General features: G+C 34.2%; 2 protein-coding genes across 4 annotated transcripts; both read left to right on the plus strand.

Moving 5' to 3' along the window:
* Positions 1 to 4,768: 4,768 nt before the first annotated feature.
* On the plus strand, positions 4,769 to 32,410 carry LOC145124581 (dammarenediol II synthase-like). 2 transcript variants are annotated; one of them, XM_079059990.1, is made up of 14 exons: positions 4,770 to 5,010; positions 14,054 to 14,242; positions 19,755 to 19,844; positions 28,713 to 28,907; positions 29,166 to 29,250; positions 29,410 to 29,576; positions 29,664 to 29,852; positions 30,393 to 30,749; positions 30,829 to 30,987; positions 31,061 to 31,107; positions 31,189 to 31,332; positions 31,597 to 31,855; positions 31,930 to 32,013; positions 32,086 to 32,410. In XM_079059990.1, the coding sequence occupies exons 1-14, from the start codon at positions 4,810 to 4,812 to the stop codon at positions 32,194 to 32,196; spliced, it is 2,277 nt and encodes a 758-aa protein (XP_078916116.1). In that variant the 5' UTR covers positions 4,770 to 4,809; the 3' UTR covers positions 32,197 to 32,410. The 2 variants fall into 2 exon arrangements, with proteins under 2 accessions (XP_078916117.1, XP_078916116.1); XM_079059991.1 differs by lacking the exon at positions 14,054 to 14,242 and having other exon boundaries at positions 4,769 to 5,010.
* A 17,251-nt stretch (positions 32,411 to 49,661) lies between these two features.
* On the plus strand, positions 49,662 to 53,920 carry LOC145124214 (Galactosyltransferase family protein). 2 transcript variants are annotated; one of them, XM_079059476.1, is made up of 7 exons: positions 49,662 to 50,929; positions 51,040 to 51,272; positions 51,405 to 51,695; positions 51,880 to 52,008; positions 52,369 to 52,542; positions 52,642 to 52,749; positions 53,503 to 53,920. In XM_079059476.1, exons 1-7 carry the CDS (start codon positions 50,011 to 50,013, stop codon positions 53,707 to 53,709), a joined length of 2,061 nt encoding a protein of 686 aa, XP_078915602.1. In that variant the 5' UTR covers positions 49,662 to 50,010; the 3' UTR covers positions 53,710 to 53,920. The 2 variants fall into 2 exon arrangements, with proteins under 2 accessions (XP_078915602.1, XP_078915601.1); XM_079059475.1 differs by having other exon boundaries at positions 49,663 to 50,947.
* The last annotated feature ends 18,169 nt before the right edge of the window (positions 53,921 to 72,089 follow it).

The following is a 72,089-nucleotide window of genomic DNA, read 5'->3' on the forward strand; positions in this document are numbered from 1 at the left end:
CTATAAGATCTTAGTTATATACAACTATTATGCATACACTAAGCAACTACAGTAATGATGTCAGTTTCATAAAAGAAAGACCCTACGCTATCAAGCATCATATAATCAGGCAATTCTATCATACAATTCCTGAAGATTCCTAACCTATCACTAGCATGTTGTTCTAACATATCACAATATCGAATAATAGTATGGTATTTTGGGGTGTACTTACTGGCTCCGGCTAATCATACACATCGCATCCTCTTTTGTATTTTGAAAACCACTTTGAAAATACTTCCTTAGTTTCAAATTGGATTCACACGAGTGTTCCTCCAATTCACTCAAACCAAGGCTCAGATACGAACTTGTAACATCCATAAAATTCGTAAAAATTTTAAACTTTTCAAATATCCAAAAACCACAATTTATTACAAATTGTTTTCAAAATAGTTTAACATCATAGAAGTCCCAGAAAACATAATATCAAATGTGAGGAGGTGCACGATCAAGCCTTCGCCTTTCCGCGATCATTCGAAGTACCTGAAACAAAATCCACAACTGTAAGCCCGAAGCTGAGTGAGTTTCTCCCAAAATACCAACACCAAAACAGATAACATATACAAATGACAACATGCATACAGGGCCTTCAGCATGACTGGAATGCCCCACCGGCCTACAGTTTATCTGGTACGCCTTACCTTCAGCATGACCGGTACGCCTTACCGGGCCTTCAGCCTATCTGGAACGTTCTTCGGGCCTTTGGCCTGACTGGTACGCCTCGCTAGGCCTTCAGTCTATCCGGGACGCCCTGGGTCTGTTAGCCTTCAGCACAAAGCAGGACCGCCTCAACCCACCCACCATCAAACAACATCACATATCATATCAAACGCTAGCTAGCATATATAAATAATCATACAGGTCTAACAGACCATCAATCATAGCATCATCCTATATACTAGGATATAGATCTAACAGATCACTACACCTAGCATCATACGATAAACCAGAACACAATCAAAAGGGTCGGCCTTGGTGCCTTAGACCCTGTTAGTATAGTGAGGAGAACTCACCTCAGAAGTAGTGTTGAACTGGTAAGATCAAATCCCGACTCACGGCTCCGAACTCAACTGCCTACAACCACTATGTGACTAACTTCATTAAATCTCGAATACCCAAAATGTCCTCAGAAGTCAAACGTGGTCAACCATGGTCAAAGTCAAAGTCAACAGTCAACGTCAACAGTCCATGTTGACCCAACTCGTCGAGTGCACATACCAACTCGTCGAGTTACCACAGTACTCAGAAAAACGAGAAAAACCTGTGCTAACTCGCCGAGTTATCAGAACAACTCGTCGAGTTCCTACATTATCCAGAAAAAGGGAAAACTCGATCCAACTCGTCGAGTTGTTGGGACAACTTGTCGAGTTTTCCCAGTCTTAACATGTTCAGCCCCTTCTAAGCAAATCTGACGTTCGAAACTATAGATCTTGTCCCCTAGGACTAAAATACCACGTAAAGTTGCTAACCTTACGTCCATGCATCACATAAGGAAGCTAAAACACTTCACGAAAGCTAATTAAGGGACTTAGAGTATGAAGGGGGCCAAGACTTGATAAAGTTGGTAACTTTAAGTCCAAGTAGGCCGTGAGATGTCCAGATCTGAAGTCATAGCTTTATGACAGGCTCAAATCCAAGAATGACTCCAATATGAGCCAATAATGACCATAAACTCTCAAGTGAAGAGATCTAACAAAGGAATGATCAAAGTATCGACTTTATACCTCAATGTGGTTGCAACAACAGTGAAAATTCCGGATCTAAAGCCTTTCTCTGAATCATACCTCTTCAAACTTCAAGTTCCTTCCAAAAGAGCACCAAATGTCACTCTCCAAGCTCACACACACTTAAAATGAGAGATGATGCACGAATTAGGGTTTCTCTAGACAGAGGGGTGGATAAGGAGGCCACGCCAAGGAGTATAAGGTCCTTAAATAGGGTGCAACACCCTAAAAATTAGGGTTTCATAAACAGCCGCCAACTCGTCGAGTTTTCCTCAACAACTCGTCGAGTTGAGAGCTTCCAACACGTCGAGTCTGAGGCCATCAACTCGACGAGTTCCAAAGGAGAATTTGTCTTTTAAGCCATAAATCTCATACCTGGGAGTTAGGATGTTACAATATCAAAGGTAGCGTTAATTTATTTTTTCTGCAGTTTCAATATTCGAAACATTAACTATCAATTTTTTACCTATTTAGTGATTCTTTATTTTAGTTTGTAGATACGACAAGTTAACTGTATATTGTTACTGAATTTTATTTTCATTGGGTTTTATTAACTGTTCAAATGTTTTATTATATTTTTCTTTAGGATCAAGGACGTCAAAATATTCCCGATAAGTTCAATGGCTTTCTAAATAGGAGGTTTGTTTTTAAAAAGTTTAGATTTCAAAGTTTAATCTTCAAAACAATTATTTCGCCTACACTTTTCATAAGATGAGTGATGATGAAGGTGTAGTTCGTGCGGTTTTCGAGCGTTCACTTGCATATGAACAAGACAGTATTCATTCTGATGGTACAAAATATTTCTATTAACAATACTTAAATTCAAACTTATATGTATTGACGTTTTACCTTAAGACACTTGTTAATTTTGTACATTTTGTTATATTAATTTTGTACAGGATAAGAGTGTTTCGGTTGATAGTGACAATATTCATGTTATTGAGATTGTTACCACCATCAAATCATTTGAATGTTCTTCTTTTAAAGACGGTGTTGATGCTCCCACCTTGAAGATCCCAAAAATGGAAAAGATGGAATAAGTTTAAGTCATTCATCATTATTGGACATTTTACTTTGAAAACTTTTGTTGAGAGTTTTTATTGTTTGCTTATGGATTTGTTTGACAAGTAATTTGTTTTGATTTTGAAGTTTATGTTTGTTTTCATTTGGTTTTAACACGGCGGTATTCGTGTTGTTTAAGACAATTTCATATTTATGTTGACTTATTTATATGACTATTAAGTGTTACATGTTTTGTTTCTTATAATATCATTGAATGATTATGTTTAACATATAACTTTAGTAAGCAAATGAAATATTTCAATTTAACGAAAAGTCTTATAACATTGACCTTTTTAACCTTGGTTCCGTTTTGGGTTCTATGTGAACATTGTCACTTCTAATGCCTTGGCTGGCTTTTTATTTCCGTTTATTTAAGTACAATGGTTTAATAGAAAAAATAAATAAAAGAACAACGAATGTTTTATTTATTGTATATAGCACCTAATTTGGCTAAATGTAAAATAATAGCAATATCCATCGTATTTTCAAGATAAAGCTATTTTTGTTCCTACAAATGAAGAAGTTGATGCTATCAACGATTGCATGTTATAATTGATGAAAGATGAAAGAAAAAGGTATCTGAGTTCAAATATTTTATGTGAGACCGAGGCACAAGATTCTTTTAAGGAATCAGTACACTCTCCACATGTGTTAAATGGTTTTAAGGTTTCCGGAATTTCCAACCATAAACTTATACTAAAAAAAGGTGTTCCGGTCATGTTACTTCGTAATATCGACCAAACCAAAGGACTATGTAATGGTACTATATTATAGATCGTAAGGCTTGGAAGACACGTCATTAAAGCCCGAATCATATCTTGTAGATTTTTCAATGAGACTACTTATATACCTCGTATGAAGTTAACCAAGTCTGATAAAAAATTTTCATTCCGTTTTCAGTGGAGACAATTCCCCATAGCTGTTTGTTTCGCTATGACCATTAACAAAAGTTAAGGACAGCCATTATCAAATGTTGGATTATACTTGCATATATTCGTCTTCACTCATGGTCAGTTATATGTAGTTGTTTCCCGTGTCATAAATAAAAAAGGTTTGAAGGTACTCATATTTGACGAGGAAAATCGTTCAACTAATAAAACAAAAAAATGTTGTCTACAAAAAGGTTCTTCAAAAATTATAGATATTTATCGATTTCAGTGTATCTTCTACATATTTCAATAATACCAATAGTCATAAAAAAAAATTAATTATTATGCGATATCTATAGATGTTTGTATTTTTTTTATGTGCTCTTCCGCGTTTAACGCGGGTTGTAATCTAGTATTACACCATAATTAGCTAAAAAGATTGTTTGAATATTCTAATATTCTGTTACTAGAGTATTGCACGTATATTAAAAAACAGGGTTTTTTTTTTGAACTGTGAGGTTAGCAGTTGGCAGTTAGTATCACGAAACCGTCAATACCTTGAACAGAATTCAAGACCTCAAATCTAAGAGGCAAAGCTTCTACCAAGTAGATTATTCTCACATTGACATTAAAAAACGGTAATTAATTTATGTATATTTTATTTTTCTTTTTTTTGAACAAAAAATAATATTTAAAGAAAACACAAATTTTTTTTTATTTATTTTGCATTTTTGAATTTCTTTTTTATTTTTTGTTTTCCAAGATAAATGTTCATCACGGGTGGTAGAAGGGGATGAAAGAAAGGTTTTGTTGTTTAACCATGTTGAGAGAAAAGAATAGATTTCATTTTGATCATATCTAAACTTAAAATATGATGAAATGGATTATAATATTGGTGAAAGGAAAGAGATAGAAGAAAAACAAAACCAACTCAAAGTTATATAAAAATAATATTTTCAGTAGTCACCTTTAAAGGAGTAAAGTTCCAACTATGACCGTAGGTTGTTAGTTATTACCCTAAGGAAAAAGTTTAAAAAGAGAACCCAACAAACCCCATATATATAACACCCCAAACACATATCATTGAGATATATAGCACTTAACAAACGAATAAGATGTGGAAGTTAAAGATAGCAGAAGGTAACGATCCTTACTTATTTAGCACCAACAACTTTGTTGGACGCCAAATTTGGGAGTTTGATCCCGATGCTGGAACTCCTGAAGAGCACCAAGAAGTCGAAAACGCTCGTCAACTTTTCCTTAACCGTCAAAAGGAAGGTTTTCAAGCATCAGGCGATTTACTCATGCGGATACAGGTGAATTCATGTCACTAAAAATCTTGCATGTACAAGTTTAATATGCATGTATATTATAAATTTGTTGCTAGAAAACTACTAAAAAGAGTTTTTATAATGATAAACGAAAGAGATGATTTCAATTGAATGTAATGGTGGCTTAACAAACAAGTTCAGTTCTCCTGGTGTGCTACAAACACAGCACAACTCTGAATAGATATAGGAGCTGTTTGGAATTGCTTATTTACTTTGTTTATTATCTTATTAGTTTGATAAGGTAAATAAATATTTTTAATTGTCCTGCTATTAAAAAGAATAACTAAAGACAAAACAAACTGAAAACGCATATTGGCTTAAATAATGTGCTTTTGATAAATTGTTTTTCCTTACTAATTTGAATATTCTTAATAAAGTTGAAAATATATTTCTAATTATACCCCTATTTTAATCTAAGCAAATTATATATCATTTTTTCTTTTATTTTTCTATATTTTTACCCATAAAAGCTATATTTGATTATTTCACTAAATATATACATAAATAGACTTTCAAAATGAGACACCTATTTCCATTTCTTATGATTGTTCCATTTAGACCGGATGATGTACTCAAATTTCATATTTTATTTTATTTTGATATTTTCCGTGCCACTTCAGAATTATCTCGCCTTTCTCTTGCTCTTATTACTTTTTCAAGGAAGGTGTCATATTTCATATTCCCTCACTTTTTTTAGTTAAATTAAAATACTATATATATATATATATATATATATATATATATATATATATATATATATATATATATATATATGGCTATGTTATTTTGTTTCTTACATTTATTGTGTGCTAGAATGCACCAATAGTAATTTAGTAAATTAAATAACTATTTAATTAAATAAATATAGATATATTAAATGATTTCCATAATTATATGAATATTAAATGATATCCATAATTATAATTCTCTTTTTATGGAAACTAATTAAATCTGTCATTAATGTCAGCAATAACATTCTTTCAGAATGAATTCGCATCTAAGTTTTTATATATGAGTTCGTATCTTGTTTCAGGACTCACTCACTTAAAATACAATAAAGTTGCATGGAATATGAAGAACGAGAGTGTATTCTAGTAGAATACACTCTCATTCAGCTGGAATACACTCTCATTCTTCTAGATATGAATTCATTCTGAAAGAATATTATTGTTGACATTAATGACGAATTTAATTAGTTTCCATAAAAATGAATTATAAGTATGGATAGCATTTTAATATATATTTAATTAATACTAAATTCATATTGGTGCATTCTAGCACACAATAGATGTGAGAAACATTTGAACATACATATATATATATATATATATATATATATATATATATATATATATATATATATATATATATATATATATATATATATATATTGGAAAAACGTTTAATAAACACAAAATTAATAAATATACAAATATCTCAATACTTTGGAAAAGTACATAACTGTAATAAAAAGTAATACATATTAAAATAAAAATGAAAACAACTAACATTTTTTTCCTGACACCGGCCTTCAACATTAAAACGCTATAACGTGCGACATTTCTCATCGCCTCACCACATCGACGATATGATATTTAACCGTTGTGAAATATCCACATCACCCCACCATATTGTACGATGGGGATGCTCCTCGTAGCCTTAATCTTATGTGATTATTCACTTACCATCAAACATGTATTTATATTAAAAAATTAGGTATGAGACCCGTGTACTACACGGGTTCATTAAAAATAAAATTTTAATTTCAATATTTATACATTAAATATTTTATAAAATAACACTTTTACATAACATAATGTAATTTATTTAGGACATTTATAAAAGAAATCAAATATTCTTTAGAACATTTATGAGACTTTATTATCAAATTAATAGAATGATTCTCTTTCTTTATAAAACTCGATAGAATTTTGTGAAATTTTAATTTAAAAAATGGAAATTCTTACAAAATAACAAATGAAAAATAATAATTATAAAACTCCCACAAAATTACATGGGGCAAAACTCTTGAGAATTTGACAAGTGGCAAAAAAAACTTTCATTTATTAGAAAAGGATATATGCATTATACTAATAAAAAATATTATTGTAAATGATAAAAGATCAATTGTTATTTGTAAAAATAAATAAGTGAATAATATGTAAATATATGTTTTTTTGTCATTTTTACGTAAATAAGTAGAATTTAGTGAATATTAAAAAAAAACAATTTATTTATTTGTTACGTTGAAAGCTAACGCATTTAAAAGAAAACCATTTTTAACTTTACACAAATTAATAAACATTTTTATAAAAATAATACATAAGTTATTTTAAATAAACAATCTCACAAGACTCCTTAAAACATTGTTTCCAATTGAGTTATTTTAAATAGAGCTGAAAATTGATCGATCTGAATTAAATTCGGATTCAACAAATTTGTTAATTGGGTTGAAGATTTTAATCCACTCCAACCTATTTATTTAATTGGATTGACATTTCCAATCTAACACAATCTTTTAGATATATAGGTTATCATCAGGTTAACCTCCTGTTTATATAATTTTTAACTCAACCTATTAAATAAATATGTTAAATTTAGGTTAATTCATTTAAAATATAAAATGATAAATAAATAAATTAAAAATTACACCACTTAAATTAGTTTAAAACTTAAGTAAGTTTCCATTTTATGATAAAAACACAATCTCAAATCACAAATACAAATACATTGTTCAAATAACATTAAAAATATTTAATTTTCAAGTGATTTTGAAAAGTGGTTAATATTGTTGGCGTATATTATAATTTATAAATTAATATACTTAGATTAATATATGATAATATTTAAATAATTATTAAATTAAATATATATTAAAATTAAATGGGTTGGTTTTTTGAAACATATCGATAATTATTAGTTTTTTAATACTCAAATCTTTGTGTAAAAAAGTGAAATACAAAAATGCTTGTGAACTAAATATGCTAATATCCCAAACCTTTGTGAAATATAAAACTGTTCATTTGCGCTTTCATATATAGTGAAAGTTAGCTATAGTTTAAAACATTTTGGGTATGATGTATAATTATATCCTATCGCTGTAATTTTTTAAGAATTACAATAAAGATTTTTTTTACTAAATCAATAGTGTTGATTTATTTATAATAATAAGAAGTTATTTATAATAATAACAAGTTACATCGAAAGTTTCCAAATGAAAATAAACATAACAAACCACCGTCTCATAATAATAACTAGGTGTGAAACTCGTGTAGTATACGGGTTGATTAAAATAAAAATTAAATATAAAAGTGTAAATATTAAAACATCAACAGTGTATTTTAAATCAAAATTACTGATACATTCATCATTTCGTATTATAAAATATAAATTTTAATATAAAAACTATATTCAAACATAGTAAGTGTTTTATTTAAAATATTTATAATGAAATAATTTAGTTTGCTAATAAATTCTATTATTTTATTATTCTCCAAAAGATATTGAAACAAATTTTATTTGGAAAATAAGAAAACAAAGAATAAAAAATCTAAGGAAAATATCAAAAAAAAAGTATGTTAGTAGCATAATTTTAAATTCGTATAACATATATAGATACATTAAAAAGTTTTTGAAAATATGGAATATATGTAAATTTTAATGCCATATAATAGCATAAATTTAGGCTAATAATATGGAATAAGAAAAATAAATCGAAAATTGATTTAAATGACCTTAAATGTAGGAATTGAAATTTGGAAAGAACGTCTATTCTTAAATCCTTATAAATACATAATTATGTGGCATTTATAAATAAAATTGATAACTATAAGAAAATGACATGTGAATTTTATTAAATTCAAAAACAACATAAAATGTCAAGTGTCATAATTCATGACAAAGTGATATGTTGCAAAAAAAAAAAAAAAAAAAAAAAAAAAAAAAAAAAAACTTTCATTTATTAGAGAATATAACAACAATAACAACAACAACAATAATAATAATAATAATAATAATATTATTATTATTATTATTATTATTATTATTATTATTATTAAACACTTGATTCTCTATTTATCTTATATGTATTGTCATAATCCCTTAATTGCTAATGTCCAACTATAATTAAGTTTATTGATAAGTAAGAAGTGGTAAAAGACAAAGAATATAAGTTACTTGTATAGTTTTCCAATTCTAGTAATATATACATTAATACAAGATATTGATTTTTGACATAATATCTTTCTTTATTTGGGTCATTTGATTTTTTTTTTGGAACCAGGCAAATGAATATAAAAAAAGGGCCCTTAGCAAGAAGCTATGAAAAGACCCAAAGCATATACAATATGGAAATAAGAGAAAAATAAAGTATGCAGACAATTTTAAGAAAAAAACCACCGTTTTAGAATGGTTGTATACTCCAATCCGTCCACTTAAGACTCTCATTACCACTTCTATGTTTGGACGAGACAAAAGTGGTGGATTTGATGATATCTGCAACTTTTGTAGGTGCCAGATTGTTTTTGTTGAACCGTCAATCATTCATTGCTTTCCACACACTCAACATCATTTCGTAACATATACCAACGAATTTTACTCTCTTTTTTGGACAATTACCCCAGTTTGAGGCATAATCCAAAACATCAAACACCGAAGTCAAGCTGACCAAAGGGATATTACACCAACTAAAATTTCACTCCATGACTGACTTTGCGAAAAGGGATTGTACTAAAATGTGATCCACTGTCTCTTCCGCATTCCCGCACTGTTGACAAATGTTTGAGTCCGCCATCACCCATCTTTTGATGAGTTCCACAACAACTAGAATTCTCCCTATTCTAGCCCTCCATACGAAGCTTGTTACTTTTAAAGGCACATGTTTAATCCATAAGAATTTTCCAATGTCTACCGGTTCCTAAGTTTGCATCTAACTCTCAATGCTTTAACTATATACTCACCATCAGTCGTGAGGCCACACGACCAAGTTACACCAAGGGGTTGCATATTCTTTTTAATCATCTGATCAGTTGAGACTCCTTTTTTCTCCAGATCTTTCTTTGCACCAGTAATGTTTTTCCAAGTTCTTGTCATTGTTTTTTTCGAGTAATATTCATCCGGTTTGTTTTGAATATTATGTATACCTTTTATAACATTTTCCCATAATGCCCTTTGTTCCACTCTTAACCTCCACAACCATTTTACAATAAGGGAAGTATTGAATGCTTTTAAGGAACCCACCCCCACACCGCCTAGCTTCTTATCCGCTATTACCTTCTCACATGAAATCCAATGGATTTTTGTTTGCTCCTCCGACCCCCCCCCCCCCCCTAAGAACTGACATTTGATTTTCTCCAAAGTCTTGATTACACCCTTGGGTGCTACAAATAGTGATAGAAAGTATGTTGGGAGGTACCCCATTACCGATTTGTATGATTTGATAGATGAGTAAGGATGTTCATTTTGCATGACCTATTCAACATATCTAATTAAATCAATTCAAATTAATTTTAGTTTTTAAAATATGAATCCGAATCAAAGTTTATAAAGAACTAAGAAAAATATATTATATTTTCATATGTTACAACTAAAAACCTTTTGAGAAGAAAAATGATGAAACTTTTTGAATATATTTGTAAAACAATTTAGTAGTTAATAAATGATTAAAAATATATATTAAAAAATTATAACTAAAAAATAATAGTAAACTGTTATTCCGATTTTCGAATTATTCAATTCTTATTTTATAAATAAAAATCAATGCATTTATTGAAAATCTATCCAAAAATTAGAATATATCCAAATAGTTAATCAAAATTGAAAAATTAGACAATTTAGTTTATTCAGAACTAGATCTGGTTCGTTAACCCATTTATGACATTATCCATATTTACGGATTTAAGGTTAAATATCCATTAACCTTTTCTTTTATTAAAATTCAAATTCAAAATACACATACGTGGATTTTTTTTATTCTTAACATATCTGTTGAAATAGCCAAAAGTTATCGAAAAGAAAAATAAGACGACTAGAAGATGCATGAAACCATTTTGAAATGAATTATGTGACACCCTGATTTTTATGCAAAAGTACACAACAAAAATTCTTTTTTGTTTTAAAAATTCAAAAGACAGTGGTGTACTTTCATAAAATAGAGGCAACAAGTCTATATTTTAAAAACTACTATATATCTATTTTAATAAATCAAGATTTATTTGTGTCATTTGTCGTTTTCTTAAGTGTTTTGATACTTATCATTGTGTGGTAATTTTAGATTAATTAATGGCGACATGTTATTTATGTTTTTTTTTTATTCTTAACATATCTGTTGAAATAGCCAAAAGTTATCGAAAAGAAAAATAAGACGACTAGAAGATGCATGAAACCATTTTGAAATGAATTATGTGACACCCTGATTTTTATGCAAAAGTACACAACAAAAATTCTTTTTTGTTTTAAAAATTCAAAAGACAGTGGTGTACTTTCATAAAATAGAGGCAACAAGTCTACATTTTAAAAACTACTATATATCTATTTTAATAAATCAAGATTTATTTGTGTCATTTGTCGTTTTCTTAAGTGTTTTGATACTTATCATTGTGTGGTAATTTTAGATTAATTAATGGCGACATGTTATTTATGTTTTTTTTGCGTGCTCTTTATTAAATTCTATATGGTATTTATATCCAATAAATTTAATAATAAATAGATATCATTTTCAATAATACAGATTTTTTTTCTAATTTTAAAATTCTTAAATCGAAGGAGATTCAATTAATGCAAAATTTTGGTTGTATTTATTTGGAAATTTACTTTAAAATTGTTTAATATATATTTAATTTTTTTTTAATCAACTTGTGTAGTACACGTTTATCACTAGTGATCGAATAAATAACAAAAACTATAATTATACATATCTACTAAGGTTGGAGGGAGTCATGACACCGAAACCGCACTCCCTTCACCGCCACATATGCGTCACGTCACTTTTTACCACACAAGTGTGGTTTCATGGCACACCAAGGGAGTTGGATTATGGTAAAGAGAGAGAAAAGAAAAAAAAATAGAAGACGCTGATTGGTTGAAAGAGGAGAGAGAGAGAACAAATAAAAGAGGAGAGAGATAGTGAAAGTGCAGCAAAAATCTACTGCACTGCGGCCTAAACCGCAGTCAGGGGGCGGTGTTCCCCTGCCTATGTGGCAAAAAGTGCGGTAAAGAACCGCACCACTCCCCACAGCCTAATCTAACAACTATCTTCTAAGTTTGATCTTTATCTTCATTACGTTCTTCAACTAAAACATCCTCTCTGCGTATTTGTATATTAATACATTACCTATAAATATACATCATAAAAATTGGTAAGCACTAAAGATTAGTATGTAACATTACGAACTTTCCATTTCCATACAGCCATAGAGTTCGTATAACTTCAAACTTTTCCAAGTTATCTGTATTATAACTCACAGTAAAAGCACATATAATTTCCATCCATAATCATCATTGTTCCATAACAACTCAATAAACGCACCAACTGCTACTTTTAGCAATCTCTCACTATATACTATCAATTGTAAACTCATCAAAGTATTTTAACCATCTTTTGATCTTCATTCTATTAGTTTACATCACATATTTAAACATAAAGTTAACATGTGCATCTTTACCATTCATCGTAAAATTATCTCATATTAACTTCAAATTTTTTTTTTTATCATTTCTCACATAATTTTATAACCTTCATTATTCTAACATGTATCAATTCTCAAAACATTCATTTCATATCTACATACTCTCACTATTAACGTCTTTCATGTTGATTCCCACATAAGCTACAAAATAGCATCATCTAGAAGCAGATTTAGGGGGTTCCGGGTTCCCACGGTAACCGATGCAACCCCTCATATGGGCGTGTTTGGCACGGATCTTTTGGAAGCGTTTGGGAGCTTCTAGCTTTTAACTTTTGATAAAACGCTCTAGTTTAAACAAAAAGATTCGTTTGACAGTACGAGCGTTTAGCTTTTAGTTTTAACAAAACGCTCCAAAGCTTTTGAAATCAATTTCCATAATTACCCTTAAAAATATATTTATATATTTATATATTTGTAATCAATTGTCCTTTTATGTAATTTTATATATTTCAAAAGCTTCCAGCTACTTTTGTCAAACATTCATATAACAAATAAAAGCTACAGCTTCCCGCTACTAGCTACCTGCTACATGCTACCAGCTACCCGCTACCAGCTAACCGCTACCCGCTTCCAGCTAACAGCTATTTTTGCCAAACACACCATTTATCTTCTATAGGCTTAATAAGAGCATCAACTACAATATCTTTTAAGCCCAATAACAGCATCATCTTTTTAAGCTTAATAAGAGAATCATCTTCTTTATCTTTTTTAAGCCCATCAAAAACATCATGTTAATAACGTTATTAAGCACATCAAGAGCATCAACTCCATATCTTCTTTAAGCCTATCAAGTATCATCTTCATAACTTCTTTAAGCCCATCAAAAGCATCATCCTCATTACTTCTTTAAAATCATCAAGAGAGTCAACTTCATAACTTTTTCAAGTTTATTAAAAGCATCAACTTCATAACTTCGATAAGTTCATCAAGAGCATCAAATTCATAATTTCTTTAAGCTCTTTGCTCATTGAGAGCTTTTACAACAATCATAAATTTACTCATCAAGATTATTGATAATAATCCATTCGTATATATTTAGTTACCAATATTTACCATAAACACACATATATACGCATTAATAGTACTTAAAACTTCCCAAATACTCATCAAGAGCATCTTATAACATCTATCGCCATATACTTCTATGTTTCTCCGTAAGTCATCATAATACATTCATAACGGTTCATATATATATATATATATATATATATATATATATATATATATATATATATATATATATATATATATATATATATATATAATGGCTTTTAACGTGATTAATAGTTTTTTAATCTTAACTATTACAATGTTCTATGTATAAAATGGATAATCTTTTGTAGTTAATCAAGGAGAATGAAATTGATGTATTAAGCATACCACCAGCAAGGTTAGGGGAAAATGAGGAAGCGAATCAAGAAGCGGTAACAACCACGATAAGAAAAGCAGTCAGATTTAATCGTGCCATCCAAACAAAAGATGGTCATTGGGCTACTGAACATGGTGGCCCTTTATTTTTCACTCCTCCACTTGTAAGTTTCATCAAATACTCCGTTTATTCATAAGATATCTATTATTTGGTTTTGTATATGTAATGAAAAACATTTAAAAACCAATATATTATCGCATAACGGTTGCGGTAACAGTTATATCTAGGTGAGGAATTAAGATTAAGAGTCTGGTTAATTAAAATAAACATAACTAAAAGGGTTAAATAAAGGCTTGAGATAAATATATGTTAACCTCCCTTCAAACTCACAATATAACACCAATAAACATCAAGAGTTTGTTAGATGAGAAACGAAACCTAAAGCCGTATGAACTTTAGTATAAATATTAGTATATTGCAAAGCTAAAGGACATAAGACAGAGAGATGATTTCAAGTTGGAGATGATAACACATGTAATGACAGTCAATCTCAATATGATTCGCCTACTAGTCGAAAACAAAATTATGATCGGTATGCACTGTACTTGTGTTGTCTCAATGTATGATGCATTGTACTTGTGTTGTTACAATGTATAGGAGTGGGCTACGAAACATCAAAACATATGTCCACAACAAACCAACAAAACTTAACAATCCTATAACTAGTAACGACCATTTCATGATACTCAACCTCTATGGAAGAACGAGAAACAACATTATAGAAAACAATATTATACTTGGGATCATTGGCATCATCATTCCAATCAACATCATTATAAGTATGCATCTCTAAAGAGGATGTCGAAGGGAAAACAAGACTTTGAAAACTGAGTAACTCGTAGATATCTTAATATGCGAAGACCTGCTCCCTAGCGAACGATACTAGGAGTCGTAACAAATTGGCTAACTACGTTAATAACATGTGTTATGTTCGAGAAAGTAATAATGTTAAACCAAACTGCCCACAATAGTAGGGTATAAACACAAATCCGATGAATGACCACTATAAGTAAAGAGCATTGGTTGAAGGGTGTGTCTATAGTCTTGTTTTCAGAGAGCCACACATTCTCAAATACATCTTAAATATAGTTCTACTAAAACAAAAGATAACACTTTTGGATTAAGCAACTTTAATAACCAAAAATAACATACCATTCCCAAGTCTTTCATAGTGAAACAATATGCCAAATCACACTTTTGAAACTCAATTCCATCATAGTCATCACAAGTGGTAATCATGTCATTTACATATATGGGTAATAGAATTTGATTTATCATTGTGCATTTTAAAAAACAATGTCGAATTGTGATTACAATAGACAAAACCAAGAAAAGTATTCATTTTATAGAACTTCTAAAACCAAGCAATAAGAGATTTGTTTGAGTTCGTATAAGGTTTTGTTATCCTGACAAACTTCACTGGGTTGATAGAAATACCCTAACGATGTGTCATGTAGACCTCACGAATATGACCAAATAAGAATGTGTTCTTGATATCTATTTGAGGGAAACCAGATCCTCATCTATAACATCTTGCCCAATGGGTTCAATAATAATCTCTCTATAGGGCTTAGTTTCACATAAAATGATAAAGGAGTAATAAAAAAATGGAGGTTGATAGAATTACTAGGATGTGTGGACTATTGTAGAAGAGGGCCAACTGTAGTTACAGTAGATAATGGAGTTGTCGTGCTAAGCAACAGTCGTAGATGTCTCGTGAACAAAAGTAATTTATGTAATATCCCCCTCTAGCGCATATCACAATATTGTCTGCTTTTGGCTCCCGACACGAAAACTTATTAAGGGATCACCCATGGTAGAATTTCCATTACCCAAGCACGCTTAACTGTAGAGTTCTTGTGGGATTTGCTACCCTCACGACATTAAAACGTGTTGTGATAGGAAAGGTATCCACACACCTCATAAGGAATGTTTAATTCTCCTTCCCAGCCAATATGGGATCATGTGCAGGTATACACCCACCTTCACCCCCTTTACATGTTTGATGTCTCTGTCGAACACATCGACATGTGCCCTGGCTCTGATAACAACTTGTAACGTCGTGATTTTTACTCAAATTTGACGTTATTTTTTTTTCAAAACTTCTAACATAATACATTAGCGGAAGATTTTAAATAATCATATCTTTTATTTAAACGGAAACCTTCATTTAAAACCACAATGTCACCTTCGTGACAAAAATCCAAAAACACATTATTCAGACGTTGTATGAAAGGGTTTATACATTCAATAACAAAGTAAATACCATACGTTCCAATAACGTATCAACTGCTAAAAAGAACATTAAATGTAAACTACCCAAAAGAATCCCAAACTCACAAGCAATCTCCTATGAAACCTGAACCAACGCAATGCAAGAGAAACAAGCAAAGAATAAGTGTCAGCAAGTGTAAAGTGAGCCAATCATAGTTACAATGTTAAATGAGAACATACATATCCCAAAACAGGACAATCAATCATCACAAAACATGTAATCAACTTCACACATTGTGTAGCCTCACATACATCATACGGTCATCACTATAATATGTTAATACTAATCTTCGTTTTAATCTTCATTGTGTAGCGTCCATGTAATTATTCATCATTTTTCATCACTATAATATTTTAAATATTAATCTTCGTTATTATCACTTTACTTTATTATTGAGGTCTTTATGTTCATCACTAACCCATAAGAAATAACCCATTTTCACTACTAACATGATCGGCTCGGTGCAATGCACTAAGTAAGGCGCGACTATAGAAACCCCCAATACCCCTCGTTTGCTACTCTGATGATGCATGTAGAAGTATGGTGTGTTGTCTTTCAAGAGTGATAAAAGTACTATTTCCATCTTTATGCCTCCCACTCAAACCGCATAGCCAACATCACTCCAGTACACCCATTGCAGAGACCATGTACCAAATGGTTGTCTAGAAAAACACTCGACTTCGTTATTGGCTTGAGCTCTTGTCCTATAGGTACTCTTTCAAACTATTCGGCCATCATACAATCCAGATAGGATACGCACCTAAGTCTAGGTTACTACCCTTTACTTTCTAAGTATGTTTTCCCCCATTATTAATTTGTTACTAATTTACATACAAAGGGATATTTATATTTCATAATTTTCTCATCACCACATAACATGCATAATACATCCTCATAATATTAGCGCATAACACATCACTAGCATGCATTGTCCTATCGTCATTGATAACTTATTCTACTAGAACATCACACAACATAATCAAATCATACCCCTCATACTAGCACAAACCTATACACTCAATTCATACCAATGACAATATTGAATGAATTGATCTTGATCGAAGTCAAAACCAAAGAAAAAGTGTGTCCAGAAATCACAATAGAATACCCATCAAACTTCTCCCGAACAGGAACAAAATCCCTTACTATTATCTCAATACTTAACACGGACTCCAAAGGACTCTGAGGTAACATAAAATGAGCATAAAAAGGCAATGACACAAAAGATCTAACATACATACCACTATTCCATTCATGAGTACCGTCCACCAGGTCTCTGGGTTTCTCATGGTTCCTCCAATCCCAAATATATATCATGTGCTTATGATAGTATAGGCCTAATAATAACATTCACACACACACACACACACACACACACACATATATATATATATATATATATATATATATATATATATATATATATATATATATATATATATATATATATATATATATATATATATTGCTTCTAGAATTACCACAAGGTCTCATATGTTGTTGATTTAGGTTAAACACTAGTACACCTAATAGTTTCAATATTTCATACTCTTTTATAACCTTATACTATATAATGGTTATTTTTTTGATCCAACATCGTCCGATAATAAACCAACAGCTTGCAAGTTCTGCCGAATCTTTTCAATCCAATCATCATCCTAATATGATATTCCAATTCCTCAATACGCGTCCCACTAGTCAAACTACGAACGCTCTATGATAACTAAGCTCGTGGGTCACAAGCAACTTAAGGCATTGGGAATGCAACTCGCCTAAATCCTTTTTGGTGATTCAGATTATTTCCTGCCCCTCATGGACTATTGTTCATTTGATATGAAACATTTCCCTTTACGTCAAGAGATATTACCCATCACATGATACGCAAGAAAGAAGAGACGATGTTCAGATATCGAGAATAATAAGATTCCTACATGTATATAACAAATAACCTTTAACTCCCAACACCCCCTAAAAGTATAAAAAAAACTAATTGAGACAATCAAAATTATGATTCTGAACATTGGCATTGGACTATTGTTCAGATGAAACATTATCCTTTACGTCGAGAGATATTACCGATCACATGATCCGTAAGAAAGAAGAGATGATGTTCTTATATCGAAAAGAATTAGAGTCCTATAGGTATATAACAAATAACCTTTAACTCTCACATCGACTAGGAAGGAGAACTAAATATTCATTATAAGGGGTGTGGGTACCTTCCCTATCACAATGATTTTTAAAGCCGTAAGGCAGTAGATCTCATAAGAACTCTGCAGTTAAGTATTCCCGTGTGAGAGCAATTCCAGGATGGGTGACCCCCCTGGGAAGTTTTCGTGTTGGGAGCCCAAAACAAATAATATTATGATACGTGAAAGAGGGGGATGTAACAAATGATGTTGTAGATCTCATGAAACAAGGTATCTGATGGATTTCCATCAATGCCAACACTAAACGGATCAATAATCTAGAGGTCTGACTTTGTCATGTCATGAGACAAAGTAGGATGGAAACAAATGGAATATACTAAAAAATATGACATGATGTGAGAAATAAATTTTTTAACTAAACAGACCAAAGAAACTATACCCTTCCGATGGATATCATATCCTAAAAGGACACATAGCACATACCGAGGAGACAACTTGTTATGCTTAACAAGAGGACAAAGAACAAATTATCTGACTTTGTCATGTCATGAGACAAAGCAGAATTGAAAACAAATGGAATATGCTCCAAAAATATAACATGATATGAGATGTAATTTTTTTTAACTAAACAGACCAAAGAAACTATACCCTTTAGATTGATTTCGTATCCTAAAATAACAAATAGCACATATCGAGGACACAACATATTATGCTTAACATGAGGATGGAGAACAAAAGTGCAACCAAAGACACACAATAAGGAATAATCATGTAAGTGCAAATATGGTTTTTCAAAAGGACACCAACCAAAATTATGTGAGGCAGGAATTTGATTAATAACATGAATAAAGGTTAGGATAAACTTTCCCTACAATACATTAGGAACCTCATGAGATACTAATAAAGAGTGACTAGTATCAATAAGATGAAGATGTTTTCTTTCAACAAAATCATTTTCTTAAGGATTGTCAATACATGAGGGTTGATTGGTGTATGGTACCATCAGATACAAGTAAATTGAGCCACAAATTTTGCATTATAGAGAAAGTGCATGTGAATTTGCTCAAAAGTGTAATATATTATAAATCATAATGATCGATAGTTGATTTATGTTCTAGTAAGTAGATTTAAAATCAATATTATACTGTTATTACATAGAAAAATGAGGATAACACAATTTGACTGTGCAGATTATAATTTTATACATTAGTGGAGCCATCGATACACATTTAACAAAGGAGCACAAGAAAGAGATGAAACGCTTTATCTACAATCATCAAGTAAGAATCATGTCTAAATCATTGTCTTTTCATTTTAATACATTTGTATTACACATCGTTATACTTTTTATTATATTTCTTTTTGTTTTATGGAATATCATTGGTTTACCAAAGTTTGTTTTGCTAAGTATAAGTTAGATCTATACCACATGAAATACAATGTATATGATGACTTAGATTTTTTTTTCCAAATTACATGCAATTTAAACCACTAAGTGACCCTTTTTCTATACATCATGTTTCTAACAAATCAACTCATCGACATTAGATATTAGTACAAAATGTTATAGTGGCTAGCCATATCATTTAGGCTAGATGAAAAGATGTATGATGCCAATATAATCAATGATCATCAAGAGGCAATGCATCTTTTCATATTTATAAAAACATAGCGCCAAAATCTTTTTAGGTTAAACCGTCTTGAATCCTCACACATCAATCTTGGTAAAATAATAATTATATTTATCCTCTTTCCAATCCATTAGTTGTGATCTTCTTTAATAGTTGTGACACTTCAAATCCCATATTATGTACTATACTCTCAAGCCTTCCATATATTGATACATCGCTATTAATCGACTTGAGACACTCTAGCTTCAACCATATTTCACTCATATAAATTTTCCTCCACTTTAGAAACTTCATGTGGCACAACCTTAAATCATGTAACTTTTATTCCACTTAAAAAATCATGTATATTTTGTAGCAATTTCACTAAAAAGTTGGGAAATTGGTTTACCTATTATGGAAAATGGGTTTTACCCGATCTGTAATAAATATTTTGTGTCCTGTACCAACTTAAAATGGAAAGATGTTTATGATTTTATATTCTCCTCTTTAATATCTTGATTTTTTATATTTAATGTTCAAAATAGACGATAGATGAATGAAAATTTAATCTACAAGTTATGGTAAGTGAATGGTTTTTTTTTAGTGGTGATGTGAACGCATCCCACATAGGCGAAAGAATAAAACGAAAGTAAGTTTACATAAGAAGGAATTACATGTGCTTGTAAGCATTAATAGCACAGTGGTCTCTCTTATATGTGACGAGTGCAAACGCAAACCAAAGGGCTTCTAGCCCAGCGGTATCCGGTGTTGCCCTCCCTCCTTGAGGTTGAGGGTTCAAGTTTTGTCGTGGACATAAAAGTGGATGATCCTAAATTAGCTACTAAACTTGTGTCTGAATACACATCATGTGGATACGGTTGCATCAATGCTCGACCATAAAAGTTAAAACTGCTACGACGAATTTTGAAGTTTTCAACATGGCAATTTTAGTCATAGTTAAGTTCTTCTCCCTATGGTACTACTACAAGATTTGAAGCTTTCACCACAGTAATAAGTATGCCCAGTTGAGTTCGGCAATAGAACCAGTCGTTCCTAATATATCATAGGAAACATGTTCGACAATACTACGAATTGTGTTTTAGGTATACTATGTTTTAAACACCGGCCCCAATCTTTGTTTAATTCTATGTTTTTTTATATATACATTATATTAGTACTTTCCTATAATCTTAGAAAAAAAAATTATTGTATAGAAATAAATACAAAATTAGAAGAAATCAATTTTGAACTTGTTGTATTTTATAAGAGTTATTTTTCTTTAGTTTTTAAAATGATTTTTCATACTTTATAAAAACGGATTTCTTGTGATTTTGAAGGAAAAAAAACATTTCATCTGTTTATGCTTCTTATACAAATTGTTCCATATAGAATTATAATAATAATAATAAAAAAGAAGGTATCTTTGTAGTTTTTACAGAAACCAATAATTCTATAAAAACATGCACTCTTTGTAATCTGATGTACCTGATTAGTTGCACCATAAGGTTATGTAGTAGGCAAATGGGGGTTATACTTGTACCAGTTGCGAGTCTAGAATAGAAAATCATATGGCTCACTAATTTTTCTATAGAAAATTTTCTATACAAATTTAAAGATTTTATTGGTAAGATATGTTATAAATTTTTTCTACAGAAATTTTAGATAAATTAGAAAAATTAGGTGGGTCATTGGACCAACATTCCTTATGCATAGCCTCGCCATTGACTCGAACTCGTATTGTGAAAATTTTAAGTTCGAGTACAACTTGAATACCATAAGGTTTCACTTTACAAGATATCATGAGATAATTGAACGGTAGATATGTATATTGGATCTTTGATATAAAAGATCCACATTAAGGGATATGATTATGTTCACACTTAGTGGTAGAGCTATATCATGTAAATCATCAAATAAAATAAAATATCAAGATCTACAATGCAATCTGAGTTTAAAGCACTATCAACAGGAAAAAGACGCATAATGGCTATATAAACTAGTCTCTGTAATATGTAAAGGTTGTGATAGGCAGTGAACGATCGGATGAGCGTAAGTTTAATCTGTAATGGTAAGTCTTGATATATATAGGGAAAAGTTCAATAGAGAATCATTATTAATCAAGGAACCAATCTAAAGCGTCGAAATTTAAAGCGATCAGCGACAAAATGAAGGGTTGTAGACTTTTACAATGGACGCACATACACCAGATTATAAAAAAAAACTCATTGCCTTTTTTTCGTTTAAAATTTTTTTTAGGTCATGTTTTTTATCGAAAAAAAAACCGAGTATACCGTTGTTCACGATTTTTCGTACTCTTTCCAAAGAGATCCATGATGATATATAAAAAATGAACTTTTTTTTCGAAAAAAAACTCACTTCATTTTCTTTGTTCAAAATTTAAAGTCTGTTTTTTTTATAGAAAAAAATTAATAAATATATCTAAATTCATGCTTTTTGTATTTTTTTAAACATACATTTATATTCATGTAAAAAAACGATATTTCAGTTCAGATTCATATTCTGAACTTGTTCAGATTCACATTGTGAACCTTCTCAGATTCATAGCGAGCATAATAGTAAGTCGGATTCACAATGTGAATCTGAACTGATCGAGCTTTTTCACATTGTGAATGTTAAAAATTGAAATATTTACAGTTTAGATTCACAGTGTGAATCTACACTGATCGAGGTTTTTTTGTGAATGTTAAAAATTAAAATATTTACAGTTTTGAAATGTACCAAAATGATAGTAGCTATCAATGAATACACAAGTCTAAATTACTTGACGTTCACAACCACACGATAATGGATTATAGAAATGCATTGTTCTTTAAACATGTATTTCCTCTCTTAATAACGGAGATATAAGTATTCCAAAGGAGCTTAATACAAAGAAAATAAAATTAAAGTGACTGCATCTTGCAAAACCAAACAAGAGAGATAGTTGATCTACCTACATGAAACAAACCACTAGGATATAATTTTTTCAAGATAAAAATGAAAGTAGATGGATCCACTGAAAGATATAATGTCATATTAGTAATCAAAGGATACAAATGGAAAGGTGGCCTTGATTACATTGATATGACCTCTCATATAACACCTGTAACATATGTTATATAGGTCTTGGTTATTGCATTAATTATAAATTTAGAAGTACATCAAATGGATGTTAACCAAATTTTATAAATATATGTCTAGAAGAAGAAATCTATATGAAACAACCTCATAGATATGTTTCCTAAGGCCGGACGGAGTAGACCGCAGGGAAACCGCGGGATCGGTTCCCGCATGAAGACACACTGCACCGTGGGTGCGGGAAAGGAGTAGCGGGAAGAGGGTGGGGGGAGAGAGTCCCGCTCTCTCTCTCTTCTAACCATTGGTTGTGCAATTTTTTTTCTTTTTTTTCTTTTTTTATTCCAAACGGCTATATATTCGTTATATATATATATATATATATATATATATATGTATATATATGTTTTTTTTCTTTTTTCTTTCCCTTTTCTTAACCTATAAATACTCAAACATTCTATCATTTTTTTAACCCATAACCTATATTTCTCTCTGAAAAATATTATTCAAAATGTCATCATCTTCATCATCCGATTCGACGGCTGTAGAGGAGGCTAAGTTTATCGGTTTCGTCATGGCGAAAACGGTTGCATACTATCAAAACCGACTAGGCGAAACATCACGTGCACGACCTAACCTAAGAAAGCCGCCGTTACGTAGAAATCACGAAGTCGGACACGATCGCCATATAGAAGATTATTTTACAGATGACGCCATCTACGCTGTAAAGTTTCGACGTCGGTTCCGGATGAGGAAGGAACTATTGTTACGTATTGTTGGCGATTTGGAAGGTCGCTTTCCATATTTCCAATGGAAAATGGATGCAAGGGGAAAAAAAGGTTTCTCTCTCATTCAAAAATGCACGGCTTCAATTCGTCAGCTAGCATACGGCATGGGCGCAGACAAATGGGACGAGTATTTTAGGATGTCAGAGCGTACCGTGCGGGAGTGTGTGTACAAGTTCTGCAAAGCGATCTGTTTGGTTTATGGGCAACGATATTTGCGTAAACCAACTATCAACGATATCCACCAATTGTATACGGTGCATGAAGGCAAGCATGGATTCCCTGGAATGCTAGGTAGTATCGATTGCATGCATTGGAGTTGGACATTATGCCCCAACGCATGGCGTGGTCAGTACATGAGAGGCGACCACAAAGAGCCGACGGTCATTCTAGAGGCTATCACATCACATGATCTTTGGATATGGCATGCATTCTTTGGTCCAGCTGGTGCAAACAATGACATCAATGTGCTAGACCAATCGCCGGTATTCAACGATATCTACCTTGGAAAGTCACACGATGTACCTTTTCAAGCAAATGGAGTAGCATATAAGCGTGGATACTATCTTACTGACGGTATATATCCTCCCTTGTCTGTTTTTGTGAAATCGTTTACATGTCCTAACGACCCGAAAAGGAAAAAGTTTAAAGAGGCGCAAGAGTCAGCTAGGAAGGATGTGGAGCGAGCATTTGCTGTACTTAAGAGACGTTGGCAAGTACTAACGGTCGGGGCAAGGTCATATGAGGTGAAAAGGTTACAACACGTAATGTATGCATGCATCATATTGCATAATATGATTCTTGAAGACGAAGGAAGAGCGATATGCCGATACAACGAAAATGAAGTTTTGCCAAATGTCGAAGGAGTAGCCGTTGGTACACAAGAGTATAGGGTGAATAGAAGAGAAGTACACAATCGCGACATTCATCAGGCCCTTCGTGCTGATTTGGTGGAGCACATTTATAGGGCTCATATTCAGCCCCCGTACGAGTTATCTCACGATGATTTGTTTGATGAATCAGACGAGGATTCTGATATGTTCGTCGAGAGTGAAGATTCCGACGACGAGAGTGACGTTGGGGAGAATGATGCAAACGATCAAGGCGATAACGAAGACGATGATTCCGAGTGACGTATTTTGGTTTAAATAAAATTAGGATATTCATTATGTTTTCTATGTTGTAGGTTGTTTGATTTTTTTTTTTTTTTGCGTTTTTTTTTTATTTTTCTACTTATTTAAATATTAGGGTTAATGTAATTTTTATTTTAATTAATGACATGCTTTTTATTTTTAATTAAATTTTATGTTTGATATTAATTTAAAAATTATAAATCAAAAAAAAATTATTTTATTTAATATAAAAAAAAAGTGAGGGAAGGGTTTCCCACCCATTCATTGGCTTTTAGGTGATGGAAAGGAAAGTTAGGGAAAGAGAGGTATGGCCCACCAAAAGTGAGGGAAGTTTCCCTCCCACACCCTTCGGTCTAAGGTAAGAACCCAAAGGTTGAAAATTTATGAAGTCATGTTATAGGTTGAAACAAGCCCTAAAGAAATGGTATGCAAGTCTGTTTGACTACATGAAGTTGGAATGCGGATTTAAGATTAAATAATATGACACATGTGTTTATTTAAATGCACAACTAAATATGTGTTATATTATGTCTTTAAATTGATTATACTATTATCATTGGTAGCAATAATAAAATTATAAAATCAACGAAGATCATAATGGAAATATTTCACATGAAGATATAAGTTTGGCCAATGTCAGTCTTGAAGCAAAAACAAAAACAACATAAAATTGAGTTGTATTAAGTCAAACCTATTATCTATACAAAATTTATGAGAAGTTTAATTCTAGAGATTCTGATATAGGTAGAATATTTAATGATGTGAGTCACCATCTGAGTAAGAACGTACGTGAAGGCATTGTATAAATAGAACACTTGAGAATTATTGGTAGCTTGATGTATTTGATGAGTTGATCCATACTTGACTTGGATTTTTCTGTAAGTATACTAAGTAAATATACAAGTAAACCATGTACTGGGCAGTGGATAAGTACTACTAGAGTGTTTTGTTATCTAAGGTAAAACTTATATGTCACGTTATGAGAGAAACCTTTAGGTAATCAAAAGGTATAGTGATGCAAATGGATATCATGTATAAAAGATTCCAATTCACCTTCTACCACACTACCTAGAAAACAAAATCAGCATTAATAATGCACATTAATTGCAATTAACTTTTGAATAACATCTCAACATCCTGTTCGATTTAGAACTACCGACTGTTTGATTTTAATAAGAAACAAACTCAAAACATGGAAACGTAAACTTTAGATTTAGATTTAGTCCACGTAAACAAATCAAGAGAACATTTCATACATGCTTCAATAGTGGTGCTAGTTTTTTAGGGTTATTGACATTAAAGTCCTTAAGTTTTTCAGTTTTGTGTGGTTTTGTCCCTCCAACGATTTTAGGTGTGTTTATGCCTATTATTTTGGGTGTTTATGTCACATGTTCCATTTAGCAGGTTATCTAGTGGTTTCCAGGTAACAAGAACCCTCTTACTGTTCATCATTTTAAACCTCCCACCATCATCGTCATTAGGATTCATCAGAAAAAAGAAAGGGAAGAAAAAGCTAAATCGAAAACCCTAAACTCATTCTATTGTTCATCATCTTCTCCAGCTTCTTGCTAATCGATTCATCATACATACCTGAAATCATATTCTGTTTTGAAGAACCTACCTGAAATCGATTAAACAATAAGGGGCATTAACAAGGGGTGGGTCTTTGAATCTCAACCCAGCAGTCAACAAGAAAAACACACACACACACACACTATGTGTTCAACTTAAAAAACCAAGATTTGTGTTTATCTTCAAAAACCCATCTTTTTAGAATCCAAATCTTCAAAGAACATTAGTGGTATAAGTTTATGTGGAGAAGACGAGAACAAACCCAGATCTACGATCTGGGTTCTGAAATGTTGTTTTCAAAAATCTTGTTTGAAATTTGAGTTCTTTGAATGTGTGTGTATGTGTTTTTCAAGAACAAGCCCAAAAAATCTAAGTTCTTCTTTGAATGTGTGTGTATGTTTTTTCAAAAACAAACCCAGAGCTTCAATCTGAAATCAATGAACACCAGGTTCTTTAGTTTTGAATCTTAAATCCTTTCCTTGCTTGAGTTTGTTCTTGAGTTGTTCTAAAATCTTGTTTGAGTTCTGAAAAGTTGCAAAAGTCTTATTTGAGTTCTGATTTTTTGCTTGAATGTGTGTATGTTTGTGTTTCGGTTATGAAACCATGCGTATTTGCATAGAGAATATGATGATAGTGTGATGAACAGTTGGGGTGACCGGCTAACAGGTATGGGTGACCAGCTAGCAAGTGTGGGTGACCTACTAACATGTCTTTGACTGGCTAAATGGCAAATCTGGAAAAAAAAAAAATGCATAAACACAACTAAAATCGTTGGAGGGACAAAACCGTACAAAATTGAAAAACTTAAGGATTTTTATGTCAATAACCCTAGTTTTTAGTTGATCTAAAAACTTTCTCTAAAATCTCATAGATAAACTAATGAATTATATACGTAATTTGTATATATGATTCGTGCATTTATATGCATGAATATGTAACTGAATTTGAACAATTTACATGATTAGAAGAGTTTGAGTAGATCGGAGATTCAACCCACAAGATATTCGTCACAGATTCAATAATGTTTATCTTCTTTGATATTATTCATCAATAATTTTAAATAACACATGTTGCACTTTTTAATTCCATGTGAATTTTTGAATTTGATGATAACATAATACATATACATTTATTAAGAGGTCCAAAAATGTCTAACAATCTCCCATCAAAGTAGGTATCTCTCTCTCTCACACACACATATATATATATATATATATATATATATATATATATAACCATATACATGTTTTAATATATGTTATCATAACATTGATATCCTTAAACAATGTTGTATATTAATCATAATAGTATAGGACCAAAGTAGTCTTCATTAATAACTATCATCATACCAATAATCATGACCCTTCATAACAATGATTAAAACTAGCTACCCATAGTGATAACAACAACCATTCTTACTACTAGGCCAGTCCAAACGTATATGGGGCACGGGGCGAAAAGAAAAAAAATGGTCCTTAAAGACAAAATTAATAAAGATTAAAAAAAATCATTTATTCTTCATTATAGCGTTCAATTAACAATAACAAGCAAGCCAAATTATTTATCTTTTGAGCTAGTTTGAGTTTGAACCAACTTTAAGCTCTAAAAATCACTTAGGTAATACTTTTTTTTATATATACACTACATAGCCCAGAGATTTTGGGCCCCTGGAGACGTGGGCCTTGGGCGGTCGCCCGGGTTGCCCACCGTCTGGACCGCCCTACATACTACTCCCAAGAGCCTTTTCACTACACATGACAACATGATCCACCAAAATTAGTTTTCATAATTTCCTATACATAAACGACTATTCCTTGTGTAATTCTGCCAACACTTTACTTTCATTATATTATGTTAAATGCCATGTAATAAAATTACCATGCATATTTGCAACTTTTAACTAAGCGTTGGCTTAATATTGTTAATTTTCTTGGTTTAAGCAATTTAATTAGAGAATGTGTTAATGTTGTTAGAATGAAGATGGAGGATGGGGATTTCACATTGAAGGACATAGCACTATGTTTGTGTCCGTGTTAAGCTACATATCCCTACGACTTTTAGGGGAAGAAAAAAATGACAAAAATGTTGCACTTACTCGAGCAAGAAAATGGATACTTGACCATGGTGGTGCAACCTATGTACCATCTTGGGGAAAACTTTATCTTTCGGTAAACATTTTTGCATCACATTCATCTATACAAATTTTGTATTGTGTATATCGTGTTTTCCATATCTCATCTTGTTCATTTGTATCGTATAAATAAAATACATTAAAGAAATTAATACTTATTTATTTCTCTCAAACTTTCATTTTTTTCCTTTAAAAATCAACTTTGTCAACTAACAATATCGAATATATTGAAATTTGTTGCATAATATTTGAAAAATAGTCATTTAAATGCTTAACACCTTTTAGTGTGTATTAGGTGCTTGGTGTATATGAATGGGAAGGATGCAACCCAATACCACCAGAATTTTGGATTTTCCCCGAGTTTCTACCCTTTCATCCAGGTACTTACATAGCAAGTCATCTCGAAGTAAGGCTTACAAAGTAAAACGAAAAATTGGAAAAGTCGAAAAGATTAGGATAAAAGCCAAGCAATAATGTTTTAATATTGAACCAAAAAATTTAGTTGATCAATCTCGCCATTTTTCTTGCCCGTTGTGTAGGAAAAATGTGGTGTTATTGTCGAACGGCCTATATGCCCATGTCATACTTGTACGGAAGAAAATTCCATGGCCCAATCACTAATCTTGTTCTTCAACTGAGGCAAGAGATTTATCTTACCCCATACGATGAGATAAATTGGAATAAACAACGCCATAAATGTTGTAAGGTTGTCAACTAATCAACTTTTTAAGCAAGCATATCATGAAAAAAGATCTTGTACTAACTAATATCTTGTTATTTTCATGAAATACAGGAAGATCTCTATTACCCTCACACAATAGTCCAAGATTTGATATGGGATGGTCTTTATTACTTAAGTGAGCCACTCTTCAAGTACTGGCCTTTTACTAAACTAAGAGAAAAAGCCCTCAAAAGAACAATTGAGTTAACTCGTTATAACGCTGAAGAAAGCAGGTACATTACCATGGCAAGTATTGAAAAGGTAAAGGTACTCTCAAGTATTTTGAGTGATAACACATAAGGGGAGATGGATTCAAATTTCCCATCTCAAACCTACAAATGAGTAGCAAAATTTACAAAACGAAAATAACTTTATCTATCCATGTATTATTATACTTTCGACCACTTTATCTATACATATGACTTAGGCTGTGTTTGGCGCGCCACAGCTAGCCGATAAGTTGGCTTATTTTTCGAGCTTTTTTATGTTGTCGTGTTTGATAAGCCAAAAAGTAGCTTATAAGCTAGCTTTTTGAAAAGCTACTTAGACTAGCTTTTTATGAGCTTTTTTAAAATTTTCCAAATACACTCCTTAATTAATTATAGAAACACATACTCTTACATGTCCTTTTATGTAATTTTATATATTTCAGCTAGTTTTACCAAATGTTATTTTTAATCAGCTAACTTTTCAGCTATAAACTACCTTTTTATTTAACAGCTAGTTTTTCAGCTAGTACGCCAAACATAGCCTTAATGAGAAAAAAAAACGTCCCCTAAATTTATAACTTTGGTTTTGAAGGGTTTTCAAATGATGTGTTGGTGGGCGGAGAACCCAAACGGGAATGAATTCAAGCATCACCTTGCTAGATTACCGGATTACTTGTGGCTAGCAGAAGATGGAATGAAGTCGCAAACATTTGGTAGTCAATTATGGTGTAGTGCATTTGCAACTCAAGCAATAATCGCGAGTAATATGCCTGAAGAATATGGGGATTCTCTTAAAAAGGCCCATTTCTTTATCAAAGAATCTCAGGTTAAGAAAAACCCAAAAGGAGATTTCACTAAAATGTGTCGACAGTTTAGCAAAGGATCATGGACATTCACGGATCAAGATCATGGGTGGCCTGTCTCAGATTGCACAGGAGAAGCATTGAAAGTGATATTGCAACCTATTTTATGTTCTTATTTTTCACATGTTGGAGGAAATATTGTTTAACACTAAACAAATGTTGCAGTGCCTACTTTTACTATCCCAAATGCCCGAAGAAATTTCTGGAGAAAATGTAGATAACCAGCGACTGTATGATGCTGTTAACTTCCTCCTTTATGTACAAAGTCCTACAACAGGAGGTTTTGCTGTTTGGGAAAAACCAATCCCACATCCATATTTACAGGTACAAATGTTATCAATAAATTCCTTTAGAGATAAATAAAATGCTAACATTTTTATGCCTACTCTCAATGCAGACGTTGAATCCTTCAGAAATGTTCGCTGACATTGTTGTTGAAAGAGAGTAAAGTCTCCACCAAATCCTTCTATTTAGCAAACTTGGATAAACATTACTAATGTTAATGTTTATTGGTGATCTAATTAGGCATGTTGAGTGCACAACTTCAGTGATGCAAGCTCTCATAGCGTTTAAACAATTCCACCCCAGACATAGGGAAAAAGAAATAGAAAAAGCCGTGGCAAATGCAGTGCGTTATCTAGAGGACATACAATGGGAAGATGGTTCATGGTAAGCTTTTGAACAAAGATACTTAATCACTGTTTGATAGTTGTTGATTGAGTCAGATATTATAATATCTGAATGAGTAAAGGTCTGATTGGCTCAGACACAACCAACCTCTGAATCTGACCAAGTAATAGGCATATCAAAGGAGCCAAGACCGAGGCTTCTAAATATGATACCAAACAGTCTGAATCTGATTGAATCAGATTCGGCCTCTTAATAATTACCATGCATGAACTTATTGATCTAAAAACTTCTGGATATATACAGGTATGGCTATTGGGGGATATGTTTCATATATGGCACATTCTTTTCGTTAGGAGGCTTAGATTCAGCTGGAAAAACATATAATGATTGTGAAGCAATTCGCAAAGGAGCGAAGTTTTTACTTTCGATACAAAATGAAGAAGGTGGCTGGGGAGAAAGCTACAAATCTTGCCCTAGCGAAGTCTACACACCGCTAGATGGAAATAGAACTAATATAGTTCAAACAGCATGGGCTATGCTAGGTCTCATGTCATCTGGACAGGTTAGCTTATACCAATTACTTTTTCTTTTGATTACTTGAAAGCAATTAAAATCCATTTTTCACCTAATGATCAGGCTGAAAGAGATCCAACACCATTACACAAAGCAGCAAAGATCTTGATCAATGCACAGATGGATGATGGAGATTTTCCGCAACAGGTAAATTTGAATGTGAACTGAAACATATGGTTTATTGGTTTTAATTAATAATGTAATTAAATGATAATGCAGGAGATGACTGGAACTGCAATGAGGAACTGCATTCTACATTATCCGTTATATAGGAATATATTCCCGTTATTGGCACTTTCAAAATATCGCAATATATTTTGGGCTACATAAAGCTATAAATTGGAGCTCCTTATTCCAACAATAAGACTAGAAAATGCATATGCACATTACAAGCGTATTAGTGTCATGTAGCTTAAGTTGTGGGGTATTTTATATGCTATAAAAATAAGTTGTCCTATATCCTGGGGTCTGATATATATGCTGTGAAAATAAGTTGGACATGTACTCCAAAACTTTTGAAGTGATGGTTGCATCATTTTTCGTATTATACTTTAATCAAATAAACTATATACATGATTAATATGTTCGACAAAGAAGTTAACACAATTTTTGACATAAAAGTAAAACTAATAGTTGCTATTAATGATCAAAGTTATATATGTACTTTGATTAAAATTTGGCCTAGTGATAGGTGGGACTATAAGGGCACAAGAAACAGTTACAAAGGGGGTAATGCGGTGCTCAGACACATTAACCAAAACATCCGGTCAAATTTACGAGGGTAACTCACTTTTGGTTTTTGGTAGTACTAAAAAGAAAAATTTTTAAAAAAAATTAAAATTAAAACTAAAATAAACTCAACAATTTAACACCACAATCTGACTAGCTATATGTGATTGTGAATTTGTGATGTGCTACTTCAAAGTTCTTTCATATTTTGAAGGATTGAATATCTATAGTATATTGTCAATATTCAACTAATTTGGGACAAATTGCAACCACTATTCATCTCAAGTGTGTGATGAATTCTATTATCATTCCCAAGTTCCAATTGTTAGACGTATGCATCCAAATGCTAAAAAAAATGTAGATGATAATTTCTTTTACCATAACCAAATGAGGATTTTTAGTCGCTGATGGTGTGTGCGTGTGAAACATGAGTATGAAATTGAATAGCGATGGGAAGGGAATAAAACCTACCGTAGCACGATGTAATCAAGGAGATCATCGGTGCAAAATCCTCCGATACTGAAGTCAATCAGTTCCCCACAGCTGAGATCGACTGCCTGCTTAGTCAGCATCTCGATCTCGAGTTTGTAATTCGTATCACTACCATCCCGCCATTTGTTGATATCGACAACCTTCCACATCGCCGGATCCTTGCAAATTCTTCGCCAAGTTCTGCATACTTTTCCTGCGCTCCTGATTTTTTCCACGCTATTCAATCTTTGAAGTATATTTTCCATCAGTTCGTCAGGCATTAACAACCAATTTGGAGATTTCTTCGCCATTTTATCTTAAGAAATACGAAGATAAAATACGAATTGTTTTTATCTTGCCAACTAATCGAGAATCCCCCTTTCAATCGGAAAAGGGTCGAGTACAAAAAATTTCCCCGACTACAAGTACGATCAACAATTTGCATAGTCAGTTTATCCCTGTTCATTTTAAGCGTGAAATACAGAACTGGTCCCTCTACTTAAGTCTACAAGATTTTTTTAGACAAAACTTCATAAATGGTAGCTGTGGTTCATATAATTTGAAGTTTTATCCCTAATTTTAAAAAATCTTACGAATGGTCCCTGTGGTTTCAAAAATAACAAATTATCCTTTTAGCTGACGCCATCATCGTTTGACCGTTAATAGAAGGGCATTTTCATAATTTCACAAAACAGTGACCATTTATGAAGTTTTTTGTTATTAAAAAAAAGATAAAAGAAAAATGTAATTATTTAATATATAAAGGGTCCCACCTCTCTCTCTCTCTCTCTCTCTCTCTCTCTCTCTCTCTCTCTCTCCCCCCACTGTCCTTCATCTTAGACTTCCTCCAACTTCCCTTGTTCCTGTCGCCGTTCCACAAAGTATCACCACCAGCAACTCTTCTGGCGAAGCACCACCAGTGTCGTTTCATTCTCTGTCACAGTAACATTGTCGACCCTCTTACCCTTGTCGGAGTCCATCACCACCACCATTATGTCGCCCACCACACTAAGACCTCGATCCACCCTCTAGTCGGAATTTATCTGAAATCCTCTATCATTGCATCTCGTTCCTCTTTTCTCATCGGGAACCTACAAGTTTGATCCACCCTCTAGTCGGAATTTATCTGGGTTCGATTTGGTTTTTTTGAAGCAATCGAATTCTGAAATTATTGATTTTGATTTGGATTTTTTGAAACTATTGGCTTGTTTGACTTTTGGTTTTGTTTGACTGTGTTTGATTCTTGGTTTGTCTGTTTATAGTCATTAAAATAGATAGCTCCTCCTATAAGTTTGATTCTAGTCTTTGTTTAATTGTGTTCATTGGCTCGCTTCTTTAATTCTCGGCTTTGTTTGACTATGTTGGATTCTTGGGTTGTTTGACTATTGGCTTTGTTTGACTTTGATTGAAATCAACTGATTCTTAGTTTGTTTGATTTGGTAATCGTGCATATGGTTAAGGATTGTAAAGAACTCTCGTTTCCTCTCATCTCATCTCAGACATCCATAACTTTGTCAAATTAAACAGTTAGAGACGATTTTGTCAAATTAAACAGCTGGAGACAATGGAGCCTCATTGGATTCAAGATTGTCGGTGCTAAAGGGTTGCTTTGGTTGGAGATGACAGAATGAGGGAAATTGGAGTTGTGTGTGGCATTTTTGGAATGAAAGGAGGAGACATGTGTGGTGTTTTTGGAATGGAGAAATCAATGGTCGGTGATGGAATGGTCACCGAAGTACCTATGTCGTGTTTCTGGAACGGGGCACCCAATATCAAAATGAGAGAGAGAGAGGGGGAGAGAAAGAGAGGTGGGACCCTTTATATATTAAATAATTACATTTTTTAATAACAAAAAACTTCATAAATGGTCATTGTTTTGTGAAATGACGGAAATACCCTTCTGCTAACGGTCAAAAGATGACGGCGTCAGCTAAAAAGACCATTTGTTAAAAGTTTTTGAAGACACAGGAACCATCTGTGAGGTTTTTGAACCCGGGACTAAACTTCAGATTTCAGAATACCACAAGGACCATTTATGAAGTTTTGTCATTTTTTTTATCACAATTCTGTGTCATTAGTCTTTCGAAATTAATCACATCAGAAATTAAATATCCTCCTACCTTTTGGCCCTACAAATTCTCCTACTCAATTAAATGGTGACATGTGTAATATTTAATGTTCATTTAATGATATTTTAGTATAGTAATGTGACACATGTCATCATTTAAGTGATTAGGAACAAAAGGTAGGAGGATATTTAATTTCTCTAATCACATACCTAGCATCTATAATTTCTTTTAAAATTATTCATAAAAATGATGTATTTTGAGATAGCATATTTTTATGGAACCAATTTTGCCGTGCTTTATTTAAAGGACCATATGTTTGCTAAAAGTCGCTCGCAAATTAGCTAGCACCTTCAACATAAAACAAATCAATAATCTTTAGTGATACTATATAAATCTTTGTGTATACAGTTTAAGATAGCTTCTTTGGTCCTCATTTGATAGGTCTTGATAATTGTACGAGGATATGTTTTCCCTTCGTGGATCTTAATAATTTGCTTTTTGCTTTTATATCGATAAATACTCATGGGGATCATATTTAGTGATGTAGGGTTTTGGAGCTTTATATCTCAACTCCATGTACCTCATATCATTTACAATATGATTTTTGGCAAACATGCAGCTTAGCCTTTCTATAATATCTAAATTCTCATATAGAATTAAACATCACTAAATTTGTAACTGAGGTTGTAGAATTCTCTATGTCCACTTTCTTGGAATCATATTTAGCAAATAACAATATGTTCGTTTCATTTGTTGGTGTAATCATGTATAGTTCACGTAATTGTATTGATTTTTTAAATTTGTATCATATTCATTAAATTATATTCTTGAAAGTTAACGTCCACGAATAAATATCTTCATAACTACTTTTAGGATACGTCCATATGAACAACATTTATTAAGTTTTTACAAGTCAACAAGTAATATTCTATTGACATTACAACTAATAAGTCTTCTAGCAGTAGTGGTTTCCCCTTTTTAGGCATACACAATTAATCAATTAGTTTGGATTATAAATATTAGCGATAAGTACTACAAAACCGTAATAATGACAAGTATTCACTCAATCATAAACATTTTGGTATCACAACCATGACGGCCTTATAACTTGTAGCAACAACTAGCCAAACAAAGTGAAAAATAGGAACGTCGACCAATTATAGATTACCAATCAAGTCCACGCTATAACATAAGTGTGTGTTTGAATGTTATTATGGTATTTATGTTCCAACTAATTTGGTACAGATAAAACATTCCGAGAAACATTGATGATAAATTTGTATCTAATTTGTATACAGAAACTCTTTTTTGGCATAAAAATGAAGAAAGTGGCAAAAATGTATATTTTCCATAACTTATGGTATGTAGCTTTTTAGAATGAGTTGAAATTGAATATCGATGGGAAGGGGATAAAAGTATAACCTATTGTAGCACAGTGTGATCAAAGAGAACATTACTACATCATTTGTATCTGAGAATGAGATCGACTGAATGCTTAGACAGCATCTCGAAATCATAATTTGTATCGCAACCATCAAGAAATGTTTGGATAACTATGACCTTCCACATTGTCGAATCCTTGGAAATTATCCGCCAATTTATGCATGCATACTTTCTATGTGCTCTTGAGTATTTCCAAGGGACCCAATCTATGAAGTATATTTACTATAAGTTTGGAATCATTTATAACCATTTTGAGATATGAGATACGTACCAAAGTATAAATCGTATTCCTTTTTGGATGACCAGAAATTATGGGTCCAGATCAGGCAACTATAATGGTATGTTTGCATATTATTTTGGGTGACCAGGAATGGTGGGTCCAGATCAGACAACTGTAATGATATGTATGCATATTCTTTTGGGTGATCAGGAATGGTGAGCCCAGATTAGACAAACTGTAATGGTATGTCTGCATATTCCTTTAGATGACCGAAATAGTGGGTCCAGATCAGGCAACTGTAAATATATGTTTGGTCATCTTCCATATCACAATCACTTGATTATTCTAACGATTCATCAGGTGAGATAACCCTTCTTGATAATCGTAGACTAGGATATGTGAGGATCGATTAGGGTAGGTATGTTTAGGTATGCGGGTTATAGATATCCAAGTCGGAGGTACATCTATATATTGTTTGGTAACAGTTGGTTTTGCAGGATTAAGATATATATATATATATATATATATATATATATATATATATATATATATATATATAGTTCAAATGTTTAAAATAATTATTGTGTTATTGTATGCATAAATGTGGGCCAATCAAAATTAAATAAAAAATTAAATAAATAAATAAGGGTAATTTAGTAACTTGTTTAGTAACTTCCAAAAATAATCCCTATAATCATGGGATAATCGTTGGTCTTCCTCACCTTAAAACCTAAATAAATAAGATGGTCTTCCTCACCTTCTCATTGCCGCCTGCGACCTCCAACGTCGTATCTGCCTAGGGCTGTCAAATCGGGCAGTCGTGTCGTGTTTTTGTCTGACACGACACGACACGACAAGATTTTGTGTAACACGAACACGACACGACACGATGTCGTGTTTTTTTTCACTAACACGAAAACGAAACAATTAAAAAACGACAACACGACACGACACGAAAAAGATAATACTACATGACTATTAGTTTCTTTAATTCATATTTAATCACACATAACACGATAAAACCGACAAACACGACAAACACATACTCAATCGTGTCAATTTCGTGTGGATTTGTAAACACGAACACGACACGACACGACATCGTGTTTTTTAAACTTGACACGAACACGACACGAACACGAATTCGAATTTTGATTTCGTCCCGATTTCGTTTCGTGTCGTGTATTTTTGTCGTGTCGTGTCATAAATTGACACCCCTATATCTGCCTCATCGACCTTTGCCAAAAATCAGCACCTTCGCCAAGACCTTTGCTGGATCCAAGCCCAATCCGACTCATGGATAATCGCTGCCCTAATGGGACCATCACTCCTCGCTCTCTTCAACATCCCCACCGGACGATGCATCGCTGGCGATCCCGGACCGAATCCCAATGAGTTCTGCGACGAGGATGAAGAGGAATCAAACGGGCCACTGCCAGCACCGAATCCCTCCTCCATATCTAAATGGTAAGAACCTTTTTCCTTTTGTGCTTATGCTTCTGAATCTTTGTGTGCTCCTGAATGTTTTTGCACGACAAGTATCTTAAATTTAGGGTTTATGGTCTAATATTTCAAGTTCCTTGAAGATGAGAATTGGTTGAAGTTTACAAATCAAGTCTTTTTCTAGTAACAAATTGGATCAGGCATTGAGATTTGAGACAAAGATTCAAAAACAATTCTTCAACAGATCATATGTTTGGATTCTAATTGTTTCTTTTTTGTATTTTGTTGAAAAAATATCCTTTAAACTGTTGTACTTCTTCGAGAGTGTTTACTACTTACGAGTTGATCAATAAAGATTATGTAAGGCTTTTTTTTCCACCTTTTGTGTTATGAAGTAATGACCCCATTCTGTTACTTCTTGCAAATATTGAATTGATTAGTCTTATTTTAGACTCGAAAGCTCAAAGTTAGGGCAAAAATGGCGGTTGTTGGTGCATTGAGCTGTGGAATAGCTGGTGTAATAAGTGAAAAAAGAGCAATCAGGATGCATTTCGATACCCAGTTACAAATACAAAACCTTGGTGTAATTCGAAATGGGATTAAGAGTAGGAGATTAAGATTCGACAATGTAATTAGGAATTGTGGGTTAATTAGTTATCAAGAAGCCTTGGATTACGATCATAATGCTTCTAATTTGGATGAAAGATTTGACGAAACACGAGAGAGGCTCCTAAATGGGTCAATCGATGAACCAATGTAAGATTCTTGAATCACTGATCATCTCTTTAGTTGCTTATCGAGTTATTTTGAAATCATACATAAGTGATTCGAAATGTGTAATCTTGATTTTTGTTATTGTTTTACATTTTTCTTTATTAGTGAATCGGTGGGGACTTCGCCTGTTAGGAACTTAGGATAGTTTGATCTTTATCTTGCATTTTACTAGAGTTCATGGGCATTATAGAGAAACGTTTGAGTTGATATTTTGTGTTGGTTGAAATGTTCTATTTATCGCAACTGAATTGATGAAGACTTATGCAGGGATTGGGGCCATATTCCACACGCATCAAGAAAGCTGAAAAAGATGTAAAGGAAATGGCCAAAAGGATCAACGATTTATGTGGTAAGCTAATTCTATCGGAATAGAATCACGAATTCAAATTCTATCGGAATGGAAACACGAATTCTAATTCTGTTGGAATGGAATATGGATTTTTTCTCATTGATTATACATATTGTACAATTTTTGGTTATTGGTTTTGGTGCAGTTAACAAGTCCGCTTATTTTTCCAAAGGAATATAGTTTTTTATTTATCATTTGCTAATGCGTTATTGGATTCTAAACTACAATTGGATTTGTTTTCACAGAAGTTGATGCTTGAAGAACGGACACCAAAATTAAAAGTGTTTCTTAGCAACATTATTCTTTTAGAATGAATTAGTGTATTTATTAGATTTTGATGTTTTTTTTTCCGATTTGAAAGTTTGTTACTTTTATTCTTTAACAATAAATGTAATTCTTAACAATTGTTACATGTATTCTATAAGAATTAATGTAATTTTTGTTTTAATTCTTCAATTGCTGGTTCGAGAATTTGTTATTCTACAAGAAATTTTTAAAGTCATGATCAAGAAAATTTGTTATTCTAGAATATTATTATTTTTGAACATACTCAAACATATTCTGTCAGAATGTCCGAATTAAAAACCTTATAATTAGTAAAAATCGGATTTTTAAAATTAATAGAATCTATGATCCCTTGAAATATGCAAATTTCCTTTATTAAATATGTATTAATTGACTAAAATACCCTTCTAGTTAAATTGGATGGTATTTTTCAATTATTTTTAATTCAATAATATGTATTAATCACTTTCTTAAAATAAGTAAAATGATTGGCCCACATTTATGCATACAATAACACAATAATTAATTTTAATAGAATAACCTAAGCATATATATATATATATATATATATATATATATATATATATATATATAACATTGTGAGATTGAAATCTCTATGTACTCACCAGGTTGGAAAACCTGACCCATTCAGTTTCTTTGTATCACAGGTAGCAATACGAAGATATTGATAGATAATGTTATCATTTGCTGAGAGATTAAAGGAGTTTGTAGGTTGTTTTAATATTGATGTAAGACTTGTTTATGCTTATGTTTGTATCAGTTATGACATCCCAAATTTTTAATAAATCAATGAAAAACATTTTCTTTGGAAAATACTTTTTATGGGACAAATTATGCATCCATAAAGGTCACTCTAATTTAAAATAAGCATAAAAACGTTTTAAAATGGCCGTAAATTTTGGGATGTCACAGTTTGCTCTCATTTTACACACACATTTGTTGTATTCTCTCTCATTTTCTTTGTAAACGATAGCTAGGTGTCACACCCCCAAACCGAGTAAACGGCGGAAACGTCCGGGGGCGGATGACTTCATGTACAGTATCATAACAATTGCATAATAGAGATCAAAGCATTACAAACATTGTATTGATAATTTAATATTTACATTGTATTTGAATCATTGTTTGACTCCAAAAGCACACAACAAAATATAAGACGTAACAATATACACGGACCACAAGAGTTTGAGACACATCATGGATCAGCCGAACATGAACATGAGACAGGGCAGGTGGCTGGATGTAGTCAAGGACTACGATTGTGAGATCCTTTACCACCCAGGTAAAGTGAACGTGGCTGTGGACCAACGCGCCGGCGGTATTTATGGACCTGATGAATCGGATCTGCAGACTGATGCTCGATCGCTCGGTCATTGTGTTCATAGACGATATCTTGGTGTACTCCAAGACCCAAGAGCAGCATGAGGAGCATCTCCGGGAGCTATTAGGAGTTTTGAGGCGAGAGCGGCTATATGCAAAGTTCTCGAAGTGCGAGTTTTGGTTGCGAGAGGTTTAGTTCCTTGGACACCTTGTTAACCAGGAGGAGATTTTGGTCGATCCGGCCAAAATCGAGGCGGTTATGCAGTGGGAGATTCCGAAATCTCCCTCGGATATCAGGAGCTTCTTGGGATTGGCAGGGTACTACCAGAGATTCATATAGGATTTCTCCAAGATTGTAGTACCCCTCATTCGTCTGACAAGGAAGGGGGTGGATTTCCGGTGGGGCCCTGAGCAGTAGAGGGCATTCGAGACCCTCAGACAGCGACTTTGCGAGGCTCCAGTCTTGACTCTCCCGAAGGGAGTTGAGGATTTTGTAGTGTTTTGTGATGCATCCATCATGGGACTGGGAGCGGTCCTCACGTAGAGGGGATGGGTGATAGCCTACGCGTCGCGACAGTTAAAGTCGCACGAGACGAGATACCCTACTCATGATTTGGAGTTGGGAGAGGTGATATTCGCTCTCAAGATTTGGAGACATTACCTCTATGGGGTCCGTTGTACCATATACACGGACCACAAGAGTTCGAGACACATCATGAATCAGCCGAACTTGAACATGAGACAACGCAGGTGACTGGATGTAGTCAAGGACTATAACTATGAGATCCTTTACCACCCAGGTAAAGCGAACGTGGCTGCGGACTCTCTGAGCCATAAGTCAGCTGGATCTTCTACTCCAGTGACATGTATGAGGATATCGGTGGATTCTCCACTTGTGAGCTTGAACAGGGAAGCTCAGGCTGAGGGTATGCGTCAGGAGAATTTGAAGCTTGAGAAGATTAGGGGTGAGAACACCCGGTTTGTGCAGGATAGTCGGGGATTATTGACCCGTTATGGTCGGGTCTGGGTTCCGATGTCCGGTGGGGTCAGACAGATTGTTCTGGAGGAGGCTCATAAGTCTCGCTTCTCTATTCACCCGGGGCCACCAAGATGTACCAGGATTTGCGTTTGAGCTACTGGTGGCCAGCATGAAGAGGGAGATTGCATGGTATGTTGAGAGGTTCTTGACCTGCCGGATGGTCAAAGCCGAGCATCAGAGGCCGCATGGTCAGCTGCAGCCTCTGGAGATTCCCATATGGAAATGGGAGCAGATCACGATGGATTTTATCACCAAGCTGCCGAGGACGGCGAAAGGCTATGACACTATCTGGGTCATCGTGGACCGATTGACCAAGAGCGCCCACTTTTTAGCTATACGGGAGAGTTCATTGGCTGAGACGCTGGCTGACTTGTATATCCGCGAGATCGTTGCTGGCCATGGGGTGTCGGTCTCTATTGTCTCCGACCGCGATGTTCGGTTCACCTCCCGTTTCAGGCAGAAGTTCCGCGAGGAACTGGGCACGCGACTGCACTTCAGTATAGCCTATCATCCACAGACAGACGACCAGAGTGAGTGGACCATACAAACTCTCGAGGATATGCTGAGAGTCTGCATTATTGACTTCAGTGGGAGCTGGGACTCCTACCTACCCCTTGCAGAGTTCTCCTATAACAACAACTTTCATTCCAGTATTGGTGCTCCACTATATGAGTCGTTGTATGGATGGAGATGTCGCACCTCAGTCTGTTGGGGTGAGATCGGTCACAAGGTGATGACACAGAAAGAGGTAGTTCTGCAGACTACCGAGAGGATTCAGCAGATCAGACAGCGGTTGCAGACCTCTCAGAGTCGGCAGAAGAGTTACGCTGACAGACGCCGATCTGAGCTGGAGTTCCAGGTGGGTGACATGGTACTCCTGAAGGTCTCACCCTGGAAGGGTGTGATTCGCTTCAAGAAGAGGGGGAAATTGGGTCCCCGATACATAGAGTCATTCCAGATCATTGCCAGGGTTGGCAAGGTGGCGTATATACTGGACCTCCCAGAGGAGCTCAGTCAGATTCACAAAATTATTCACGTTCGCAGTTGCGAAAGTGTATAACGGATGAGGAGGCGGTAGTTTCGTTAGATGATATTCAGGTTGATGAGCGCCTGAATTACGTGGAGAGGCTGGTGGCCGTTCTTGAGAGGAAGGTAAAGGTTCTAAGGAACAAAGAAGTACCTCTGGTAAAGGTACAGTAGGAGCACAATAGGGGATCCGAGTGGACGTGGGAGCTGGAGGCAGAGATGCGGGAGCACTATCCAAATTTGTTCGCCGCAGCAGACTTCGAGGACGAAGTCTAGTTCAAGTGGGGGAGAATTGTAACACCCTGAATCCCAGGTATAAGTTTTAAAGCTTTACATACATGTTTATGGACCTACTCGACGAGTTGGTTGCCCCAAGTCGTTGTGTAGAGGCGGGTTAGCCTGCGTGAATTATTGGACCTACTCGACGAGTCGGAGGACCCTGACTCGACGAGTAGGAGCTGGAAAATGAAACCCTAATTTCCAGGGTTCTGCACCCTATTTAAAGGGTCATTAGCCTCCACCAGCCTCCCTTACCGTCCTCATTGAGCTCAGAAAACCCTAATCGCGATTTTACTCCATTTTGTGTGTTAAGAAGCTTGGAAGGTGAATTTGTGGAGAGGACTTGAAGTCTAAGGAGCTTGGAACAAGGAAAAGCTTGTGGATCCGACTTCTACTTCATCTTGGCATCATCTGGAAGGTAACAAGTCATTATCTTGATTTTTCTCTAAGCTAGATCTCTTCATGTTAGGTTTAGGGCTATTTCTAGGTTGTTATGGAGTTATTTCGGGTATTGGCCATGATCTGAAGTTGTAACTTTAGATCTGGACTCCTCTAGGTCCCAAATTCATAAAGCTATCAGCTTTACCTTGTATTGACCTCTCACCATGTGCTAAACCTCATTCTAGACTTGGTTTTGGTGTTCTAAGCCTTTAAGACCTTGCATGCACGTAAAGTTTGCAACTTTACTTGGAATATGTGACATCCCCAATTTCACGGCCAGAAAAGACCGATTTCGTTTATGCTTTTTAAAATAAAATCAGAGAAATATTTTTAAAAGATGTTGTAGAATTGGTCCCCAAAACAAAACATGATAAAAGTTTGTCAAAACCTTTCTTTAAGAAATATATAATTTCCTTTTATATCAAAACCTCGGGATGTCATGTTCCGATACAGATTAAAAGCATAAACAAGACATTATAAGCCTTATAACAGTTATTTATAACTACTGGCCTATAATCGAAAAATCACTCATTGTCATCATCCGACTATGCTCTTACCTGTAATATAAAAAGCTGAGTGGGTCAGGCTTGGAAGCCTGGTGAGCATATAGGGTTTTCAACCCACAATAAATAATAAACTCTTTAAGTTTATCAATCAACAAATAATTTATTAATTTCATCAACCAAAAACAACCCTAATTACCCATTCCCGTTATCCTCACCTTACGTCCCTAAAACAACTATCACAAGGGACCTAGCCTAAGGATTTTCATTAGGGGGGACAACATTGCTTCGGGGGTTCCTCATCAATTTATGTCAAATAAGGCAACCATCGGGGTGATAACTTTGCTTTCCTCAGCAAATTATGTCAATCAAGACAACCTAACATAAAACAACCAATAAGGTGACAACATTGCTTTCCTCAGCAATTTATGTCAAATAAGACAACCAATAGGGTGACAACATTGCTTTCCTCTGCAATTTATGTCAAATAAAACAAACACCTGGGTGACAACATTGCTTTCCCTCAGCAATTTATGTCAAATAAAACAAACACCGGGGTGACAACATTGCTTTCCCTCAGCAATTTATGTCAAATAAAACGATCACCGGGGTGACAACATTGCTTTCCTTCAGCAATTTATGTCAAATAAAACAAACACCTGGGTGACAACATTGCTTTCCCTCAACAATTTATGTCAAATAAAACAAACACCGGGGTGACAACATTGCTTTCCCTCAGCAATTTATGTCAAATAGGCACGAAGTCACATCGTCGCCAAGGTTTATACAACAGGAACTACGTCACATCGTCGCCAGGGTTTATACAACAGGCACTACGTCTCATAGTCGCCAGGGTTTATTCAATAGGCACTACGTCTCATAGTCGCCAGGGTTTATCTAATAGGCACGATGTCACATCGTCGCCAGGGTTTATACAATAGGCACTACGTCTCATAGTCGCCAGGGTTTATACAATAGGCACTACGTCTCATAGTCGCCAGGGTTTATACAATAGGCACTACGTCTCATAGTCGCCAGGGTTTATCTAATAGGCACGAAGTCACATCATCGTCAGGGTTTATACAATAGGCACTAAGTCCATAGCTACCAATGTACTAAATACATAGCTACCAACGTACATCTATACTGTACTAAATTCATAGCTATCAACGTACATCTATACTGTACTTTTATCCGTCATACTTTATCTACCCATGTTTTACCCAACATATTTGAAGATAAAATATTTATAGATTTTAAATCATTTTAAACATGTATAAAACATTCATTCAACATCCATCTCAAATAAACAAACAACATATATACACATAGCATGTATTTTATATAAAATACTTCATATCTATGCGTAAGATGAAAGTGACTATACACTCACCTGATTTAATGAAAACCGGGCAGCAATTCGTTTCCTAAAACGATCGTTTCTAATAAAACCGGAAGTTTTATTGAGAAACCGGGCTCTGCGAAGGGTCGGGCTTCGAAACCGAAAAGATAAATTTTCCGGGTCTTCGGGCACTTCGGGGCGTGTTCCGGGCGTTATAATCGATACCGGGGCTTCGGGGGACGTCGAGATAGCCAAAATATTGAAAAAGGGGCCAAAATTGCCAATTTCCTAAAAGTAGCCGGGTAATCTCGCAGGCCTTGTATTTATAGGCGAGGGTTCGGATCCGAAGCGAAGGGAAGAGGGTAGGTGGCTGCGAGGCTCAGACCAGGTGGCAGCAGGGCGAGGCTCGGTTCGGACAGGTGTGCGGTTCGGATTGGGCCAACACCTCGGTCGAATCAGGAGGCTACACGCGGGTCGGATCACGTGGGGCGCATGCGAGATCACGTGGCTTCGGACACCTGTGCGACACACGTCGCTTCTCGGACATGCCACGCAGAAGCTTCGGACACGTGGCCAGCTCCGAGTGAGGGTGACGTGGCAGCACTCTTCATGCGAAATTTCTCGAAAAATGTGCCCAATCTTGTAAAATCCATAACTTTCTCATACGGGCTCCATTTTTTACGTTATTTATATGCACGTGTAGATAAAATTATGCTCTACAACTTTCGTTTAGCCTTCGTCGGAAAATTTTGACTTTATTTTTATATTATTATTTTTAACAGAGCGGGATTGGTAAATCCGTTAAAAATTCATAACTTCTTCATCCGACGTCCGTTTTCGTCAGACTTTTTACCGTTGTACTGCTAATGACGAGACCTTCGATTCTCGTTTAGGTCGTGTCGGCTAAAAATCACTCGATCTAAAATTCGAGTTTTTAGTTGTCTACTGCTAAGCTGAAACTTCGAAAAATCATAACTTCCTCATACGAAGTCAGATTTGGGCGTTCTTTTTATCGAACTTCTCGGTTTAACGAATACTACGAGTTTTGTTTAGATTACTAAGGCTGAAAAGTAGTTTATCAAAAACTCACTTTTTACGACATTCGGCACCGTGCCGGTTTTGTCGCGAAATTTCGACAGGTCATAACTTCTTCGTTATAACTCGGATTTCGGCGTTCTTTATATTTTCGGAGACCTCGAGACATATACTACAACTTGGTTAAGATTAATCCTTCTAAATAATCTTCCATCAAAAAGTCATTTTTGATGCTTATCGTCTCTAAATTGACTAGCCCGGATCTACGGGCGTTACAGAATATGTGCCTTAGGAAGCTAGATCTACATTTTGGAGCTTTGGGGTAGCTTAAAAATGTATGAATGGGAAATGGACTGAAGGGACTCGACGAGTTGCATGGTCAACTCGACGAGTCCGATGAAGATTTGTCGTTGCTGGTTTCTGCATGAACTCGGCGAGTCAGTGAGACGACTCGACGAGTCAGTTAGGGTTTTCCCGACTTTTGGACACGCATGGACTGGACGAGTTGTCTGGAAACTCGGCGAGTCAACTAGGGTTTTCACGGTTTCTCGAGTTCTGGAAGGACTAGACAAGTCAGTGAACTACACTCGACGAGTTGGGTCAACATGGACTGTTGACCTTGACCATTGACTTTGACTTTGACCAAGGGTTGACCAGTTTGACTGCTGGGGGTATTTTAGTAAACTGGGAATTTATGGAAGTGGTCCTATGATGAATATAGGTGGTGGAGTTCGTGGCTGTGATTCGAGAGTTTGATCTTATCACTATAGTTCGACATTTGTGAGGTGACTTTTTCTCACTATATCAACAGGGTCTAAGGCACCAATGTTGGCCCTTTTCGGATTTGTATTCGGGTTTATTGCATGATATGCTTATTGATTTGCATCCTGATAGTTAGGATGGTGATATGCTTAGTGACCTGGTTAGGTCGGTATCCTGGTATATAGGATAATGCTATGTTAGTGACCGGTTAGGTCAGTATCCTGGTTATAGGATGTTGCTATGCTTAGTGGTCTGTTAGATCGGTTTGACTGTTATATACATGCTAGCGTATGATATTTATGTGCACATGATTGTTTGATTGGGGTTGGGTTGAGGCGGTCTTGCTTTGTGCCGAAGGCCAACATACCCAAGGCGGACCGGATAGACTACAGACCCTGGAGGGCGTACTAGTCAGGTCGAAGCCCCGACGAGCGGTCCGAATAGGCTGAAGGCCCTGCGAGGCGGTCCAGACGTGCCGAAGGCTCGAAGAGCCGTCCAGATAGGCTGAAGGCCCTTGCGAGGCGGTCCAGTCAGGTTGAAGGCTCATTATGCATGCTGTTTGTTTATATGTTATTGATATGGTTTGTATGACATTGGTATTTTCTGGGAACTCACTAAGCTTCGGGCTTACAGTTGTTGATTTTGTTTCAGGTACTTCTAATGATCGCGGGAAGACGAATGTGTGATCGTACACCACCTTATGTTTTATGACTTGATTCTGGGATACTCTGACACTATGCTATTTTGAAAACAAGTTTTGTAATAATTATTGGTTTTGAAATGTTTTTAAAAGTTTAAATTTGGCATGATTTTTATGGATGTTACAATTTAACACATAGAAAAGTGTATAAATAAAATGACCTAATATGTAAGTGTTGATAAATTTCTAGATTATGTAAGAAAACTTACAAAGGTTTCTATGAATTCATCTTGAAGATATTTAGTTTCTTGGGAATGTTGATGATGTTCTTGGTAGATTTATGAAGATTTGAAGATACTGTGTGAAGATGGTTTGAAGATCATAAGAAGTTCCTATGATTTTTTAGAGAAAATACGTAGCTTTGCAAGTGAAAATGAGAGGAATGAGCTTGTGTTTTCGGTTTGAGCATATAAATATGGGGATAAATTGATGTGATAGGTGCATAGGGAAGTGTATTTTATCATTTTGGGATGTGTGCCACCGATTAGAAGAAGTGTTCTCGACTTATCTTCCAAACCGAGAACCATGTTCTCAATCAAAAGGTCCAACCGAGATCTCTTTGATTTCGGTCTAAAATGAGGTTCTCGGTCCATAGGTGGGTTCTCGGATGGAGGTTCTCGGTGGGGAGGGATTTCGGCCAAGGGAGTACTCGGTCTCGTATGGTTATCGGCTAAGAAGGGTTTTCGGTCTAGAATGGGATTTGATTCCCAAAACCGAAAACTCTATATTAATGCTCAATTTTTATACTTTATGCTTTATGAATAAATAAATTGACTTTTAATTTGACGTGTTTGACTTTTATTGACTTGATTTGACTTATATTGACTTGAAATAACCGATTGTTTACACTAGGGTTTCAGTTTGTTATACTTTGTTTCACTCGGTTCTTTATCATCTTGTGAGTAGATTTAGGTTGAGCGTAGTATAGGTTGATGTAGTGAGCTTTTTGTTGTAAGATCTTGTAAACAATCTAGTTCTTATGCTTAATAAAGGAACTGATATTATTAGGATGTGTTTGTGTATTTTCTAAGAGTGTACAAAAAGGTAAGCGTAGAGAAGTGTGTTATGGCAAACTGAAAATTTTCCATATAGAAGGTATTTATATTGTGATTGAGGACACATGTGTTCATTTCAGACAGTCTAAAAAGTTTGTTTGTATACTAAGATTTTTTTTTTATCGTTTGTCTAATGTGCTCATCCTAGTAGATGGATAGAGCACGATATAATGTTGGCTCTCTATTCCTCTATCATCGATGTAAGCATTAGTTGTTTGACCCTTTTGACGTCTGATCATGTTTTGAGTTCGATCATTTGTCTTATTTGCGGTGCTTGGGTCCATCCATTTATTGAGTGTGATTTTGGGTCCAAACTCCCCTTCGAAGTCTGATTATTTTACTAAACATTAAATAATTACAACATATGTTATATTGATTAATAAAATTTCTTCGCAGTTTTAGGGTATTAGGCAAATTGTAACATTTAACGGAGGCATAAAAACCATATTTTCCTTTTGGTTAGACAAGGTTGCTCCACCTGACCTTTATAATATATGATCATGTCATGTCTGCTCGTTACATTCATCCACACCTTTTGTCACGTTTATTTCCCATCTTAGGTCTTTAAATCTTTTCGATCCCTCTCAAAACTTCCGTTTCTGCAAATTGCCGCTGATTTCCTCAGGTTCTTCGCATTCGATTGAAGGCAAATCCCCCTCTACTACAGGCGAAGATTAAAACTGCATCTTCGGAAAATTAGGGTACGCAGGATTCTGTTTCTCTTACGCCCTTTTATTTATCGATTTCAACTTGTGTTTGGATCAACTGAAGTTATGAGACGAGATTGCTTTAGTTTGTAGAATTAAGGCCCAATGTGTCCGATTTGGTTATCTAATAAATGAAAATGAAGAGGTCGAGGAGTGAAGTTTTTGGTTTGAGGAGGGTAAAACTGCCACATATTTTGTTTGTTATAGCGGCATTGTATTTGATCCTTGTTTGCTTCAAGTTCTCTGCTTATTTTGAGACGTCGACCACTACTGAGGATGAAGCAGTACGGAGAGATCAGTTAGAAGTCAGTAAGCCATCGTTAGGATCTGCATACGAGGATGGAAATAGCGAGGCATTAGAAAATGATAACAGATTTGAAAAAGTGAAAGAAGAGAAGAAGTTAGAAGAGGAACCTGATGATAACTTTAAGGAAAGGTTAGAAAATGGTAGCAGAATTGAAAGAGTGAGTCAAAAAGAGAACGATGATAGTTTTCCACCTATTGATCTTCGATATGGGAGATTAACTGGTGATATTTTGAGGCGAAGGCAAAGGACTCGGGATATGACTGGATTGGAGAAAATGGCAGATGAAGCTTGGAGTTTAGGTTTGAAGGCATGGGAAGAGGTTCATAAGTACAATGAGAAGGACAATGATTTGACTTCCATACTTGAAGGAAAGCAAGAGCATTGTCCTCCATGGGTATCAATGAGTAGTGAAGAACTAACTAAAGGAGACAGAATCACTTTCCTTCCCTGTGGTCTTGCTGCAGGATCATCAATTACAGTAGTGGGAACCCCTCATCATGCTCATAATGAGTATGTTCCACAGCTTGCAAAAATAAAAGCAGGTGATCCCATGGTTTTGGTTTCCCAGTTTAAGGTTGAGTTGCAAGGGCTAAAGTCTGTAGTTGCAGAAGATCCACCTAAAATCTTGCATCTAAATCCTCGATTGAGAGGTGATTGGAGTCAACAACCTGTCATTGAACATAACACATGTTACAGAATGCAATGGGGTACAGCTCAGAGGTGTGATGGTTTACCATCAAAAGGTGATGATGATATGCTTGGTAAGCTTTTCATATACATTTTGTTAACATTACAAGAGTTTCTACTTTCTATTCATTCTTTTGGTATTCAATCAATGTATTATCTTTTACAGTTGATGGATTTCAAAGATGTGAAAAATGGTTGCGTAATGATGTTGTTGATTCAAAAGAATCAAGAACAACAACATGGTTCAAGAGATTTATAGGACGTGCACAAAAACCAGAAGTGACATGGCCATTTCCTTTTGTGGAGGGAAAACTGTTTGTTTTGACTATTCGTGCTGGAGTTGATGGATACCATATAAATGTTGGAGGAAGACACGTGACTTCATTCCCATATCGTACAGTATGTTACTCTAAAGCCCTTTACATTTTTTTTTTCCTCAGTTAATGATGTTTGTATATAAGATGTGTAAAAAAGATGTGAGAAAATGACAGAAACATAACTGATTCTTTACTTTTGGTGTTTTTCCAACAGGGGTATACACTTGAGGATGCAACAGGATTAGCAATTAAAGGTGATGTAGATGTTCATTCAGTTTTTGCCACATCACTTCCAGCCTCTCATCCAAGCTTCTCACCTCAAAGGGTAATAGAAATGTCAGAAAAATGGAAAGCTAAACCTTTGCCAGCTCATCCTATCCGAGTTTTTATCGGGATTTTATCAGCTACAAATCACTTTGCTGAGCGTATGGCTATTAGAAAAACATGGATGCAAGCTTCAGCCATCAAAACCTCAGATGTTGTAGTTCGCTTTTTTGTTGCATTGGTAAGAGGGCATTCTTGTCTTTTCAAATTTTTTTGATCAGTCTCAGTCTAATGCACGACAAACACAGTTGAATGACATCATGTCATGTCATCATAGTGTACTGTGTAACAAAAGGTGGCTTAGGGTAAAAATGGTTTATTATTTTTTTAATTGTTTCTAATAACAAAATACATGAAAAATGCAGAGTCCAAGAAGGGAGCAAAATGCAGTTTTGAAAAAGGAGGCTGCTTATTTTGGAGATATTGTTGTATTAACATTTATGGATCACTATGAGCTTGTGGTGCTCAAAACTATTGCCATTTGTGAATATGCGGTTATTACAATTCTACCCTTTTCCTATACCTTCTATGTGAAAATTTAAGAAAATATGCCAATAACACCCCCTCTTGCAAAAAATATTTTCATAATATATCCCTATCGTTTCTTTTGTGGCAATAACACCCCCTCTTCCAAAAATATTTTCATGACTTTACTTTTGTGCCAATAACACGCCCTTTTACAAACCTATGTTCACCAATGACCCTCATTGAAATATATCCCTATCTTTGCTTTTATGCCAATAATACCCCTCCTTCCAAAAATATGCTCAAGATTAGGCATATTTTCTTAAATTTTCCTTTTCTGATGGCTTCTTATTTACTATGTCAATAATAAAATACCATTTGAAATGTAGGTTCAAAATCTGAGTGCATCATATGTAATGAAATGTGATGATGACACTTTCACAAGAGTGGATGTAATCTTAAAAGAACTCGACCGGGTCCCACGTGAACAATCTCTTTATATGGGCAATTTGAATCTCTTTCATCGCCCTCTCAGACACGGCAAGTGGGCAGTTAGTTTTGAGGTATCACAACTTTTCATTGTTAATTAATTCATACAATATTTATTTAACTTTTTTTCGAAAACAAACCTGTGTTCATAAAACCACATTTAATATTTACAGGAATGGCCTGAAGCAGTGTATCCACCTTATGCAAATGGACCAGGATACATAATTTCCAGTGACATAGCCAATTTCATTGTCTCTCAACACACCAAAAGAAAACTCAGGGTCCTCAATTACACTTCCCTTTTTATTTTTATAAAATATAAATCCTCTTTATTTATCACACAAAACAATAAATAAATAAATAAACACAACAACCTTGTACTGCATTTGACTTGCATTGTACTACAACCAACGCTAATATTTAGCAAGACAAAATACTTTTTGTCCCATCCAAAAACCTGGGACACTTCTCTATCTCTCATCTATGCAAAAAGACATAAATACCCTTCTCTTTCCAATCATAAAAAATAGCCCTAAAAGGCCAGTCCCACGTCCCATCCTGACATGACATGACATGACATGACATGACATGACATGACATGACATGACATGACATGACATAACAAGACAAGACAAGACAAGAAAGAACAAATTTGCATGCATTGGATTGGGACAAAATTTGCAACTTTTCTGTACCAACTAAAAAGGTCAAAAGACGTAAATGCCCTCCTCTTCCCCATCAAAAATAGACGGTCCCATCCTATCAGGACCTGACAAGACATGACAAGACAGAACAAATTGACCTTGTATGGTGATTTGCATGCATTGGATTGGGACAATTTTTTGCAAAAATGGTCAAAAGACGTAAATGCCCTCCTCTTACCCATCATCAAAAATAGGCGGTCCCACCCTGTCAGGACCTGACAAGGCAGAACAAATTGACCTTATATGGTGATTTGCATGCATATGCATTGGATTGGGACAAAATTTGTAAAAAAGGTAAAAAGACGTAAATACCCTTGTATTGTTTGGCAGATATTTAAGATGGAAGACGTGAGCATGGGAATGTGGGTGGAGCAGTTCAATAGCAGCAAGAGTCGGGTTCAATACTCCCACCATGGGAAGTTTTGTCAGTACGGATGTATGGATAACTACTACACAGCACATTATCAGTCCCCTAGACAAATGGTGTGTTTATGGGATAATTTGGCAAATGGAAGACCTCGATGCTGCAACTTTTAGATGATTTTCAATTTTGGTTCATGTGGACCATGATTTTGCTTATGTAATGTGGTGATGAAGATGAAACCATGTTATGTTTGTTATAGGATTATTTGTGGGGAATATAGGTTTTGAATATTATTAGGATCCTTGAGATTTAGATTTGTAGTAATTCAAAACTTGTACGATTAATTTGTATAGAACCAATCATGTCCTTTTTTTTTTTTTTTTTTTTTTTTTTTGTACCAAACACTAATCAATTTTACTTCATGTTTCTTTTTTTTTTCCTTAAAATCCACCTACTAACTATGCGAATTTTTCCAGTTTGGTGACTAACATTTTGTGTACTGATTTGGTCTTTGAACTTGTTTTTTTGTGTACATAGGTCACTTGGAAAATAATTGTTATTTTTCCCATTAATGTGTTTTATAACATTATTCATGATATTTATTTCTATAGTTAATAATAATTAAATATTAGTATAGTATTATATATAACACTTTTATTATAATTTAGTTGGAATTTAATGGTAAAACCTTATTTTCATGTTATGTTATGTTTTTTTTTCTAAAAAAAATTGGTCTCTATGCTTTACACAAAATTGCAAGCTTCATCTATATTATCTCAATAATGTCCTTAAGTTTATATTTCGTTGCCGATATAGTGTTTGCGTTTTACCCAATATTAAGTTTAGTATAAATTTTGAAGTCGTGTGTTATATAATTGTAGGGACCATATCAGCAACTAAATGCAAACGGCAAACCTAAGGACAACATAAACGATCTCAAAAGTTAAAGTGGACTTGTTTTTATTGGGTAAAAGATAGGAACCAAATTTATAATTTTGTTTAAAAGAACATTTAGGATACCTGCTCTGGTAATTTTGGAGTATGTAATTCGCCAACAAAATGAACTAGTATTTTGATTTGATCGTAATGTTGTGTTTGTGGAATACTCATTATTATAAACTGATGTTGATTAAAACATTGATGGTTGAATCAACTTTGACCTTTTAAAATCATAATTCATATAGATGCAAACCACAAGGATTGAGAAGAAAACATAGTAAGCTGAAGAAAAAAAAATCATCGTGTGTAAGACATAAAATTCCAAATGAACTGATATGATTGTTGTGATTTTTCGCTAATTTGAGATGAATGGATGAAGTTCTAATGCTCCATGAGACTTTATGTGATCAATTTTTTAGCTCAATTTCATGTTGAATATGTATGGGATTGAGCAGAATTAGTGAATTTTCTACGATAAAAAAAACTAAAGATTCGATTAGAGAATAAAGATTAAAGCACTGAGATTGTATCTTAGGTGAATTTTTAATTGAACAAATCCCATGGTAAATAGTGAGATTGAATATGTTTTTTTAAGGGTTAATGTCATAAAAACCCTCAAGTTTTCAGGGTTTTGTCGGTTTTGCCCAAAGTTGAATTTTATGTCCATTTTTACCCTAACATTTTCGAAAAAATGTTCGATTTTACCTTTTTACCGGTGATAACAGGTTTTCCAGGTTAACATTATATTAAATTCGCAAAAAACCCTCAGGTTTACCGTTTTTTGCATTTTTACCCTTAAGTTTATAATTTTTTTACACTTTTACCCTAAGTAATTCATAATATACGTATTCATGCAGAAAAATCGTATTTATATACAAAAAAATATTTAATAAATATTGTATTTATATTTTTTAATGATATATATATATATATATATATATATATATATATATATATATATATATATATTAGTTTTTGCAAGGTTATACCCTTTAAAAATATAAATAATATTTTTAGAATTATGAATACATGTTTTATAGATATAGTTTTTAGAAGTATAAATACATATTTTTACATTTTTATATATTAATATGTATTTATACTTCTAAAAATATATTTATACTTAAAAAAAAAACATATATCAAAATACATATTTACACTTCTAAAAATATATGTATATACTTATATAAACATATTTATGATTGAACAAGTTTTTTATTGATATGTATATTTTTAAATACATAAAAATACGTATTTGTAGTTCTAAAAACATATTAATTTGTGTTTTTTTACATCTTAAATGGTTTATCCAAGAAAAAAACTCACACACACACACACACACACACACACATATATATATATATATATATATATATATATATATATATATATATATAAAGAAATAACATTAAAAAAATGTAAATACAATATTTAATTAAAACTTTTTCGTATATAAATATGATTTTTCTGCATGAATACGTATAATATGAAAAAAAAATACATAGGGTAAAAGTGTAAAAAAAATATAAACTTAAGGGTAAAAACGTAAAAAAACTGTAAACTTAAGGGTTTTTTGCGAAGTTAATATAATGGTAACCTGTTATCATCGGTAAAAGGGTAAAACCGAACATATTTTGGAAAATGTTAGGGTAAAAACGGACATAAAATTCAACTTTGGGCAAAACCGACAAAACCTTAAAAACTTGAGGGTTTTTATGATATTAGCCCCTTTTTTTTAATTGAACAATATATCTTACATCTTTTTTATGAATTAGCTTTTTTTTTTTTTTTTTTTTTTTTTGAAAATTTACATTTTTTGTTTGCATGGTTTTACAAACGTTATTTTTTCTTTTTATAAAATAACACACTATTGATTTAAAAAAAAAAATAACTTTTGTATGGTTTCTTATACATGTTCTTTTACGAACTACCATACCATTTAACCTAAAAAAAATTACATCAAAAGTTTACGCAGCAACGTGCAAATGATTTAACCTTAGTTAATATAATTTACAACATGTGATGTAACATGATAAATAATAATTTTTTGTCAACTAATTATATGTTTCATGACACTTCTAAACTAGAAGAAGACATCATCGGGTTAACCAAAATGTTGTCTTTCCATTTTATATAGAAAATGACTCAGGAGGATAACAAACTATTGGTTTTGTTCATATTCACTTTTTTTGCACCATATACCATCAAACTAGAAGAAGACATCATCGGCTTATCGAAAACGTGTGTTTTACATCTTTTTTTACAACATTTTTTTGATAGATATGTTTATATATATATATATATATATATATATATATATATATATATATATATATATATATATATATATAGGGTTAAGTTATTTTGTTTCTAGTAACTATTGTGTGCCAGAATGCACAGATCTGGACCATAGGATGGAATATAATCAAAGATCATGATCTGAGGGTCTATGATAGTACAATAGGGTAACATGTACCATATAATCACACAAATTCAGCATAAGGGCATTTTAGTCAATTGAGACGAATTTAAAAAAGGAAAAATCGAGATTTATGGGATAATTAATGATTTTGATTTAAAAATCTAATTTTTTTTCAAATTAATTTAATTTCAAACGTAATTTGTAAACATAAACCGATTTTATTCTATCAAAATGTTATTTTGTTAGAATGATATTCTGTAATTCTGTCAGAATGATATATAACTATGAACATAATATTATAAACACATATTATCAAGACTAATAATTTTTAATGAATATAAATTTTATATAAGATGAAGTTTAATAGTTTAGAATAAGTAATTACATTCATTATTAAAGAATACAACTATTAACATAAATTACATTTATTCTTGAAATCTCTTGCAAAAAAAAATATCGGCATTCTTGAAAGAATCCTCATTCACTTTCTTGTTTCGTTTCTAGATGTCTTGTGTATGTTTGACCTCTAAGTCACTTCAAAATATGCTAGCATTCTATGAGATTGACATTTTGTGAGATTGACATTCTGTCAGAATTGTATTGCATGAGAATGATTTTATACATCTGAAACATCTGAAAAACATAAGAAACAAAAATCATGTTAAAACTTCAGCCAATTGCAATACAACCCTTGAAAAATCATTTTTATGTGATTCTACTATAATCATTCTTATGTAATTATACCAGAAATACAATTCTGGCAGAATCGTTCTTATGTGATTCTCCAAGATTATTATACTCTCTACACATTATTCAAATAGAAGAATACATTAGATACATAATATTCTTAAAGAATGAAATAACTATTCTTAAAGAATGAATAGAAAAACTTAAAAAGATAATCAAGGAACAACAATCTTCAAGGAACAACAATCTTCCAGGTCTGGTGAAGGCCTTTATCCCCTGAAAATCTAATAAAAGTTAATTTCTAAGAGGGGGAGAGGAGCAACATTCACACATTTATACACAGGTATAGAAAAAAAGGCACAAAGAGACGCCAAAATAGAGTTTACTTACTTTAAAAGATATATGATTTGTTTCTCATCCTTGTGGACAAAACATGCATAGACATGTTGAAAGTGACTCATTAAGCAAGAAAGAACCAATTTTGGAATAAGTAACTGAAGTTCACTGAGACATATTAACAAACAGTTGGTGTGCAAAACGGAATATTTTCAATTCCACCAACAGGGATGCCATTGTTTATGATATTCTTCTATATCTTCGAACCTAAAATCAAGAACTAGGAATTTAGAGAAAAATCAAACCATATAAAAATCTCAGCTGATTGGAATCGAGAATTGACAATTTATGGGGCTATCCTTGTCACTCTACTTTCTTCCAAATACCCACAATAAACATGATACCTGAATAAAGAAGATAACATGATACCTGAGATGTCGTTTACGGTTCGTGAAGGGAAAACGAAGCAGAAGAGCTGTTGCAAAAAAGGAGCGGATCGATCAGGAGGCAGCTAAAGAATTCCATATAGCTACACAGGCAGCGATGATTGGTCAGATTAAGTACCTAAGCAGTCGGGAAGTAGATGGAGGTTAACAGAGCGATGGTGGCTCCCAAACCTCCACCAATCGATGACGGTGATAGGGGCGGAAGCCCTAATTGAGAAAGTGAAGATGCATACACACGGTTGTAGCAGGGTCATGGTCGTCATGTGCATCAAAACTCAACTGATGCGGCCGAAGGTCGATGGAAGGGGGAGGAGACGATTTTGTGGTTGTCAATGGAAGAGGCAATAGGGAGGAGGCAGAAATAAAATACGTATGATATGAGAGGCTAGGGTTTTAGTAGTTGGTCAAAGAGATTTTTATGGTAATTTCCATGAATTAAAGGATTTTATTTTAATTATCATGCCAAAGTTACATAATTACCCTTATTACAATTTTTAATTATTTAATTATTCCTGAATTCCTATTGGTGCATTCATACACACAATAGTTGCTAGAAACATTTGAATCTAGCTCTCTCTCTCTCTCTCTTTCTCTCTCTCTCTCTCTCTCTCTCTCTCTATATATATATATATATATATATATATATATATATATATATATATATATATATATATATATATATAGAAGTAGGTTCATGCGAAAACATAAATATCTTGCGAAACGCGAAAACAGATTTTATCTTATAAAAATCAAACACATGTACTATAAAAAATAAATTTATTAGCAATAAATTAAAGATACTAAGTTTACATTGGATTGTGTTATGGTAATAAATATTTAAAGACGGTTTTAATAATTTTTTTTTCACGTCCTTAATCATTTTTAAATTCATGTTTTCATAATAAAAATGTTAAAAATCATACTTTGCTAATATGAAACAATTTCTCATCTATCATTGATTATCATCATGTATTTCAATGTTCGGATGAACTATTTTCCAAAATATAATGTTGAGGTGACACAATATCATAGGTTTATCTTGTTTTCGCGTTTTCGCATGAACCCTCCCCTATATATATATATATATATATATATATATATATATATATATATATATATATATATATATATATATATATATATATATATATATATATATATATGGTTTTTAAGAGTTTACCGTTTTTACGTTTTAGCTTTTATGCGTGTTCTTTTAAAATATTTTCCAATTTTACAGTTTAGGCTTCCGTTACAAAATGATATTTTATTATTTTACATATTCATTTTAATATATGTTGGACTGTATTTCTTAAATTATTAATTCTTTTACAATTTTTATATCTTCGTTTTTATACATGGTTTTTAAAAGTTTACCGTTTTTACGTTTTTGCTTTTATGCGTGTTTTTTTTAAATATTTTCCAATTTTATAGTTTAGGCTTCTGTTACAAATGATATTTTATTATTTTACATATTCATTTTTATATATGTTAGACTGTATTTCTTAAATTATTAATTCTTTTACAATTTTTATATCTTCGTTTTTATACATGGTTTTTAAGAGTTTACCTTTTTATGTTTTTGCTTTTATGTGTGTTCTTTTAAAATATTTTCCAATTTTACAGTTTAGGCTTCTGTTACAAAATAATATTTTATTATTTTACATATTCATTTGAATATATGTTGGACTGTATTTCTTAAATTAACACAGGTACCCATTGCGACGTTTGTAAGTGCGAACCTTACATATTAACAAACAACATACGATATTAAACAACTAATATCTACGCTGTCAGTAAAGTTCAACAAATATCTCTTTCAAACAATTAAAGTTGTTGATTTGCGGTTCCATGGAGCTTTTTAGGAAAGGAGTGGGTTTTCAGGTGGCCCCCATCTACCAATTATTTTTCTTTAAAGATCTAATTTTTTAAGTTATGCAATACTTAACGGAAATCTGCAAAAAAATCCCAAAATTTTAGGTCAATTTATGATATAGTCCTAAATTAAATTTCATTAATGAAAAAGGAAAAGAAACCGGCTATTGTAATCACTTTAGCCCTATTTTACCTTTTCAGCAGGTAACATGCTGAGGTGGCATGCCAAATGGATTGATGAGCTGAAATGGCAGTTGATGTGGCATTTTTACCCTTTTTATTTTAAATGCTATTATTATTATTATTATTATTAACTTACTAATTTTTTTAATAATATATGTGGGCCCCAATATCCATATCCCTCACCCTCTAAGCACCTCACTTTAACCCTCGTCCCTTCCATATATTACCGGAAACCACAGGTACACCACACCTATTTGGCCGGAACCTACTGGGCCGACGCCACACTCGTGCCTGAAAACATTAGACAACCACAGAAGAGATCGACGGTCTTTTGCACCACCACCACCCACCCTGAAATCGTCGGTGATTTGAGGATCTGTTATCGTCGACATGATCGCTACTCTTAGACTTCTAAACCTTAGCCTACTAGAAAATCGACGCAAAAATCACATGTGCTTGTGAGACCGCCAGTCTACTACACTATCACCACCCACCAAATCTCTGTAGTCCTAAGGAACTGTGATTTGAAGACCTGATCTTGCCAGAAACAAAAATCGTTCATCTCTTGCCCTTTTATGCTCTAACTTGCCAGAAAACACACACACAAAAAATCACCAGACACTTAAATTTAGATGCGTGTTTGATTTTGCATCAACAAACAACCCAAGATTTGACTTCTGTACAACGATTTACAAATAAAAATACACTAAAAAATTTGATTCTGAACCTTAGAGCTTGAAATCCGATTTTGTTTCAGAACCTTGCCTTGTTGGGTGTGTAATCGTCGGAAATACAGAGGGGTAGAGATGTCCAACACGATTGGAGAAGTGGGACAATGGGCGGAGAAGAAGGGTTGTCGGCGATAGAGTTCCTGGAGGGATTAACGGGGATTGGCTCGATGAGGGTAATACTGGTGGTGAAGGAGGCAATAAGGAAGAACAGAAGGATGAATGGGACCCACATTTATTAAAGAAATTCAACTAATAAGTTAATTCATTATATATAGACGTGAATGAAGAAATGTATAAAAGGATTGTGGTCCAATTGGTTAAAAGCTTGGTTTTAGAGAGGGAGGTTACGGGTTCGATTCCCTCTCACCCATTTATCCCGTATAATGTGATTTTTTAAATTTAAAAGAAAGGCCATGCCACATCACCCCCAACAGTCCATTTGGCGCACACCTCAGGTAACATGCTGAAAAGGTAAAAGAGGGCTAAAGTGATTATAATAGCCGGTTTTCTGTCATTTTTCATTAATAAAATTGAATTTAGGACTAGATCATAAACTGACCCAAAACTTTGAGACTTTTTCGCAGATTTCCCATACTTAATAAAGGGATTTTGATTCTTTGATTTTTAAATAATGTAATGTTTTAGACACTATAATAATCATATAGATGCTGTCTTAATTTATTATAAATCGATCGAACTACCAGGTTGTACTTTGTAATACGTTTTAGACACGATAATAATGAAACTTAATGTTTTAGTTTTTATCTAATTCGAATGTAAATAACAATACTAATTTAGCAAAAACTATGTCATTATTTAATTTATCCAAACAAAAATCTAAATAGTATTTTTATTATATAGTCGTGTTAAATAAAGACAAAAGATTGGTCCCTAAGTATTGAATAGGCCCCTCTTTCGGTTGTAAAATACCACCAAACACCCGGCACATGTCGGCAAGGAGTTAGGCCATGTTATACACGTAGCCAATCTCTTCATTCTTATCATTGTTTTTCTTTCTTTCATTCATTTTTTATAGCGATCAAATAGTATTAGCACAGAAAACAAAAACTTAAGTGAACACCTTATGCCGCACTAAAAAAAATGAAAAACATACATCAGCTAGACCAATCAATCTTATATAAGTTGGATCTATTATTTATTCACTCGAAAGTGTAAATACTATTATTATCCGTAATACGCATAATTGCTCATCTTTTGTTCCTGAAAACAATGACATCCATAAGGTGGAGACCATTAGAGACACCTTCAGTTTTTGCATCTTTGTTTTTTCTCCAGTTTTTGCATCTTTGTTTTTTCTCCGATACTAGAATTCAACATATCCAGAAATTCAGAGCAAGACGAAGGCTGATTATGAAGAATGTACGACCATCCTACTGGCCACTTTCACATTTCCGAGTCAACATAACATATGCAGGAGAAAAACATGATCCATACTCTCATACGTTGACCGACAAAAGGGACATAAACTTGAGGACACAACAATCCCACGTTTAATTAAATTTGGAAAAGTGTGAATTATGTTTTTAAGCATACACTATATACAAGAATTAATCTATAAAGGAATCCATTTTACCCAAATTGTTTATGTGAAATTCCGTTGGGAATTTTTGAAAGCTAGCTCCAATAATGTAGAATCCTTTAATGTGTCACACCCAAACATTGGGAATCTAGGATCGAAAATAGATATGAGGAAGATTAATTTCGAAATTCACTATGAATTATCTAGTGTTTTTCAAGCTTTGTATAAGTCCCTATTTATAGCTCTAGAAAACCCTTATTTGAATATTATAATAATAATATTGTAATCTGATTCAAATTACTAACCATATCAGCAAATAGAGGCTTCCAGAAACCCTAATAAGGGCTCCCAAAACTGTCTACCATAGGGAGGTTCTAGAATGTCTTTCTTGTTCAACTATTGTACAATTACACTCTAATAGAGAGGTTCTACAATGTCTCTCTTGTTCAACTATTGAACAATTACACTCTAACCCTTGTGTCCTTAATTATTTCTAATTAATACAAAATCAATAATAAAATTAATTCTGATTAATTCTAATTATACCAAATATACCTTCAATAGAGAAGCAAGAAAGAGGCTTTAATCTAACACCAAATTGCAAGACTAAAATGGGGAAAAAGGAGAATCATGCTCACATTTTTCTTTTCACAAGGAAAAAAAGGAGAAAGAGTAAAAGAAAACTAACTCAAAACATGTCCTTACACCGGTTTATATACCTCCACATCAAGATCAATGAACCATGCTTTCAACAAAGTCAAAGGAATGGAGCATTAAGAGGTATTGTAAGAAGAAAGATGAATACTACACTTCCATCAAGGAATTGGTGGTTTTAGGACAAATACTAGGTCTTTGTGTGTGATTCACTCTATTATATAAACTAGCATATATTTTTATATACATCATTTTTATATAAAAACTAACTTTTATATAAATAAACTCTAAAAAGTTTAATAATATATATATATATATATATATATATATATATATATATATAACTTATAAAATCGTACTTTATGACATATATCATAACTTGTTATTTCTCCAAAAAAAATATTATTTCCATAAACAATAATATCCCAATTAGTTGTTAAAATATTATTTTTATAAAATAATAATTTCCAATTAAATACATGCGTTGATTATATTTATTAACAATCAAATTACTCTAATAAATAATCAATTAATGGTAAATTGTTATAAGGTGTGCCTTATAAGATCATATGTCATTAGCAATAACATTCTATAATGACTCTTTGGCCTAAAGATATTTCAATCTCCCACTTGCACAAGACTCATCATAGATTGATATAGACAGTGGTGAACGTCTAACAACATTTCAATGCCCCCAATAATACATGACGAAGAATGACATTCATCAACATCCAATTCCCAAAAGCTCAAAGCTGGAATTAATATATAAGGTAAGCTTATCAGTTATCCCTTTGTTACAAACATTCTATTGAACATAAGACTTGGATCGCAATCAATCATTTGGTGTTCAACTTTAGGTACTGTTGGGACCTAGATCCTTGCTATATCCAGGATCCTCAAATATCCAGGATCCTCAACAACATCAGGATCCCGGCTAATTACCGTTATTATTTTTATCAGTATTTATAACGATCATATTTTGCCTATAACTAACATGTGTGCAGAAGTAGTCAAGGGAAGACTAATTCTCAATGAAGAATCATCTCAACTATGCTAAAGACTCGGAATACTTGGTCAAATAACGATCATGAAGCTAGTCATAGAGGATCCCGGAAATATCGGGCATCTTGTTGGCTAGATTAGACTATAAATTGACACTTGTAATCTGCACACAACACACTGTTCTTTAGCTCAGGCTTACTCTACGAAATTCTCTACTCATTCTTACTAATAACTCATTGTAATCTTTACTTTATATCAATAAAATCATCAAGGCAGGTGATCATTATCACCTCCCAAGGTTTTAAGCCGGAGGTCCTAGCAAGGATCAAGGGCTTTCCTTGTAAACCATCATGTCACTTTTCTTTTACTACTTGCTATTACACAATCTGAACATCACAGTCTCTCATTCAATTTGGTTGATTAGTACTTGTGTAATTTTTGACCAAAACAATTTGACGCCCACCGTGGGGCCGTGGTGTTCAAAATCCTCGAAAAAATCATGTCTACACAACCGATCCTCTCTTCGTCATCTGCTCCTTCCATTCCAACCAAAAACCTACCACCTCCTCCAAATGGACCCCCACTCAGAGTGTCACACCCCGAACCAGACAGCGGAAACGTCCGGGGGCTTGTGCGTGACTTCATCTTGTAATATCATCACAATGCATATAATTGAAACAAGACAACACCATCATCATGCATATCAAAATACAACCAACATTGTTTACATCAAGTATAATATCATAAATTACATGCCAAAATATTCAATGTATGATGATACAAAATATGACAAATTCCACATGTTCTTGTAGACCTTTTTCCGCTTAATGATTCCCTGAGAATACAAGTTATTTTGAAAATGTCAACATATAAAATGCTGGTGATTTCATAAGCATGTTTGAATGAAAAGTTTTGTATTGTTCATAAAACGCCAGAAAATCCGATATTTTCTGAAAAATGGTTTAAAAGTGATGTGTCAAAATCAAGTACCAATGTATGTGTGTTTTCTGTTTTTGGAATGTATATAAAAAATGTAATCCGGAAAAATTCTGTAATTTTTCTGTTGTAAGTAGAAGGTATTGTTTGACTGTATGTTTCCCCAGAAAATCCTATATTTTCTGTTTATAAAAGTGTCGTGGTCTCAAAACCCAAAGACCGATTATCAGTGTATGTATGTTCTCGTATCGACAAGATTTTATATGTATTCTGTAAAATTATGATGGAGAGAATCTCTTTGTGAGCCGTTTTAACCATACTTGATTACGACGAATTCGCCTGTCGTGGCGTTATCAGGTGCCGGCTTGTTTAAGGGAAGGTTTGTCACCCTAGACTGGCCTAGTCTAATTGTAGCGAACAGCTCAGGTGTGGGCTGTCACCCCGAATAGATCTATACACAAACTCTCTCTCTCTCTCTCCCTCCAGAAGACTCTAGTTATAACTACAGGCTACGATTGTACACTCGAGAGGTGTCAACCGGCATGTCTCACTAGCATCCTTAACTGTGTTTACGCAAATATTTTATTATGTTATATCTAATGTTTCCGTGTACGTTTTTATGTTTGAAAAGTCCAACGAGTATGTGTATACATGTACGAGGCCCAACAGACATGTAGAAGGACCACCAAGGCCCAATAAACATGTAATGTATAGTCCAGGCCCAATAAGCATGTAAATGGACCAATAAGGCCCAATAAACATGTAATGTATAATCCAGAGCTATTAAGCATGTAAATGGACCACTAGGGCCCAATAAACATGTAATGTATAATCCAGGCCTATTAAGCATGTAAATGAACCACTAAGGCCCAAAAACATGAATTTTAAGTATTAGGCCCAATAGACATGTAATCGATGAATTTAGTTCGTTTATTATTACATTGTTTGTTTAAGCTCGATTGTTTTCTAAAATGACATACTTTTTGTAATGATGACATTTTTGGCCCATCAAGCTGAAAATTTACAATTTAGGCATATTTTTGATAAAATTGACACTTTAGGACCCTTAAGACCAAAAGTTTACATTTATGGGCCTATTTCAAATAAAATGTCATTTTTATCCCACTATTGTTAAAATAGCATTTTTCGACCCAATATCATGAAGGTTGACATTTTCGGCCCAACTTAATAAAATTGACAATTTTTGCCCTTTTTAACCGAAAAACAACATTTTTGGCTCAAGTTTGTTTGGAATGACAATTTAGTCCACAAAAGTCATACTTTCTCCAAATTTGGCCCATCAAACCGTGAAGGCCCAATTTAAGCCCATTTTGTGAAAAATCTACTCTTTTGGCCCTTTGTAAAACCATAATGTCATAAAAACCCATTTTTTTATACAAAATGACTCTTTGGTCCTTGAAAAACCGTAAGATTCATAAAAGCTTCATCTTTTTGTTTTCTTGTCAAAAATGGTCCCTTTACAAGATTTTGTTTAGTTTTTCAACATCCTTAACATGTTTAACACTTTCATCTTTATAGTGAGTTGCATAAAGTGTTTTAGTTTACAAATATTGTCAAGACTTGATAGAGTTTTCGAGATCTATGAAGTTTCTTCACATAATCACAACTTATAACTTAGAAAACACACATAACATGTACAAATACATAGATTTATCACATAAGCAACTTGTATTCTCCCCCAAAACATAGTAAAACCGAAAAACAAGGGGTATGAACTCACTTTGCTTTGATGTTTTATGTTCTTGGTGATGAAATGAGTAGATATCGGCCCTAGCAAGCTTCTTGAGAAGGATTTTCGGACTTAGATGGTTCTAAGAAGCATGATTCACGAAAACATGGGTGTAAGAGGAGTGAATGAGTTTAATGATGAAGTATAACACTTAGGTTTGTAAGATCTTACCACAATGGATGAGTTCTTGATGAAGTTCTCTTGAAACACCCACACAAACTCACGAAATTTTAAGGAGGAAAGGGGAGTTCTTGAGAGGATATTTGAGAGTGTTTGAAAGAAAAGTGAAGGTGGTGAGGGGGTGGGTTCGACCGTAAATAGAGAGGAAGAAAGAGAGATTTGAAAAGTTTGCATGGTGGGTAATAGGTTCCTAGATGTATGTGATTATGTTGATACATGATAGATAATTATGTGTTGTCAAGCTTAAGTAATCTTCCATTTCCTTTTTCTTTTTGTATTATTGTTGGGCCGAGAAGAGGGTAAGGAGAAAGGAAAAGAGAAGATTTGGGCCCTCTCTTGTCTTATTTCGAGTTTATGAGGCCCAAAGTAATTATTTTTCGGCCTATTGGGCCTTATGAGGTTTCACAGCCCAATGATGCCCAAGGATGGAGTTTACGGCCCATTGGGGCTTATGAAACTAGTTATGGCCCATCATGGCCCATTAGAAATAAGACAGATCATTCTAGGTCCATATGACCCAAATTACCCTAATCTCATGGATGTGGGTCCAATTAGAGCCTAATTAGGGTTCCTAGGCCCAAAGTAGTCAAATTGAAAGTTTATTGGTCCATTAGGCCCAATAAGAGAATCGTAGTCCATATTAACTTGAACCAGGATTTCTAGGGTTTTCAACCCATAGTTGACTATATGTGTAATGCCCGTGTTTCTAGCCTAGGCATTAATATTGATGTGATAGTCTAGGTTAACCTTTGTAACCCATTTTGAAGAAATGAAAAGGAATTATGTGAATATTATTGAATTATGTGTTTTATGCTTAATTATTAGGGTTTAATTAATTAAGAATAAAAATGAGCGTCGAAAAATAAATATTAGATAAAGCCGATATCTATTAAGAAAGTTGAATTGGGCGTGACAAGGATTACAGATATATAAAGAATGCCGAAATCCGAGTTATAACGAAGAAGTTATGACCTGTCGAAGTTTCGCGACAAAACTGGCACGGTGCCGAATGCCGTAAAAAGTGAGTTTTTGATAAACTACTTTTTGGCCTTAGTGATCTAAACGAAAGTCGTAGTGTTTGTTAAACCGAGAGTAGGTATAAAAAGAACGCCCAAATCTGACTTCGTATGAGGAAGTTATGATTTTTCGAAGTTTCAGCTTAACAATAGACAGCTAAAAACTCGAATTTTAGATCGAGTAATTTTTAGCCGACACGACCTAAACGAGAATCGAAGGTATCGTTAATAGTATCACAACGGTAAAAAGACAGACGAAAATCCCCAAAACCGAGAAATCTCGCATACGTGGACTTCGACCACGCCATCTTCGCTTAGAACACGCCACGTGTCCGAAATTTTGCTGAGTCATTCGAGCTGCTGAGTCATCCGAAGTGGTCCACTAGGAGTCCGACGCGTGTCCCTTATGGCGTGTCCGAGTCTCGCAGGAGGAGCCACCTGCGCACCCTCGCCCAGCTGCTGCCGCATGTCCTCGCCTGCTGACTCCTCTCTTCCTTAGCCGACTTCGGACCTCCTATAAATAAGAGGGCTTGCGAGCCTTCTCGGTTACTTTTAGAATTTTGTCACTTTTAGCCCCTTTCTTCATATTTCCTTCATATTAACATCCCCCAAAGCCCCGATATCGATTATAACCCCCGAAATACGCCACGAAGTGCCCGAGAAGCCCGTAAAATTTATCTTTTCGGTTTCGAAGCCCGACCCTCGCAGAGCCCGGTTTCTAAATAAAACTCCCGGTTTAATTAGAAACGAACATTTTAGGAAACGAATTGCTGCCCGATTTTCATCAAATCATGTGAGTGTATAGTCACTTTCACTTTACACATAGATATGAAGTATTTACCTTAAAATATGTGCTATGTGTAAATATATTAATTGTTTATTTGAGGTGACTGTTGGATTGATGTTTTATACAAGTTTTAAACTGTATATGTATTTTTATCTACAAATATGTTGGGTAAAACATGGGTAGATAGTTGATGTGTGATGAGATAAAATGACGAGAGGCCTCGATGTGATTGTGATTCAGTCATCTAGCGGAGTTTGGATGACGACCACGGACTTTCTAGACAGTCCAGTTGAAACGCTAGCAGGCCCGCAACCTGTAGGTGTTAATGAACTTGGGCTTTCATTCGCTGTACTCCAATCCCCCTCATGGTTGCCTTTAGGACATGTATGGCTGAGGAAACCCCTTAGCAGTAGTGTCCATACCGATGATATTCTTTAGGCTAGGTCCCTTGGGATAAGTGTTTAGGGACGTAAAGTGAGGATAACGGGAACGGGTAATCAGGGTTATTGTTGATTGATGAACTTAATAAGTTTATTATTATTGTGGGTTGAAAACCCTATATGCTCACCAGGCTCCCAAGCCTGACCCACTCAGGTTTTTATGTTACAGGTAGTGGACCCCGAGCATAGTCGGAGGATGATGAAAGATTTTTGGATTATAGGCCAGTAGTTGTAAATAACTGTTGAAAGGCAATGTCTTGTTTATGCTTTTGATCTGTATCAGAACATGACATCCCGAGGTTTTGATATGAAATGAAATTATATATTTCTTAAAGAAAGGTTTTGACAAACTTTTATCATATTTTGTATTGGGGACCAATTCCGCAACATCTTTTAAAAAGATTTCTCTGATTTTATTTTAAAAAGCATAAATTAAATCGGTCTTTTCTGGCCGAGAAATTAGGGGATGTCACAATATGCACTGTATTGTATTAGGTTATGGGATTCTTAAGTGAGGTTCGATTCAAATGGATGTTTTTGATTAAGCATAGAGTATGATTTTCACGTAGGGTACATGCCTTACAGTAGATGATGTTTACATGAGAATAGAATTTCCTAGCTAAAAATGCTAGTTGTGACATCATCCCCCCGTTAGAAGGAATTTCGTCCCAAAATTCTTTCGAAAGGTAGGATCATGAATGAGAGAATAAGTGAGGGTACTTCTGATTCATTTGGTCTTCGCGTTCCCATGTGAATTCCGGACTACGCTTGGCGTTCCATCAAACCTTTACAATCGGAATGCGGCTCTGCTTCGTACGCTTCACTTCCCTATCCATTATCTCGACTGGTTCCTCGACGAACAAGAGATTCTCGTTTACTTCGATTTCTTCTAGAGGAATGAAAAGAGTTTCATCTGATAAGCACTTTTCAAATTCGAGACGTGGAGCACGGGGTGTACATTGTTGAGCTCTGAAGGTAGTTGCAACTTATAAGCTACCGGACCAATTCAGGCCAGGATCTCGAACGGTCCGATGTATCGTGGGTTCAGTTTTCCTTGTTTCCCAAAACAGATCATTCCTTTCTAGGGAGAGACTTTCAATAGCACCCGATCCCCGACTTGGAATTCCAGAGGCTTTCGCCGTTTGTCAGCATACCTCTTTTGTCGGTCTCGCGATGCTTGAATTCGGGCCTTGATTTGGATTATCTTTTCGGTCGTTTCTCGAATGATTGCTGGCCCTGTAAGAGTGTTGTCTGGTGATTGTCCTTTTTCTAGTTGGGTGTCACCCACCTCAGCCCAACATAGAGGCGATCTGCATTTGCGACCATATAAACCTCAAAAGGAGCAACCTTGATACTCGTGTGATAACTGTTGTTGTATGAGAATTCAACCAAAGGCAAGTGGGTATCCCATGACTTTCCGAAATCAATCACACAGGCTCGGAGCATGTCTTTGAATGTTTGGATGGTTCGTTCGCTTTGTCCATTGGTTTGAGGGTGGTAAGTTGTGCTCATGTCCAGATGTGTTCCCACAGCCTTCTGGAGTGACTGTCAAAACCGTGAGGTAAATCTACTATCTCGATCCGAGATAATAGACACTGGCACCCCATGAAGTCTTACGATCTCTTTGATGTAGATTCGCGTCAAGCTTTCCATCTTGGAAGATTCTTTTATTGACTGGAAATGAGCGGATTTAGTTAACCTATCGACGATTACCCAGATAACATCCAATCCGTCTGTCGTCTTAGGTAATTTGGTCACGAAGTCCATGGTAATCCTTTCCCATTTCCACTCGGGTATTACTGGCTGTTGTAATAGTACCGAGGGCTTTTGGTATTCTAATTTCACCTTGGCGCAAGTGAGACACTTGACCACATAAGTGGCGATCTCTGCCTTCATATTTGGCCACCAATAATGTTGCTTTATGTCTAGGTACCTCTTAGCCGAACCCGGATGGATGGAATATCGCGTCTTGTGGTCTTCGTTCATGATCATTTCTCTGAATTCCCCAAGTTTAGGGACCCAGACTCTATTCATGAAGTAGTAAATTACGTCCTCCTTGGCTTCAAAGTTCTTGTCCATCCCACGCAGTGTTTCATGTGTGACGTTCTCCGGCTTCAATTCATCTGCTTGGGCTTCCTTGATTTGTGAGGTTAGGTGGGATTGGATGGTTATTGATAGGATTTTCACCCGGTGATCTGAGTATTCTTTTCTGCTCAGGGCATCGGCTACCACCTTCGCCTTGCCTGGGTGGTATTTGATCTCGCACTCGTAATCATTTAGCAGCTCAACCCATCTTCACTGCCTCATGTTTAACTCCTTTTGGTTTAGAATGTGTTGGAGGCTTTTGTGATCGGTGATGATGGTGCACTTTGTACCGTAGAGGTAGTGCCTCCAAATCTTTAGGGCGAAGACCACAGCTCCCAGTTCGAGATCATGTGTGGTGAAATTTACTTCATGCGTCTTTAGTTGCCTTGATGCGTAAGCTATCACCTTTCCACGTTGCATGAGGACACGACCTAACCCTTGATTCGAAGCATCGCAGTAGACCACGAAATCTTTGGTTCCCTCCGGTAGGGATAGCACTGGTGCACTACAGAGGGCTTGCTTCAAGGTTTGGAAGGAGGCTTCTTGC

This window comes from Lactuca virosa, chromosome 7 (assembly GCF_052849685.1).
Source record: "Lactuca virosa cultivar CGN04683 chromosome 7, Lactuca_virosa_CGN04683_v6, whole genome shotgun sequence".
In the NCBI taxonomy this organism is placed as follows: domain Eukaryota; kingdom Viridiplantae; phylum Streptophyta; class Magnoliopsida; order Asterales; family Asteraceae; genus Lactuca; species Lactuca virosa.

Excerpts from the sequence above, each read along its gene's own strand:
- LOC145124581 (XM_079059990.1), top strand. The coding sequence starts at position 4,810 with ATGTGGAAGTTAAAGATAGCAGAAGGTAACGATCCTTACTTATTTAGC. Across the intron at positions 28,908-29,165 it reads GGGGAAAACTTTATCTTTCG|GTGCTTGGTGTATATGAATG; the intron begins GTAAACATTTTT and ends AGTGTGTATTAG. Across the intron at positions 29,251-29,409 it reads GTTTCTACCCTTTCATCCAG|GAAAAATGTGGTGTTATTGT; the intron begins GTACTTACATAG and ends CCCGTTGTGTAG.
- LOC145124214 (XM_079059475.1), top strand. The coding sequence starts at position 50,011 with ATGAAAATGAAGAGGTCGAGGAGTGAAGTTTTTGGTTTGAGGAGGGTA. Across the intron at positions 50,948-51,039 it reads AGGTGATGATGATATGCTTG|TTGATGGATTTCAAAGATGT; the intron begins GTAAGCTTTTCA and ends TATCTTTTACAG. Across the intron at positions 51,696-51,879 it reads TTCGCTTTTTTGTTGCATTG|AGTCCAAGAAGGGAGCAAAA; the intron begins GTAAGAGGGCAT and ends TGAAAAATGCAG.